Here is a 72,089-nt window from a genome sequence, read left to right as displayed (position 1 = left end):
TTCCAACAGTACAATCCTATTTTTATATCTGCAACAATCATCTCCATTCATTCCTACCTTTCACTACAAATCATCACTCACACACACACACTCCCACTAAAATTCACTTACGCACATCAGATGTTTTTGTGAAAACGAAATGCTTGTACCTAAAGAAATACAAAAACGCACATTACCCCAATAGAAGAATTTTCTGATTACAACTTGGTTGCGTCCTCACTGCCTCTAATTTTCCAAAAGGCACACAACGGTATTGGGTTACAGGGTGTTTCAATTTTCTTCTGCTCACCCTGCTGGCCTTCTTTTCAATGGCAGGATCTGAAAAGAGAAGGGGAAAAAAAAAAACAATCCAGACCCCCCACCCCTAACACATGCAAAACATATTGCAAAAAGGGTGTGTGCATCAAACACCAAGTGAGCCCATATATACCTGGCTTTGCAGATAAGGCCTAATTAGCTTATTCATGAGACACTGCTCAAGCAAATCTGCATTCGCTTTCGCATGCCAGGATATGCAGGGTTTTGCCAACTAACTCATCGCAAACTTTTTGCCCTGCGGGGGATTAGTTTGCGCAGCATTTAGCACTTATCCAGGATTGCCACGTGGAGCCCCCCCCCCCCCAGGATCCCAGGAAAAGGGGGGCCACAGGGCACTCCAAGCACTTCACTGCTCAGACACTCTGTAGCGCCCCCTGGGGGGAAGTTGAGAAGTGCGGGTAGGCCCGCCCAAGCGTTGCCACCACCAGGGAGGGCCGCCCGCACCCACCTCCTAAAGGATAGGACCTACCTTATTTCGTATTGCGTCCAAGTGCATTATTATGCCAGGCCAAATGTGCACAACTTGGGAGCACGACAGGGGGGGAGTGAAGCATAGGTCACCCCAAGCCTGGTAAAGCTCAAGGGTGACTCTACAGCTCAACACCCCAATGTGGAAACAGGCTGCAGACAGCCCATGTAAAGAGGGTCATCCACCACCTGCTTCCGGAAGAAAGGAACTGAAAACGTATTGCAAAAAAGGGTGCACATGCAAAACATAACATAACCACTAACAAATATGCAATCATATGAACAAAGATCTAGCTATAAACACGACAGACATCCATGTATTGACATAAACACAGTACTTTACCCCAATAGAAGATTTTTCAAGAAGAAAAAAAATCCAACAATACAATCCTATTTTCAAATCTCCTACAATCATCTCCATTCATCCCTACCTTTCACTACAAATCATCACTCACACACACACACTCACACTAAAATTCACATACGCACATCAAATATTTTTGTGAAATCTAAATGCTTGTACCTAGAGAAATACAAAAATGTACATTACCCCAATGGAAGAATTTTCTGATTACAACTTGATTGCTTCCACTCTGCCACTAATTTTCCAAAAGGCGCACAACGGTATTGGGTCACAGACCGTTTTCAAGTGTCTTCTGTTCAATGTGCAGGCCTTCTCTTCAATAGCAGGATCTGAAAAGAGAAGAAAAAAGAAACAATCCAGACCCCCCACCCCAACACATGCAAAACATAAGCACTAACAAATTTGCAATCATACGAACAAAGATCTAGATATGAACACAACAGGCATCTATGTGTTGACATAAACACAGTACCTTACCCCCATAGAAGAATATTCAAGAAGAAAAAATCCAACAGTACAATCCTATTTTGAAATCTCCTACAACCATCTTCATTCATTCCTACCTTTCACTACAAATCCTCACTCACACACACACTCACACTAAAATTCCCTTACGCACATCAGATATTTTTATGAAAACTAAACGCTTGTACATAGAGAAATACAAAAACACACATTACCCCAATAGAAGAATTTTCTGATTACAACTTGGTGGCTTCCACTCTGCCACTAATTTTCCAAAAGGTGCAGAACAGTATTGGTTCACAGGGCGTTTTCAACTCTCTTCAGCTCAATATCCTGGCCTTCTTTTCAATGGCAGGATCTGAAAAGATAAGAAAAAAGAAACAATCCAGACCCCCCCCCACCCCAACACATGCAAAACATAACCACTAACAAGACACAGGCAGCTATGTATTGACATATGCACAGTATTTTACCCCAATAGAAGAATTTTCAAGAAGAAAAAAAATCCAACAATACATTTCTATTTTTATTTTTACTACAATTATCTCCATTCATTCCTACCTTTCACTACAAGTTATACTCACACATACACACTCCTACTAAAATTCCCTTACGCACATCAGATTATTTTTGTAAACAGTAAACGCTTGTACATAGAGACATACAAACACGTACATTACCCCAGTAGAAGAATTTTCTGATTACAACTTGGTTGCGTCCACACTGCCTCTAATTTTCCAAAAGGTGCACAACAGTATTGGGTCACAGGACATTTTCAATTGTCTTCTGCTCAATGTGCTGGCCTTCTCTTCAATAGCAGGATCTGAAAAGAGAAGAAAAAAGAAACAATCCAGACCCCCCCACCCCAACACATGCAAAACATAACCACTAACAAATATGCAATCATACGAACAAAGATCTAGATATGAACTCGACAGGGATCTATGTGTTGACATAAACACAGTACTTTACCCTAATAGAAGAATATTCAAGAAGAAAAAATTCCAACAGTACAATCCTATTTTTATATCTGCAACAATCATCTCCATTCATTCCTACCTGTCACTACAAATCATCACTCACACACACACACTCCCACTAAAATTCACTTACGCACATCAGATGTTTTTCTGAAAAAGAAATGCTTGTACCTAGAGAAATACAAAAACGCACATTACCCCAATAGAAGAATTTTCTGATTACAACTTGGTTGCGTCCTCACTGCCTCTAATTTTCCAAAAGGCACACAACTGTATTGGGTTACTAGGTGTTTAAAATTTCTTCTGCTCAACCTGCTGGCCTTCTTTTCAATGGCAGGATCTGAAAAGAGAAGGGAAAAAACAACAACAATCCAGACCCCCCACCCCTAACACATGCAAAACATATTGCAAAAAGGGTGTGTGCATCAAACACCAAGTGAACCCATATATACCTGGCTTTGCAGATAAGGCCTAATTCGCTTATTCATGAGACACTGCTCAAGCAAATCTGCATTCGCTTTCACATGCCAGGATATGCAGGGTTTTGCCAAGTAACTCATCGCAAAATTTTTGCCCTGCGGGGGATTCGTTTGCGCAGCATTTAGCACTTATCCAGGATCGCCACGTGGAGGCCCCCCAGGATCCCAGGAAAAGGGGGGGGCCAACAGGGCACTCCAAGCACTTCACTGCTCAGACACTCTGTAGCGCCCCCTGGGGGGGAGGTTGAGAAGTGCGGGTCGGCCCGCCCAAGCGTTGCCATCGCCAGAGAGGGCCGCCCGCACCCACCACCCAAAGGATAGGACCTACCTTATTTCGTATTGCGTCCAAGTGCATTATTATGCCAGGCCAAATGTGCACAACTTGGGAGCACGACAGGGGGGGAGTGAAGCATAGGTCACCCCAAGCCTGGTAAAGCTCAAGGGTGACTCTACAGCTCAACACCCCAATTTGGAAACAGGCTGCAGACAGCCCATGTAAAGAGGGTCATCCACCACCTGCTTCCGGAAGAAAGGAACTGAAAACGTATTGCAAAAAGGGGTGCACATGCAAAACATAACATAACCACTAACAAATATGCAATCATATGAACAAAGATCTAGCTATAAACACGACAGACATCTATGTGTTGACATAAACACAGTACTTTACCCCCATAGAAGAATATTCAAGAAGAAAAAATCCAACAGTACAATCCTATTTTGAAATCTCCTACAACCATCTTCATTCATTCCTACCTTTCACTACAAATCCTCACTCACACACACACTCCCACTAAAATTCCCTTACGCACATCAGATATTTTTATGAAAACTAAACGCTTGTACATAGAGAAATACAAAAACACACATTACCCCAATAGAAGAATTTTCTGATTACAACTTGGTGGCTTCCACTCTGCCACTAATTTTCCAAAAGGTGCAGAACAGTATTGGTTCACAGGGCATTTTCAACTCTCTTCAGCTCAATGTCCTGGCCTTCTTTTCAATGGCAGGATCTGAAAAGATAAGAAAAAATAAACAATCCAGACCCCCCCCCCCACCCCAACACATGCAAAACATAACCACTAACAAGACACAGGCAACTATGTATTGACATAAGCACAGTATTTTACCCCAATAGAAGAACTTTCAAGAAGAAAAAAAATCCAACAATACATTTCTATTTTTATTTTTACTACAATTATCTCCATTCATTCCTACCTTTCACTACAAATCATCACTCACACATACACACTCCTACTAAAATTCCCTTACGCACATCAGATTATTTTTGTAAACAGTAAACGCTTGTACATAGAGACATACAAACACGTACATTACCCCAGTAGAAGAATTTTCTGATTACAACTTGGTTGCGTCTACATTGCCTCTAATTTTCCAAAAGGCGCACAACAGTATTGGGTCACAGGACATTTTCAATTGTCTTCTGCTCAATGTGCTGGCCTTCTCTTCAATAGCAGGATCTGAAAAGAGAAGAAAAAAGAAACAATCCAGACCCCCCCCCACATGCAAAACATAACCACTAACAAATATGCAATCATACGAACAAAGATCTAGTTATGAACTCGACAGGGATCTATGTGTTGACATAAACACAGTACTTTACCCTAATAGAAGAATATTCAAGAAGAAAAAATTCCAACAGTACAATCCTATTTTTAAATCTGCAACAATCATCTCCATTCATTCCTACCTTTCACTACAAATCATCACTCACACACACACACACTCCCACTAAAATTCACTTACGCACATCAGATGTTTTTCTGAAAAAGAAATGCTTGTACCTAGAGAAATACAAAAACGCACATTACCCCAATAGAAGAATTTTCTGATTACAACTTGGTTGCGTCCTCACTGCCTCTAATTTTCCAAAAGGCACACAACGGTATTGGGTTACAGGGTGTTTCAATTTTGTTCTGCTCAACCTGCTGGCCTTCTTTTTAATGGCAGGATCTGAAAAGAGAAGGGAAAAAACAACAACAATCCAGACCCCCCACCCCTAACACATGCAAAACATATTGCAAAAAGGGTGTGTGCATCAAACACCAAGTGAACCCATATATACCTGGCTTTGCAGATAAGGCCTAATTCGCTTATTCATGAGACACTGCTCAAGCAAATCTGCATTCGCTTTTACATGCCAGGATATGCAGGGTTTTGCCAAGTAACTCATCGCAAAATTTTTGCCCTGCGGGGGATTCGTTTGCGCAGCATTTAGCACTTATCCAGGATCGCCACGTGGAGGCCCCCCCAGGATCCCAGGAAAAGGGGGGGCCAACAGGGCACTCCAAGCACTTCACTGCTCAGACACTCTGTAGCGCCCCCTGGGGGGGAGGTTGAGAAGTGCGGGTCGGCCCGCCCAAGCGTTGCCATCGCCAGGGAGGGCCGCCCGCACCCACCACCCAAAGGATAGGACCTACCTTATTTCGTATTGCGTCCAAGTGCATTATTATGCCAGGCCAAATGTGCACAACTTGGGAGCACGACAGGGGGGGAGTGAAGCATAGGTCACCCCAAGCCTGGTAAAGCTCAAGGGTGACTCTACAGCTCAACACCCCAATTTGGAAACAGGCTGCAGACAGCCCATGTAAAGAGGGTCATCCACCACCTGCTTCCGGAAGAAAGGAACTGAAAACGTATTGCAAAAAGGGGTGCACATGCAAAACATAACATAACCACTAACAAATATGCAATCATATGAACAAAGATCTAGCTATAAACATGACAGACATCCATGTATTGACATAAACACAGTACTTTACCCCAATAGAAGATTTTTCAAGAAGAAAAAAAATCCAACAATACAATCCTATTTTCAAATCTCCTACAATCATCTCCATTCATCCCTACCTTTCACTACAAATCATCACTCAAACACACACACACACTCACACTAAAATTCACATACGCACATCAAATATTTTTGTGAAATCTAAACGCTTGTACCTAGAGAAATACAAAAATGTACATTACCCCAATAGAAGAATTTTCTGATTACAACTTGATTGCTTCCACTCTGCCACTAATTTTCCAAAAGGCGCACAACAGTATTGGGTCACAGGCCGTTTTCAAGTGTCTTCTGCTCAATGTGCTGGCCTTCTCTTCAATAGCAGGATCTGAAAAGAGAAGAAAAAAGAAACAATCCAGATCTCCCACCCCAACACATGCAAAACATAACCACTAACAAATTTGCAATAATACGAACAAAGATCTAGATATGAACACAACAGGCATCTATGTGTTGACATAAACACAGTACTTTACCCCCATAGAAGAATATTCAAGAAGAAAAAAAATCCTACAATCACACTATGATCCTATTTTTATTTCTATTACAATCATCTCCATTCATTTCTACCTTTCACTTTAAACCATTACTCACACACACACACTTCAGGCCCAGTTGTATTCCAAACTCAGGCAGATCTGCCTTCACAGCTATCCACCAAATCCCCAAATTACATTGGATGAAAAAGAGCAATTGGGGCGGGACTTCAGGTCAGCTTTCAAGACGACAAAAACACTGAGAATCAGTAACAGGACATAACAGGCCTTCATCTCACCCGAGCAGAATACGATCCATTACAAGGAGAAGTATGGATCAAGTACAGCGAGGAGAGAGAGCTAACATCTTCCAACATGGCCGACTTCCTGGCTGTGACATCATGTTTTTGCCCGGCCCGACCTGTGTGAAGCCTCGCCCCCAACTGCGTGAAGCCCCACCCCCAAATCACCATGAAGCCCCACCCCCAAATCACACGCGAAGCCCCGCCCCCACGGACATATAAACAAATAGAGCACATGTCTACAAATATGGCTGGCAGGCTGACTGCCTGGCTCGGGTGCAGCAGTGATGAAAGATACGATCCATTACAAGGAGAGGCATGGATCAAACAAAGTGAGCTGCTGAGGGGCTAGAGCTGACATCTTGCAAGATGGGCGACTTACTCACTGCGGTGCAGCTGTGACATCATGAGTTGGCCACGCCCCCAAGGCCTGCATGAAGCCTGCCCTCAAACTGTCACTCAAAGCCCCACCCCCAAACAACCACAAAGCTCCGCCCCACGGGCATATAAAGCAAAATCGTGAAAATCTGCCAAAATGGATGACTGCCTGGCTGGGGTTCAGCTGTGACATCATGCTTTGGCTCCGCCACCATACTGTCACTCAAAGCTGTGCCCCCTAACCACCATTAGGCTCCGCCCCCACGGGCATATGACGCAAACTTGAGAACATCTGCCAATATGGCTGACTGCCTGCCTGGGGTGCAGCTGTGACATCAGATACCAATGGAGACAAGTCAGGGCTGGTTCACACTTGGCGCTTTTTCAGCGCTTTTGTGGTCGCCGACAATCACCTAAGTGCTGCTACTAATGTGTCTTGCCTGTGAATCGAGATCGGAGGGCAAGCGGCGGTGAATTCGCCGAATGTGAACCGGCCTTAACAACATTTCAGTTATGCTCAAGCCTACATCTATGCTGAGGGTTTTGTTTTCCCCTTTACTTTTAACCAGGATAGGATCGCAATACACCTGCGTGTGCCACAGGGAAGGGGGAGGAGACACACAACACGTACATGTGACCACACATGCGCAATTACGCGGCCACTTTCAACCTCCTATGGACAGTCAAGAAGGGGTTAATTTCGTTGTAAAATATTTGTTTTTCTTTTATTCACTTATACTCTATTTTACATGCATTGATGAGTATAAAGGGGCCTGTTAACGGTACAAATTTTTCATCAGACGCAATCTTTTGATGTATTTTGTAGTAATTGAAAGTAATAGGAAGGTAATCATCTATTGTTCCCATAAACAGGTTAATTAGGGCATTTTCTCTCTCTCTGAACCATTACATTTTCTGATCCAATCGACCATAGAATCGATTTTCACCACATACTTTTTTTATATATACAATTCAATTGTAATAATTGCATTGAAAGATTGCATCTGTTGAAAAAATTGTACTGTTAATGGGCACCTTTAAGCATGGGATGGTCTCAAAGCAAATGGGGAAAGCAGACAAAGGGCCTTTTACCACTACGTAACACAATCACAAGCGTAATCATGCTGCGTAATGATCGCGGTACCTTGCCGTGATTTCCTTGCGATCCGTCGGATATTTGAGCACAATAACAGTGAAAATCACGCAGGCTGGTGATTGTTATTTGGGAGAAAGAGAATAGCGCTAGTGGAAGACCAGCACTGCCATTTACATGTTACTTGCAGTGCTGCTACGATCATCAAAAGGGCAATTGGGGGCGGGGCTTCAGGTCAGTTTTCAAAACAACAAAAACACAGCAAATCAGTAACAGGACATAACAGGCCTTCATCTCACCCAAGCAGAATAAGATCTATTACAAGAAGAGAGGCATGGATCAAGCACAGCGTGCTGGAGAGGAGAGAGAGCTAACATCAGCTAACATCTTCCAAAATGGCTGACTGCCTGGCTGGGGTGCAACTGTGACATCTTGCTTTGGCCCCGCTTCCAAACACGTGAAGCTCCGCCCCCAAATCGCGCGCCAAGCCCCGCCCCCACGGGCATATAAACAAAGAGAGCATGTCTGCCAATATGGCTGGAAGGCTGACTGCCTGGCTGGGGTGCAGCAGTGATGAAAAATAAGATCCATTACAAGGAGAGGCATGGATCAAACACAGTGAGCTGCAGAGGGGCTAGAGCTGACATCTTGCAAGATGGGCGACTTCCTGACTGGGGTGCAGCTGTGACATCATGAGATGGCCACGCCCCCAAGGCCTGCATGAAGCCTGCCCTCAAACTGTCACTCAAAGCCCCACCACCAAACAACCACAAAGCTCCGCCCCCACGGGCACATAAAAAAAAATGGTGAACATCTGCCAAAATGAATGACTGCCTGGCTGGGGTTCAGCTGTGACATCATGCTTTGGCTCCGCCATCATACTGTCACTCAAAGCTGTGCCCCCTAACCACCATTAAGCTCCGCCCCCACGGGCATATGACGCAAACTTGAGAACATCTGCCAATATGGCTGACTGCCTGTCTGGGGTGCAGCTGTGACATCAGATACCAATGGAGACAAGTCAGGGCTGGTTCACACTTGGCGCTTTTTCAGCGCTTTCCTGATCGCCGGCGATCAGCTAAGTGCTTCTGCTAATGTGTCCCTATGTAAACATTCACACTGAAGCGTTTGCGATTTCGATCAATCGCAAATGGAGTGATTGCGCTGTGATTCTCGTTCTATTGATCGGAAATCACAAGCGCAAATCACAGTGAATCGCTAGGTTTTGCCCGTGAATCGAGATCGCGGGACAAGCGGAGGTGAATCGACGAATGTGAACCGGCCTTAACAACATATGCTCAAGCCTACATCTATGCTGAGGGGGGTTTTTTTACCCTTTACTTTTAACCACTTTCTGCCAAACTGACATTTTAAAACACTTTCTTTTTTTTTACTTTTTTTTTGCACTTTTCAGAGCAAAACTGTCATTTTAAAATGATCTGTTTTGCAGGAGATAGGATCGCAATACACCCGTGGGTGCCACAGGGAAGGGGGAGGGGACACACAACACGTATACGTGAACACTAGAGATGGCCCGAACCATTCACCGGGCGAATCTCTCTGGGCCCTGTACTACTTCCGGGTCGCTATGACCCGGAAAAGTACGCCTGCGCTGGCCCGACAGTGCGCGTCCTAGATCACGCTCCTGTTGCCGGGCACTTTCTGCGCATGAGCGTGACGTCGCGCACATGCGCAGAAAGTGCCCGGCAACAGGAGCGAGATCTAGGACGCGCACTGCCGGGCCAGTGCAGGCGTACTACTCCGGGTCATAGCGACCCGGAAGTAGTACAGGGCCCAGAGATGGTGAGATGTTCGCCGGCGAACGGTTCGTTAACCGTTTGGGCCATCTTTAGTGAACACGCATGCGCAATAATGCGGCCACTTTCCACCTCCTATGGACAGTCAAGAAGGGGTTAACTTAGTTGTAAAATATTTGTTTTTCAACTTATACTTTAATATTTTACATGCATTGATGAGTTTAAAGGGGCCTGTTAACGGTACATTTTTTTCATCAGATGCAATCTTTTGATGCATTTTGTTGCAATCGAAAGTACTAGGAAAGTAATCATTTATTGTTCCTATAAACAGGTTAATTAGGGCATTTTCTCTCTCGCTGAACCATTACATTTTCTGATCCAATCGACCATAGAATCCATTCTCACCACATACTTTTTTTTAATATACAATTCAATTGTAAAAATTGCATGAAAAGATTGCATCTGTTGAAAAAATTGTACTGTTAGTGGGCACCTTTAAGCATGGGATGGTCTCATAGCAAATGGGGAAAGCAGACAAAGGGCCCTTTACCACTACGTAACACAATCACAAGCGCAATCATGCTGTGCAAGGATCGCGGTACATTGCGGTCACTTCCTTGGGATCCCTTGAATATTCGAGCACAATAACAGTGAAAATCACGCAGGCTGGTGATTGTTATTTGGGAGAAAGAGAATAGCGCTAGTGGAAAACCAGCACTGCCATTTACATGTTACTTGCGGTGCTGCTACAATCAGCTAAAGAGCAATTGGGGGCGGGGCTTCAGGTCAGTTTTCAAAACAACAAAAACACAGCAAATCAGTAACAGGACATAACAGGCCTTCATCTCACCTGAGCAGAATAAGATCTATTACAAGAAGAGAGGCATGGATCAAGCACAGCGCTGCAGAGGAGAGAGAGATAACATCAGCTAACATCTTCCAAGACAGCCGACATCCTGGCTGGGGTGCAACTGTGACGTCATGCTTTGGCCCCGCTTCCAACCACGTGAAGCCCCGCCCCCAAATCGCGCGCCAAGCCCCGCCCCCACGGGCATATAAACAAAGAGAGCACATGTCTGCCAATATGGCTGGAAGGCTGACTGCCTGGCTGGGGTGCAGCAGTGATGAAAGATAAGATCCATTACAAGGAGAGGCATGGATCAAACACAGTGAGCTGCAGAGAGGCTAGAGCTGACATCTTGCAAGATGGGCGACTTCCTGACTGGGGTGCAGCTGTGACATCATGAGTTGGCCACGCCCCCAAGGCCTGCATGAAGCCTGTCCTCAAACTGTCACTCAAAGCCCCACCACCAAACAACCACAAAGCTCCGCCCCACGAGCATATAAAGCAAAATCGTGAACATCTGCCAAAATGAATGACTGCCTGGCTGGGGTTCAGCTGTGACATCATGCTTTGGCTTCGCCACCATACTGTCACTCAAAGCTGTGCCCCCTAACCACCATTAAGCTCCGCCCCCACGGGCATATGACGCAAACTTGAGAACATCTGCCAATATGGCTGACTGCCTGCCTGGGGTGCAGCTGTGACATCAGATACCAATGGAGACAAGTCAGGGCTGGTTCACACTTGGCGCTTTTTCAGCGCTTTTCTGATCGCCGGCGATCAGTTAAGTGCTGCTACTAATGTTTCCCTATGTAAACATTCACACTGAAGCGTTTGCGATATCGATCAATCGCAAATGGAGTGATTGCGCTGTGATTCTCGTTCTATTGTTCGGAAATCACAAACGCAAATTGCGCAGAATCACTATATTTTGCCCGTGAATCGAGATCGCCGGACAAGCGGAGGTGAATTGCCAAATGTGAACCGGCCTTAAAGAGAGTCTGAAGCGAGAATAGATCTCGCTTCAGACCTCATACATAGCAGGGGCACTTGTGCCCCTGCTAAAACGCCGCTATCCCGCGGCTTAACGAGGGTCCCTGTCCCTCCAAATCCCCTCCGTGCGGCAGGGTAGCGCTTCCGCATTGGGGCAGGGCTAACCGCCGCAGCCGTGCCTCATGCGCGTCTATCAGACGCGTATCTCCGCCTCTCCCCCGCCCCTCTCAGTCTTCCTTCACTGAGAGGGGCGGGGGAGAGGCGGCGATGCGCGTCTGATAGACGCGCTGTGAGGCAGGGCTGCGGCCGTTAGCCCTGCCTCCAGCAGCAGCAAAATCTACGACCAAGTTGGTCGTAGATTTTGCAGGGGGTGGGTTGGGGGGGTCAGGGACCCTCGTTTAGCCGCGGAATAACAGCGTTTTAGCGGGGGCACACATGCGCCTGCTATATATGAGACAAGAAGCGAGATTTAGTCTCGCTTCAGTGTCTCTTTAAGAACATTTCAGTTATGCTCAAGCCTACATCTATGCTGAGGTTTTTTTTTCCCCTTTACTTAACCACTTTCTGCAAAACTGACATTTTAAAACCTTTTTTTTTTCTTTTTTTGCACTTTTCAGAGCAAAACTGTCATTTTAAAATGATCTGTTTTTCAGGATATAGGATCACAATACACCTGCAGGTGCCACAGGGAAGGGGAGGGGACACACAACACGTATATGTGAACACTAGAGATGGCACGAACCGTTCACTGGGCGAATCTCTCTGGGCCCTGTACTACTTCCGGGTCGCTATGACCCGGAGTAGTACGCCTGCGCTTGCCCGGAGGTGCGCATCCTAGATCGCGCTCCTGTTGCCAGGCACTCTCTGCGCATGAGCGTGACCTCACTCATGACGTCACGCACATACGCAGAAAGTCCCCGGCAACAGGAGCGAGATCTAGGACGCGCACTGCAGGGCCAGCGCAGGCGTACTACTCCGGGTCATAGCGACCCGGAAGTAGTACAGGGCCCAGAGATGGTGAGATGTTCGCCGGCGAACGGTTCGGGAACGGTTCGGGCCATCTTTTGTGAACACGCATGCGCAATTATGCGGCCATTTTCCACCTCCTATGGACAGTCAAGAAGGGGTTAACTTAGTTGTAAAATATTTGTTTTTCAACTTATACTTGAATATTTTACATGCATTGATGAGTTTAAAGGGGCCTGTTAACGGTACATTTTTTTCATCTGACGCAATCTTTTGATGCATTTTGTTGCAATCGAAAGTAATAGGAAGGTAATCATTTATTGTTCCTATAAACAGGTTAATTAGGGCATTTTCTCTCTCTGAACCATTACATTTTCTGATCCAATCGACCATAGAATCGATTTTCACCACATACTTTTTTTTAATATACAATTCAATTGTAAAAATTGCATGAAAAGATCGCATCTGTTGAAAAAATTGTACTGTTAATGGGCACCCCAGAAGCCCTCCCATAGAACTGGCTCCTAACCGCATCTATTTACATCAAGACATTCTATAGCGGCCACACGGGGGAGCTCCACACACAAGTGCAATGGACATTTTACAGTACCGGCCACAAGAGGGAGCTCCGCACTCAATGTTGCCGGCTTACATACGGGCTCCTGGATCCTGGCTGCTCAGTGTGATGCCTCCAGAGAGCGGACTCTCTTCCTCCTCAGCTGTGCAGAGCGGAGACTCCTCTACCTCCTCCGGCTGGCAATCGCTCGAGCGTGCTGTGCACGCGGAGGTCTTTGTTCGGTCCCGCTGCTGCTGTAGATGCCTCGCGCTGGTGACGTAGAGTTGTGCATCGCGCTCTCCTGGCTATATGTAATGTATACAATAACATTGCGTACTACAGTATACTGTAATCGATGCTATATACTAGGCATAGCGCCATACAGTATATTGCCTGTCTGTGTAAATGGGAAGCAAAGCTTTTTATTTGTTTCTGCAATTAGGTGTACAATACTTTTATGCTGTTACTGGGGACTTCTTATTCTGCTGGTCTATCCTTACACTGATAACACAGTCCACTTCAGCTTATAGGAGGGCTATCTAACTCTGAGCTCACCTCCATCTCTACTGGGCTTTTATTTACCCTGTTCCTCAGTTATCAATGCTGGTTCAGCTGTACCACAAAGCAGCCCTCCGATCCCATTTGTATAGCTGCTGAGCCATAAGATATCAGCAATTCTTCTTAGCAAGGAGTGATATGCTGGGGACAGGGGCGTCTTTAGCCATTCTTGTCTCTCCAGGCGAGAAAACCTGTGGCGCCCCTCCCCCCCAAATCTTTCACCATAAAATAATCATAACGCAGCAATGATTCACCATAAAATAATTGTAACGGCACAATGATTCACCATAAAAAAAATCGTAATGTGGGCAGCCTTCACCATAAAATAATCGTAATGTGGCCAGCGTTCACCAGAAAATAATCGTCCGTGGCCAGCGTTCACCATAAAATAATCGTCCGTGGCCAGCGTTCACCAGAAAATAATTGTCCGTGGCCAGCGTTCACCAGAAAATATTCGTCCGTGGCCAGCGTTCACCAGAAAATAATCGTCTGTGCCCAGCGTTCACCAGAAAATAATCGTAATGAGGTCAGCGTTCACCAGAAAATTATCGTAATGCGGCCAGCGTTCATCAGAAAATAATGTTCTGCGGCCAGCGTTCACCAGAAAATAATCGTCCGTGGCCAGCGTTCACCAGAAAATAATCGTCCGTGGTCAGCGTTCACCAGAAAATAATCGTAATGTGGTCAGCGTTCACCAGAAAATATTCGTAATGTGGTCAGCGTTCACCAGAAAATAATCGTAATGTGGTCAGCGTTCACCAGAAAATAATCGTAATGTGGTCAGCGTTCACCAGAAAATAATCGTAATGTGGCCAGCGTTCACCAGAAAATAATCGTAATGTGGCCAGCGTTCACCAGAAAATAATCGTCCGTGGTCAGCGTTCACCAGAAAATAATCGTCTGTGGCCAGCGTTCACCAGAAAATAATCGTCCGTGGCCAGCGTTCACCATAAAATAATCGTCCGTGGCCAGCGTTCACCAGAAAATAATTGTCCGTGGCCAGCGTTCACCAGAAAATATTCGTCCGTGGCCAGCGTTCACCAGAAAATAATCGTCTGTGCCCAGCGTTCACCAGAAAATAATCGTAATGAGGTCAGCGTTCACCAGAAAATTATCGTAATGCGGCCAGCGTTCATCAGAAAATAATGTTCTGCGGCCAGCGTTCACCATAAAATAATCGTCCGTGGCCAGCGTTCACCATAAAATAATCGTCCGTGGCCAGCGTTCACCAGAAAATAATTGTCCGTGGCCAGCGTTCACCAGAAAATATTCGTCCGTGGCCAGCGTTCACCAGAAAATAATCGTCTGTGCCCAGCGTTCACCAGAAAATAATCGTAATGAGGTCAGCGTTCACCAGAAAATTATCGTAATGCGGCCAGCGTTCATCAGAAAATAATGTTCTGCGGCCAGCGTTCACCAGAAAATAATCGTCCGTGGCCAGCGTTCACCAGAAAATAATCGTCCGTGGTCAGCGTTCACCAGAAAATAATCGTAATGTGGTCAGCGTTCACCAGAAAATATTCGTCCGTGGCCAGCGTTCACCAGAAAATAATCGTCTGTGCCCAGCGTTCACCAGAAAATAATCGTAATGAGGTCAGCGTTCACCAGAAAATTATCGTAATGCGGCCAGCGTTCATCAGAAAATAATGTTCTGCGGCCAGCGTTCACCATAAAATAATCGTCCGTGGCCAGCGTTCACCATAAAATAATCGTCCGTGGCCAGCGTTCACCAGAAAATAATTGTCCGTGGCCAGCGTTCACCAGAAAATATTCGTCCGTGGCCAGCGTTCACCATAAAATAATCGTCCGTGGCCAGCGTTCACCAGAAAATAATTGTCCGTGGCCAGCGTTCACCAGAAAATATTCGCCAGTGGCCAGCGTTCACCAGAAAATAATCGTCTGTGCCCAGCGTTCACCAGAAAATAATCGTAATGAGGTCAGCGTTCACCAGAAAATTATCGTAATGCGGCCAGCGTTCATCAGAAAATAATGTTCTGCGGCCAGCGTTCACCATAAAATAATCGTTCGTGGCCAGCGTTCACCATAAAATAATCGTCCGTGGCCAGCGTTCACCAGAAAATAATTGTCCGTGGCCAGCGTTCACCAGAAAATAATTGTCCGTGGCCAGCGTTCACCAGAAAATATTCATCCGTGGCCAGCGTTCACCAGAAAATAATCGTCTGTGCCCAGCGTTCACCAGAAAATAATCGTAATGAGGTCAGCGTTCACCAGAAAATTATCGTAATGCGGCCAGCGTTCATCAGAAAATAATGTTCTGCGGCCAGCGTTCACCAGAAAATAATCGTCCGTGGCCAGCGTTCACCAGAAAATAATCGTCCGTGGTCAGCGTTCACCAGAAAATAATCGTAATGTGGTCAGCGTTCACCAGAAAATAATCGTAATGTGGTCAGCGTTCACCAGAAAATAATCGTAATGTGGTCAGCGTTCACCAGAAAATAATGGTAATGTGGTCAGCATTCACCAGAAAATAATCGTAATGTGGCCAGCGTTCACCAGAAAATAATCGTAATGTGGCCAGCGTTTACCAGAAAATAATCGTAATGTGGCCAGGGTTCACCATAAAATATTCGTAATGTGGCCAGGGTTCACCAGAAAATAATGTTCTGTGGCCAGCGTTCACCAGAAATTATTCGTATGTGGCCATGGTTCACCAGAAAATTATCCTAATGCGGGCAGCGTTTCACTAAAAAATGTATAATTGCCTGTAAAAAGAAAAGCATTTACTCACCTGTAGAAGACTCCTCTCCCTGGGCGAAGCACCCCCGACAATCTTCCTGCTGCAGCGCAGCCAGCCTCCGAAAGTTCCGCGCTGATGGGCAGAGCAGGGCTACAAGAAGATGGCGTCCGAAGCCCTGTACTGGAGACACAAATAGTCTCCAGTACAGGGCTTCAGACGCCATCTTCCTGTAGCCCTGCTCTGCCTGCTGGAAGACTATGCATGCTGTAACAGTGAGCTGCGGGCTTTGGGGATGAACTGGTGCGGAGTCTAGTAGACGCCGCAGCCAGTTCACCGCAGGGGTCGCACAGTCTGACGGGGGAAGGTGGGCACTTCCCCTCGTCCCCCACCCGCGGCAGTGCCCCTCCCCCACCCGGCGCTCCAGGCCACCGTTTGTCCTTGCCTGGTGGCTGGGACGCCTCTGGCTGGGGATATTCTGTTTAAAGAATACCAGAGCCCAAGAGAAGATGAGAAACAGGGAGGGCATGGGCGTAACAATAGGGGATGCAGCCCCCCCCCGGGGCCCGCTCGTGCCGTTTTGGGGGCTGGAGGGGTCACACCATGAGGGGAAAGCTATGGCCACACTTGGCGGGGAGGGGGGAAGGTCCCCCCCCCCTCCCTCACCTCGGGCTTTCCCCTCTGTACTCCCCTCCAGCTTCTAGCTATACAAGTGCAGCGGCAGGCAAACATACCTTCCGTGCGTTCCAGTGCGGACACTTCTCGCTCTAGTGACTGACGTGACTTCCTGTATAAAACAGGAAGTCGTGTTAGTCACTAGAGTGAGAAGCGTCCGGACGCACGGAAGGTATGTTTGCCTGCCGCTGCCTGCCGCTCTGCTCGCTGCACTTGTATAGCTAGAAGCTGGAGGGGAGCACAGAGGGGAAAGCCCGAGGTGAGGGAGGCGAATGTGGCCATAGCTTTCCCCTCATGGTGCGACCCCTCCAGCCCCCCAAAACAGCCACGAGCGGGCCCTGGGGGGAGGGGGGCCCGCTCACAATTTCTGCAGGGGGGCCCGGGGGCTCTTAGTTACGCCCCTGAGGGAGGGGGATGGAAGCTGGCGAGTTTGGTGAAATTGGATGTGTGTATGCACCCTTATTAGGCCTGTTTTTCACAGGCGGCTGAAGTTCTCATTTGTCGCACAGTTCAGCCTCCTGGCTGCTGGATACAAGTGCCATTTGGTTGCAATTACATGCAGCTGGATGGAAGCGTTTGTGAACGCCACACACGTCACATTTGACATGCGATGGTGTTACCTGTCAGCCAAAATCCATCTCATTTCACCACCACCATGCTTATATGCAACTCCATGTTGTGCACCTCGACATGCAGTAGGTGGCACAGAGGGGGACACTGCGGTTAAAGGGGCTACAGGGGACAGAGGGGGAACAGTGTTTCGACTTAAGTATGGGTTCAGGTTAAAAATTAAGGTGTGGGTCCTAATGAAGCACATAGCTGGAAATAGTCTACAATGGGCTCTATTCATAAAAAAGTTGTGGCGAAAAAACTCCTGGAGGGAAAATACCGCAGCAGTATTTTACACTTCTGGGTGGTCATTCAAAAAAATCTTGCCAGCTGCGATGCAAGAGCGGAGATCTCCCGCTGAAAGCTGGCGGTAAGCTGTCGGAAGGCATGCGGAAACACTTCAGCTGGCAGAGTCCCTCCGTGCACTGCTCTCTCTGGGAGGTCTGTCCCATTCACTTGTATGTAATCCGCAAAATCAGAGGAAGCGGTATTTCCCGTCCACATACCGCTTCCTCTAAACTTTATGAATGGCCATTTTGTTACTTTTTTCTAGATAAATCTAGAAAAACACTGGAGAAGGCGGAAATTTCTCGCTCTGCTGGGGGATTGTAGATTTTCATGCGGGAACAGCTTTTATGAATGCCTACTTTGCTAAATGGACGGGAAAATCCGCTGTTTTGAGCGGTAAACTTGCGGTAAGGTTTTATGAATAGAGCCCAATGTAGACTAGGGATGGTCAATGAGGTGCAATAATTGCTAGTTGATGTAGGCTTATGCAAAGTGTGAATCAATTGTAAATGTATGCAGCTTGAAAATAGGCCAATCCAATCTCATGAAGGTGGAATTTGATTGGTCCACTTTCAAGCACCATGCACCTGCCCTGCCAGCACATTCATCCTTCTCCTGTCCAGTCACTGCACCATGGCAATGCTGCCAGCATGTAACATTGATTTCAACATGCCAATGGGAAATAATTATGTTGTGTCATCTCATTACAGCTGGAAATATTGGGAGGCTCAAACACAGGACTGAACAAGTCCAGCACACTCCGCCTGCTGTTTACTTTGCAATGACTGGAAGAACTTCATTCTCAAGGGGCAAATGACTTCTTACTTCTAAGGCACGTGACTACCGAACTCGGCTACTTAGATGTGGTATCAGGTGGGTATGTGGATACCTAAATACTGCATCTGGGGCACATAGTTCCTTCATTCTGATACCTGGGGGCACATGGCTAGTTAATTTTGGTGTCTGGGGACTGGCAAACAAAGCTGCTCAATTGTAATGAATGGCTGCTGTATTCTGGTATTGTGCGGTGTATAGCTACCTCATTCTAGTATCTGGCAGCACATGGCTGCATATATTGTGAAAAAGGGGAGAACACTGTTTACATTGGGGGCTGCTTTCCCTTTTTCTTTTTTTTTTTCTGCTGCATAGTTAATACTAAACATTTGTTAAACTGTGCATTCAGGAACATCTCCAATATTACTTATATTTTTGGTTTTCAGCACCGGAACAATTAGGTGAAAAAAAAGATATATTTACTAGGAGTACTCCATAATTGTGAAATAATACTTTTCTATCATTCTCCCAGTCTAAGACTGTTTCTGGCATTGCTTGATGATTTTTAATTCACTATTAATACTTGTTCAGATGTAATTGTATATTATTTTTAAGCCTCACAAATTCTTATACTGTACACCCGGGGAGGGTGGGAGGGGGGGGGTACACGTACCACGTGTTCAGAACCTAACAGCTATTGGGTTCTTAAAAGTTCTGCAACATTTATCTGGGTCATATCAGATCAGTTAGTATTGCTAAGGCTGCTTCCACACAGGGACGTTACAGGCGGACGTTAGTGCAGCCTGTAACGCTCCCCCAACGCACAGCAATGTAACACAAGTGGGCTGTTCACACTGCCCACGTTGCGTTACATGTAACGCTGCACGTTATTCAGAAAGTGCAGCATGCTACGGCGTTACAGCGGCTTAAGCCGCGTTAGACTGTCTGCACATGCTCAGTAATGTTGGGGAGGAGCGGAGAGTTGCCAGGCACATGGCTAATTAATATTCACTGCACGTTGTGACGTGCAGTGTTTACTTCCTGGAGCGGCCGCTCTGTGCGGCGATTGGCCGGCGGGACCACGTGATGCCGCATGCGTCCAACAGTACGCATCACGGACGCCAGAGTGAGCTGCACAACGCGGCTCACTCTGACGTCCACATCGAAGAGCACCAGGCGTTGCGTTAGGTGCACGTTATGCGACCTTAACGTGGCACCTAACGCAACGTCTTAGTGTGCAAGTAGCCTAAAGGATGAATGAAATGAAATGGCGTGCGTGCAGTTGCTGCAGCATACCGTACATGTAATGGCATCACTGACACTTTGTAAAAATGTACTGCAGGTACTGTATATGGCTACAGTTACAAGACTGCTATATGACAAAACATCACTGCAACCTCAACCATTATTATAATTTCTGATTATCTTCCACCCTTATTTTTTGCTCAAATTGGAAAAAAAATGCCTAGCACCACTAGAGATGCTAAGTAGGGCCCTGCCCAGCCATGATGGTTAGAGGCCAGCAGGAATAGTGACCTGTGAGGGATGTTGGGGGGGCACGATTGGTGCACGCAGGGGGGCATCCACCTTTATTAGCACTTATTGGTTCAGAGGTTTGTTTTATTTGATAGCACTTTAGCTACCCACCCATTTTGACTTGCTATTTCATTTAATAATTGGGGGGTTACTATGGAAGTGATTATAATGCAACATTCCATTGTGTTTATTGATTGATATATTTTTGGTGTGTATCCTGGAATGCATTTTAATTGTTTTTATTGTGGAATCCAATTTTGACATCATAATAAAGCTTTTTTGATATTTTCCTAATCTGTTGTGGTGCGGTTTTATGGGGAAAGGCCTTGTTGTTGTTCATGTCATATTAATACTATTCCCCTTCTGCACGCTTGGGATTCATATTATCCTTATATAAGAAAAGCTTGTTTACATGATTTGACCGGTGCTTGCCTCGTCTTTGTGTCTTTAACCAGCCCTTAGGTAGCATCTCCTAGGTAGCACCACAAAATATGCTGGTGCTTTTATAAATCAATTACCCTGGACGTGTTTAAATCCAGACTGAAAACCCACCTGTTCAGTTTGGTATTTGCAGAAATATAACTTTTGTTGTGTGAATACTTCATCCTACTACCAACTACTGAATCTGAGAGAGCCTAAGCACTTTGAGTCATATGAGAGAAAAGCGCTATGGAAATGTTATTATATTGTATTATACGTTACCTGTGCTGTAGCAGCCTCTGCGCGGTGTTCATAACCTTCCGTGTGGCCTCTGTCAGACGTTATGCACCAGTTGCGTGTACAGAGAGCCTCCCGGGGGTTACAGACATCGCGCGGAGGCTGCTACAGGACAGGTCACTCATGACGTCACGCACAAGCGCAGAAAGTGCCCGGCAACAGGAGCGACATCTAGGACGCGAACTGCCGGGCCAGCGCAGGCGTACTACTCCGGGTCATAGCGACCCGGAAGTAGTACAGGGCCCAGAGATGGTGAGATGTTCGCCGGCGAACGGTTCGTTAACCGTTCGGGCCATCTTTAGTGAACACGCATGCGCAATTATGCAGCCACTTTCCACCTCCTATGGACAGTCAAGAAGGGGTTAACTTAGTTGTAAAAGATTTGTTTTTCAACTTATACTTTAATATTTTACATGCATTGATGAGTTTAAAGGGGCCTGTTAACGGTACAATTTCTTTCATCAGACGCAATCTTTTGATGCATTTTGTTGCAATCGAAAGTAATAGGAAGGTAATCATTTATTGTTCCTATAAACAGGTTAATTAGGGCATTTTCTCTCTCGGAACCATTACATTTTCTGATCCAATCGACCATAGAATCGATTTTCACCACATACTTTTTTTTTTTTAATATACAATTCAATTGTAAAAATTGCATGAAAAGATTGCATCTGTTGAAAAAATTGTACTGTTAGTGGGCACCTTAAAGCATGGGATGGTCTCATAGCAAATGGGGAAAGCAGACAAAGGGCCCTTTACCACTACGTAACACAATCACAAGCGTAATCATGCTGCGCAAGGATCGCGGTACGTTGCGGTCACTTCCTTGGGACCCGTTCAATATTCGAGCACAATAACAGTGAAAATCACGCAGGCTGGTGATTGTTATTTGGGAGAAAGAGAATAGCGCTAGTGGAAGACCAGCACTGCCATTTACATGTTACTTGCAGTGCTGCTACAATCAGCTAAAGAGCAATTGGGGGCGGGGCTTCAGGTCAGTTTTCAAAACAACAAAAACACAGCAAATCAGTAACAGGACATAACAGGCCTTCATCTCACCCGAGCAGAATACGATCTATTACAAGGAGAGGCATGGAGTGGCATATGCCCCCCACCACACCAATGCCAAGTGTTGGCAGCAGAACCAGGCCTCTAGTGTTTGTCCCCGGACCAGAGATGGATGAAGGTGTAATGGGGCCCTAGGCAACGAAGTAGATTTGGGGCCCCTTTGTGGTCTTCTTGGTAAGCTGAAGTGAAGGTGGCTGATGGGCCCCTTGACATCCACTAGGCCTCTGGCACCTGCCAAGGTTGCCTAGTGGATGATCCTGCTGTGCCCAAGACACAGGCACAGCACAGAAGAGACAGGGAGGAGAGGTCCGGGCGGCAAAGGAGAGAAGACGTCAGCGGTGGACATGTGAGTATAAGCTTTACTGCGAGCACATCGGTCGTCCCAAAACTGAATGCAGCTACCGATGCGGTCTGACCTGCCTCCAAAGTATATCGTCCATCCGGTGTGACCAACCGATGATTTATTACGGCTGATGATTTTACTATCGTATCTGAAGAGAAATAGTGCTCTTCTGAAGCCGTTTATGGGAACAATTGATAATTACCTTCTGATTACTTACAATCCAGTAAATCTGATCGAACATTTGCATTATCGGTAAATCCAGTTTTAAAAGAATTGTGCACGATGCATGCAATGTCCTGTCATATCCACGGGGTGAACTGATCATTTCCGACATGTCTTATCTGCTCCCGATCAATGAAGAGATCGGTTTTCAGATCACTACTGCACAAAATCGATCCCGCAATCGATCAGGAGTAGATTGGACAAGTCGAAAATTATCAGTTCGCCCCGTCGATCTGATGGGACATTGCATGCATCGTGCACAATTTTTTTAAAACTGGATTCAACGATAATGCAAATTAGTGCTTACACCCATCATTCTGATGAGAAATTGCTATGGTGTGTACCTATCATTACACCTGGCTGGGAGTTCCTTGCCACGGGGGCATAAGCGAGGAGGGGCGTGGCCCAGGCCACACATGCGCAGTAGCCGCGACAGGCAATCTTTCCGTGGATCACAGCTGATCACTGGAGCACAGCGGGAGGACAGCGAGGCACCTGTAAGGCTTCCCTGCTTGTCCGTCATTCTGTATTTAGAAACTGCCACAGTGGCGTTTTCTACCCAAAGTTTTTCAGAAGCTGTGGCCACACTTACCTATGTTGCCTCAGCCCACCCACAGCTTGGCAGCTGCGACCTAATAGGTGGCTGCTGTCGGCGGCTGGGCCGTGGCAACACAGGCGGGGGAAGCCACAGCTTTGGAAACATTCAGGGTAGGAACACACTAGGCAACGCGTTCAAGTTAGCGTTTTGCTGCATATGCGTTTGTGCATTTTCAGTGCATTTTGCGTGGGTTTGCATTTTTGTTCCGCACATGCATTTTGTGTGCGTTTTTTAATGCATTTGTGGTTCGCCTATATAAATTGCATATGTGTGTTGTATGCGTTTTTGCGTAAATGCTGCGATTAGCAGTTACAGCAGGAAATAGCAGGCGCCTGCTGCTGTGTATATATAGAGGGCACCTCTGGCGCCCAAATTTCCTGTTGTAGTAGTTAATTGCAGCTTTTACCATTGGCAGATATGACACCATCCAAACTTCCCTGGTTACTAATAGGCTAAATTAGCGGGCGAAGCGAAAATGTGCAAAAATGTGGCTTAGTTGCGCTACTGTGTATTGAATAACCGATATTGATTAAAGATCAGTATTAACTGCGCCGATGTTTACTGCCACTAGTATGCCACTGGTGCATCCTGCCACTGGTACACCACTGGTGCGCACTGCCACCCTACTGGTGCAAAGTGCCTTCTGGGTCCTCAGGTATTCCAGCCCAGTCCAGTATCGATGGGACATCAGTCAGGGCATCCATCAGTATCCTATCATCATCTGTTTAAACAGCTCAAGTTGCCAGCTTTTTCCCATCCCACCTGCACATACTGTGGCCTGCTGATAACCAGCAGGGATGAGCTCACGAGTAATCACGATTCAGTAAGGACTCGAATTCATAATTAACCACTTGAGGACCACAGTGTTAACCCCCCCCCCCCCCCCCCAAAGACCAGGCCTTTTTTTGTAAAATAGGCCACTGCAGCTTTAAGGCCAAGCTGCAGGGCCACAAAACACAGCACACGAGTGATTTCCTCCCCCCCCACCCCCCTTTTCTCCCCACCAACAGAGCTTCCTGTTGGTGGGGTTTGATTGCACCCCAGGTGTTGTTGTTTTTTTTAATACATATTTATTTGTGGGGTTTTTTTTATCAAAATAGTGTATTTTTTTTAAATTTCCCCTGCAGTGGCCACTCCCTCCCTCCCCCCTCCAGCCTATTAGTGTGATCGGCAGTCATAGGCTTCAGCCTATGACAGCCTATCACTTCTGGGCCAATGGAAGGGACAGCTGTGTCACACGGCTGTCCCCAGTACATCTCTGCACCAGATCGCGGCGCTGTATAAGCTTTATAGATGGCGGTTTCGCCATCTAACATTCTCCCGAGACTGAAGGCAGGGTGAAGCTCCTCCCCCAAGCAGGAGATGCGCGCAATCTCCTGCATTAGCTGGCCCCAGGAATTTACGCCGATGGCCGTTAGGCGGTCCTGGGGCTGCCGCCGCGGCCACGCCTGTGAGGATATATGTGGTGATGATATGTACGGTAATATGCAGAACATGGGTACCATTTTTTTTTTATTAGTATCTAAGGTAGCCTCCATCTTGTGTGTCTACTTCACATGTGTGGGGCTATGAAATATTGTAGTGTCTCCTGGAAATAGTACAAATGCATCTGAAGGTGAGCTCATGTGAACAATAGAGCAGGAACTGCTAAAGTGACTTGCTAGCTTAGGGCAAGGAAATGGTTCATTAGGCCACTAGCAGTCATGTCCTCACCTTTGATCTGCTGTGAAATACTGTCTCAGATGTGTACTATTTTCACCTGGCTCAAAGAAGCTGCTAATGTGATTGTCGGTATGTCAATGAAATTACATTTGCATTCAGTTCCTCTGGATACAGGTAATTAGGTAACAACCCTCTATTCTGTCCTGGATCTTGCATTGCTTTGAACTTTGTGTATATGTAAACAAGCCAGTATACAGGATCTTCTCAAAAAATAAGCATATTGTGATAAAGTTCATTATTTTCTGTAATGTACTGATAAACATTAGACTTTCATATATTTTAGATTCAAATACACACAACTGAAGTAGTTCAAGCCTTTTATTGTTTTAATATTGATGATTTTGGCATACAGCTCATGAAAACCCAAATTTCCTATCTCAAAAAATTTGCATATTTCATCCGACCAATAAAAGAAAAGTGTTTTTAAAACAAGTCAACCTTCAAATAATTATGTTCAGTTATGCACTCAATACTTGGTCTGGAATCCTTTTGCAGAAATCACTGCTTCAATGCGGTGTGGCATGGAAGCAATCAGCCTGTGGCACTGCTCAGGTGTTATGGAGGCCCAGGATGATTCGATAGCGGCCTTAAAGTGATCCTTAAGTCAACTGAAAAAAATGAGATTTACTCACCTGGGGCTTCCTTCAGCCCCCAGCAGCCGATCGGTGCCTCCGCTCTGATGTCCCAGGACCCGCCGGCGAGCACTTCCGGTTTGGCCGTCACCGGCCGACAGGCATGGGAACGCGAGTGATTGTTCGCGTTCCCAGCCTGTATATCGCCCCCTATGCTGCTATTGCAGCCTCCTGGCTGCTGTACTAAGCCAACGCTCATAGCCTAGAAGAGACTGCAGTGTAATTTACGTTACAAGTTCAGTGCCTGATTGTGCCTTGCTACTGTACGATTGTAGTGTGTGTGTGTGCGTGGCGTTCCCGTATTCGGACTAAAGCGCAAAGCTGACCAGAATATGAAAACACGGACTGCGTGCAGATCACTCAACAGCAGAGTGGGAATCGTGGAAGTGTCTAGCAGCAGCTAGTGGTGGCAGCGAGAAGTGCTTTGAGGGGTGACAGCCTTGTTGTAGCTGCCTTGAATAAGGCTGCTTCCCTCTCGATCTGGTCAAACCCGCAGTCGGGAACGGTATCTGCACGCTTGCCACGGGGCCGGTTCCTGACAACGCCCATCGGCGTGACGCGGTCGGCAGGAGGTTAAAATGAGCCTTAATTGCCGCAGCTGTGCGGCTGGATGATAAGGGGTTATTTACCCATAATTCCGCCGTCCTGCCTGCACTCCAAACAGCTTGCACGCGTCCTATTGGACCCATTGCAAGCCTCACTACGCGCACTTCCTCCTTTAAGCCGGAAGGAGGAAGTGCGCGTAGTGAGGCTTGCAATGCGTCCAATAGGATGCGTGCAAGCGGTTTGGAGCGCAGGCAGGACACCAGAATTATGGGTAAATAACCCCTTATCATCCAGCCGCACAGCTGCGGCAATTAAGGCTCATTTTAATTACGAAATCTTAAAGAGAACCCGAGGTGGGGTTCTGACAATGCAATCCACATACAGAGGCTGGGTCTGCCTATACAGCCCAGCCTCTGTTGCTATCCCAATCCTCCCTAAGTTCCCCCTGCACTCTGCAATCCCCCATAAATCACAGCCACGCTGTACTGTCACTATGCGTGCTCCCCCCGCCTCCTGCATAGCTCTGGTCCTGCCCGCGTCCCTTCCCTCCAATCAGCGGGGAGGGAAGGGACGCGGGTGGGGACCGGAGCTCTGCAGGAGGCGGGGGGAGCAGCAGACTGACAGTACAGAGATAAACACAGCCCGCTGCAACACGCTGTGTGTCGACAGCGAGGCTGTGATTTATGGGGGATAGCAGAGCGCAGGGGGGCTTAGGGGGATTGAAATCGCAACAGAGGCTGGGCAGTATAGGCAGACCCAGCCTCTGTATGTGGATTGCATTGTCAGAACCCACCTCGGGTTCTCTTTAAGCCTGGTACACACTTGCAATTATGATTGGCCAATGACTGACTAATTTTACCACCTCCATATAGTATGAGGGTCAACAGATACTGAATACTATGAGCAGATTTTGTAGGTAAACCCTCATACTACATGGAGGTGGTAAAATTGGCAGTGATTGGCCAATCATAATTAAAGTGTGTACCAGGCTTTACTCGTGAGCTCATCCCTGATAACCGGCATGGTCAGTGAGATGCTAATCATTCTGAGTTGATGCAGATTATATGCAAATTAAAGAAAATTGTATGCAGCTTTGAAATCATCCAATCAAACGCAACAGCTATTTCGTTTAAATGGTCCATTTCCATGCAGCATGTATTTGCATAAAAATACCACAAAAACACTTGGAATCATTGGCATGTAATTTTATAATTAATCTGTTAATCTTTATGTATATCCTCATGTGACTATAAGGACCACATGCACAAGATTAGATTATTGTGTTAGAGTGACACTTTAAGTAAAAGGAATATTGTTAACCAAGGAGTTATCACGATATCACTGAATATGTTTTGAACTATTTACTGTGCACAGTCTTCTATGTCCTTCACAGTGAAATTCCAGAACGACCTCCCTCCCCCCTCCCGTCTGTTGTACCAGGCACAGAGAAGGAATTCTTTGGGAAGGGCAGTTTGAACCAGATTTCCATGGGCAGATTTGTCTTTGCTGAACACTGGCTAGAGGTCATAACGAAACTCCACCACTGTTTCATTTCCAGTGAAACGGAAGTCAGCCTGAAAGTGAAAGCTGAAATACAGGAAGTTTCTTGAAAGACACAGGGAAAACCCGCCCAAAGAAGAAGTCTAGTCCCCTTTGGACATTGTTCATTGGACTCATGGGATGACAGACTGTTTGGAGGGAGCAATATATTAGCATGTTAACTGGGGTATAAAGATCAACAGAGGAAGGAAGTCTGCCCCCTTTTGTGACTGGCCAGGCTGCAGCTAGCCTGTTTCTCCTTTAATAAATGCTGGTATATAAAAGGGTCCTCAGCTGAGTGAATAAAGATTTCATTTTCATTGGCACGAATTGGAGAAGTCTCATTGAGTAAGTTATTTTCCTTTAACACATGTCACTGACCATCCCCAGTGCTAAAGCTCGCCATATACATGTAGATTTTCACCTGATGATCCAAAACAATTGATTCCTCTCTCATTGAAATCGATTAAAGCCTGCCAATACAGATCCAACTGATTGCCCAATTTCATCACTTCCATGTAGTGTAGGAGCTTACTTACACAATCTATCCGTAGTTTTCAAAGTCTGTTGGCCTTCATACTTACATGAAGGTGGTAAAATTTGTTCAGTGATTGGCCAATCAAAATTGGATGTGTGTATGCACCTTTAGAAGGGAATAGATTCTTATCCAACAACAAATTTAATTTTCAGTAGATTCCAGCAGGGAATCTATGGAGTATCTCGTCTTTGGAGCATTCCGAAGACTTCCCGAAGTCACCTTCACCAGGGGAGCAAGCAGTGTTTGACCAAATTAGTAAAATACTGCTCCTGGGGACAGCGCTGCACCGAGGGCACTGGGAGAGGTAAGTATTACGGGAGAGGTAAGTATTACCTTAGGTAAGTATCTGGCTTTTTTTTTTAAGTAACAGTTCCCATTTACTTTAAACCAAAATACCACTATGGGATTCCAGGAAAGTCCTATTTAGGGTTAGGACTATAGATACCGTTGTTTATCTCATCAGTTAATTTACAGGTTTGCTTAATAGCTTGGAAGGTATTACATCATATCCGGTTTCACCAACAAAATCAGTACTATAGTGTATTTATGTTACTAGGGAGGACCGGATTCAGAAACAATGCCAAAAGGTACGTTAATTGGACTCGTAGGCCCAGTGCACACCAAAAACCTCTAGCAGATCCGCAAAACGTTAGAGGTTTTTGAAGCAGATTTCAGAACGATTCTAGGCATGTTTTCTAAAGCGTTTTTGTGTAGCAGATTTCATATATTGATACAGTAAAGCTGTTACTGAACAGCTACTGTAACAAAAACGCCTGGAAAACCGCTCTGATCTAGCGTTTTTCAGAGCGGTTTTCCACTTTCCTATACTTTAACATTGAGGCAGTAATGCCTCAGAAATCTAAAAAATGCTGCAGCCCCCGTGTTTGCGTTTGTGGAAAAAACGTACCGCTCTGGCGTGCACCAGCCCTTAGACAAGAACATGACAGACACATACACCAGTCTTATAGCTCCAATACAATAAACTTTATTGCCAAAATACAAAGTACACAATATAAAAATCAATGTAGTACAATGATAAACAAAAGCTTCATGATTAAAGTGCTGGAGACACAGAATGAGCCTTACAAAGTATTTTCCCTTTTTTGTACCAGATGAGCACCTTGTGACAATGCAGACATTTATTTAATAAGGACCATATCTCAGAGACTCCAATTTCCTGGTCCTGCTGACCCCACCTCTGACTCCTGATCCTAAATTCCCCATTGTCAGACCAGAAACATCACAAGAAGTGGGTAGAGCTGAGAACTCCACTGAGATTATGCTCAGATCAGGATGATTAGGGCCCGGTCTAGACTTTTTGCTGTCTGAGGCAAACTTGTGAAGATGCCAAAGCCCCTCCCCCCCCCCCCCCCCCCCTACCGATTTGGAATGATCGCACAGCACCCTACTTCAATGTTCTCACGTGACGTGCTGCAGCTCAACACAATAGCAAACTGTCTGGCTGTGAGTCTGTGACAAACTGCTCTCCCTCAGCCACTCCATTCCTCCTAAGTCAGGACAGCAGTGCCACCTCCTCCCTTCTGCTGTTCAGGTCAAATTACACACTGCTGCTCTCTGGCCTCTCCCCTCCTCACTCACTGTCACACCTCACATCTGCTTTTCCCCAATGATGACCTCTTCACCTCGCTCTCCTCCCGCTTCTCCTCCTACTCTGACTATATGCTGTAAGGGCCTCTTGTCCACTAGAGTGTTTGCGATTGCTGAATCACAAAATCGCAAATCGCTACGGTTTGCTAAATAACATAGGAATCGCGGTAGGTCATTTTCACTACCGCGATACGTATTTTACTAAATCGCGGGGTGGAACGATTTTTGCCGTGATTTTGCTATGCAGTGCATAGCATAGCAAAATCGTGATCGCAAACATCGGGAAATCGCCAGGAAATTTTTATTTTTTGCTGAATCGCAATCGCTAGCGTTTAGCGCGAACGCTAGCGATTGCTAGTGGAAAAGGGCCCTTAGTGTAGTACAAACATGCTACCCCTGTAATCTCTGCGCCTGATGCAAATGTTTCGCCTTGCTTCATGAGAGAACCGGCCATGAGCATGATGATTTAGCACATACTGATGTTTCCCCCACATATGTGACTAATCACAACTATAATTTGATCTCGCAGCTGTGTCAGCTGGTAGCCAATTGTAGACGCAGGATGTTAACCCCATGTCTGCTTCCATGAAAGCAGTAAGTAGCCAGACTGCCGATGTATTGCAGGATTTGTAACAGCTGACACTAAGAAATGTTTTTCTTTAAAGCTTATTATGCTGTTGCTTATCTTTTAGAGCAGAGAGGAAGTTCTAGGTTCAGGTCCGCTTTAAGCAACTGTTCAAGCATTGCAAACTGAAATCTTATTATCCTGATTTTTATACAGAACAGATAACCCAACATTTACAAGTGTGTTAATGACTGATAAGCATTAGCTTTTTACAAAAATAACTTGATATTTAAATGGACAGATCCACATACGGAATTACATTCTCCAGAATACAGAGGACAGCATGATCCTAGTAATAAGGCAGGATATTTATATTTCATACTAATGACATAAACATGGCAATTTCCCTGAATAAGGCCTCTTTCACCTGGGAGGCTAAAGATTGTGAATTCCCCGCCTGTCAGCAGCTCCCGGGCATCAGCTGGGCACTTAGTATGGGTGGTGAAGGGGTTACACCCCCTATGGAGTCGCATCTAAGCGCGGCCGTGCTCTCTCCTGACATGCCGCAGGTTTCTGCCTCTGGGTAAAGTCACTGCAAGTCAAGTGATGACAAATGTGTGGCTACAAACACTGCCATTCAGCTGCATATCAATGGCACCCGAATGGTGCTTGTGACCAGCAGCCAGGAGACTGACCTGCCCGACAAGTGCACAGTTCAGCCTCCCATATGATAGAGGCCTAAAGGCAGCAGGAAGGAGTATGTAGTTAGCCTAATATGGTGTAGTCTGTACACAGCGCTCTACAAGCAGCACACAGCACTGTACAGAGGCAGAGGCCAGGTGCTGCAACCTATGTGGCAGCAATAAGGACAGTAGACTGAGTGCAGCAGTGCTTAGTAATGTCACCTGAATCACTTTTATATAAGGCACAAATTTCAGCACCAAACCGTACCTAAAACAACAGCAGCAGCTCTGTCCCCACCCCGAGCCCCGCCCTACATGCAGCATCACAGCACATCCAAGCAGCCTTCACTACAAGTGAGGTCAGCGCAGAATGACCATGCATTGAGGCATTGCAGCTAGCTTTCTTTGTATATAGCAGTTTTGTTTTTGATTTTTTTTTTTGGGGGGGGGGGGGGTTGCGGGGCACAATGGCTGGTTGGTGGAGCACATTTGGTTGATCAAAATCAATGTCCGTATGGCAAGCTTTAGATATTTTCGGTCTAACTCAGATAATAAGATTAAGGTTAACTGGTTCAGCAATGATAGGAACCAAATGTAAACATCACAAAAAGAATTTAAAGGCTTTTAAGTAGAGCAGATTGTCCAAATGATGGTGCTTTTATTGAAGAAAAGTTACCTACAGATGTACTTGGCTAGTTTGCTTGCATGCTCCTTACTTGCTAGTAAGCTGCTCCTGTGGGACAGATCACAGACAAAGCATTCCAGCCCCCAGCCTGTGTCTCACGAATCTACAAGCAAGGGGATGGGGAAGAGGCAGGAGGGAGAGAAACACTGTGTGTAGTTCCTTATTAGTAGTCCTTAGTAGTTAAGCATTTAGTTTAAAAGAAAGCCTTCTTCAGACTCTATTCCTATTGATTGTTAATGTTAGTACATACTGTATAATCAGAAGGAATTAGAGACATTTCTTTGCAAATATAAGTGTCATCCAGATACATAAATTAGAAAGGGATCTTGCAAAGATTGTGGGGTTTTTATGGCAAATAGACAAGACTCTTGGTTTACATAACACCTACACAGACTCAAGCTGACATGGGAGAGTTTTTTTTACAGATCCTAGCCTGTTCACTGTATGCTGCTGGGGCCTGGAAACAGTTAACTGTACATTACTGAGCAGGGAAGGGGGCACTCGGGGGGGGGGGGGGGGGGGGGGAGTCACTTGTTGCAGCTAACAAGTGATTCCTCCTTTCATGCCGCCCATGAAAGGAGGAGTCACTTGTTAGCTGCAAAGCTGCTGATCAGAGTCTCAGGCTGAGTGTCTCCCAGCATCTGAATGAGCCAGGAATAAGCAGAAGTAAAAAGTTCTGGGGTAGTGAGCCCCTCAAGGTGCGATCTGGCCACCCGACAATCACTCGGCTGCTCCCATGTTAATCACTAGAGGAATATGTAAAAAAGAGAGGAGCGCTCTGAGATTTCCAGCAATGATAGATCAATTAACACTAGGAAAGGTCTCACCTAGTATTAGTGTGGCCGGTACAGCGTACTCAGCCGCGATTCGCATGCGTCCCTCTTAGGCAGCCGGGGACCGGGCTCTCCGTGGCAGCAAGGCAGAGACAGGGCGGAGGCGACGTCACCAACTCCAGACCTCCTTGCGATGGTAGCGAGGACGTCTGTTCAAACACACGCTGAAAGGCGTGGTGAGCAGCGTCCAATTGTCCGTGAATGGTAAAAATAGAGGCAGGGGAATAGACTGGCCACAGTGTTACAATATGGCACAAAATACATATGGGACTATAAAATAAAGGTTTATTAAAATGACAACGCGTTTCCCGGAGGAACATCCTCCGCTTTCTCAAGTCTTACATTTACAATTGACAAGCACAATCCTTTATACAGCATACATCCTACATGATAGCCAATCAGCTTAGCCTGGGAAATGACCTCAAGGGATCCTAATAGATCCGAAACTACCTTAGTACCCTTAGTAGAAAGGAAAGTCTATTAGTTACTATGCATGCACTAACATAGTAAGGCAGGTAATCAGTCACCCAGTGCATAGTGGAGGAAATCTACCTTGATGTGTGTATGTATGTTATAAATTGATAATTGTCCCTTTGGGTCCTAGTTCGAACCCATGAGTCCTTATTAGGGGTTTTTGATGGCTCTGTATTGTCACGTTATACTTTGGAGAATGTGGGAGTTCAAACTGCAGTGGGAACTTTTATGTTTTACTTCTGGTCTTTGCTAGATTTCCTCCACTATGCACTGGGTGACTGATTACCTGCCTTACTATGTTAGTGCATGCATAGTAACTAATAGACTTTCCTTTCTACTAAGGGTACTAAGGTAGTTTCGGATCTATTAGGATCATTAGGATCCCTTGAGGTCATTTCCCAGGCTAAGCTGATTGGCTATCATGTAGGATGTATGCTGTATAAAGGATTGTGCTTGTCAATTGTAAATGTAAGACTTGAGAAAGCGGAGGATGTTCCTCCGGGAAACGCGTTGTCATTTTAATAAACCTTTATTTTATAGTCCCATATGTATTTTGTGCCATATTGTAACACTGTGGCCAGTCTATTCCCCTGCCTCTATTTTTACCATTCACGGACAATTGGACGCTGCTCACCACGCCTTTCAGCGTGTGTTTGAACAGACGTCCTCGCTACCATCGCAAGGAGGTCTGGAGTTGGTGACGTCGCCTCCGCCCTGTCTCTGCCTTGCTGCCACGGAGAGCCCGGTCCCCGGCTGCCTAAGAGGGACGCATGCGAATCGCGGCTGAGTACGCTGTACCGGCCACAGGAATAAGCAGAGAGACAGGTGATCTGCATTATATTTACACTTGTCATCTGTAACGCACAGCAGAAGCTGCTTGTCATTTTATGTGTGTGAAAAAAGGTAGTGCCAGGAAAATTGAAGCAAAACAGGTTTCTACGTGGAGCAGTTGCTCAGAACAACCAATCAGAGTGATCGATCTGGGTACTTGCTCCACCTCTGCTCAAACTTCCCTGTCATTGGTTTTGAGAAATCGGCCCCAGTGTGTTTTCAGTGGCAAAAATGCTGTTTTCTACTTTCGATAAAGATGTTTGATAGCGATAAAAATGCTTTTTTTTGCAATATTTTAAAGCTGATAATAAGCAAAAGAGAATACAAAGATCACTAAGAACTGGTATAACGAAGGATATGTTTATTTAGCAGAGCCTGGAGCTCCCCTCCAACACTGAGGGCCCGTTTCCACTACAGGTAGTCCCCGACTTACGAACGGCATGGATTCTGTGTTTCCATGAGAACAAGTGAAAAACATTTTTTTTTTAATTGGACTTGTAGTTTTTGAAAAAATAGATAAAAAAAAAATTCAAAGTAAAAATGGCTTTTAAAGGGACTCCGAGGAGTGCCCGAATTCAAAAGAATACACTTACCTGGGGCTTCTTACAGTTCATCATACGCGGTGAGGTCCCGCGGCGTCCTCCTGGCTCCTCTCCTTCAGGCTCCGCCGGCCCCCGTTACCGGCGTCACCCGGCGTGTCGGGCCGGCTCCTCCTGGTTAATGTCGGAAAACCGGCGCATGAACAGACGTGTCACGCCGGCCGCCGTGATGACGCGAAGCTGATGATGCATTGTGTCATTAACCAGGAAGAGTAATGGGGGCCAGCGGAGCCTGAAGGAGAGGAGCCAGGAGGACGCCGCGGACCTCACCGCCTATGGTGAGCTAGAAGAAGCCCCAGGTAAGTGTATTCTTTTAAATTTGGGCACTCCTCGGAGCCCCTTTAAACTTGTATAAGCAGGTACAGAGGGCACAGAGGGGGACACTGGAGGCACAGGGGACAGAGATGGCACAATGTTTCGACTTAAGAACAGATTCAGGTTAAGAACAAACCTATAGTCCCTATCTCGTTTGTTAACCGGGGACTACCTGTACATGCAAATTCACATGCATTTTCTGCACACAGATTGGCATAGCAATGTGTTTCAATGGACCTGTTTCCACTGTATCCAAAATTCGCAAGCAGAAAAAAATCTGGACAGCAGTGCTACAAAATTACAGATGCCGTATGGTAAGCGTCTTCGCGTTCTCGTGTGCCTTTTTGTTTATGTCAATAGAGGCAAAACACGAAAAGAAAAAGGGAAAAAAGTAGCGATTCCACATGCGAATTTGCATGCAAAAAATGGATGCAAGTGCATCCAAATTTCCACATGCATGCAGTTGCAGGTCTGGAAAATAGCATGTGAGTTTGCATGCTTGTAGTGGAAATGTACCCTTAGCCTGGAGGCACTGTCTCATTCACTGTGTCTTAAAATGAAGAAGAAGCTCTGGGTGTCATTTATTAAGGCTGTCCCTAGCTGGAGATCATTGGAGGGCATACGTGATTCAGCCAACTTAGCGTAGATTTAATAGAAACTGTCTGCTACAACGTAACAAACACTTGCAGCCCTCACCTGGGTTATATTGGACTATAACAAGGAATTGTGTGACTGCAGTTCTATGCACAGCCCCATAAGCATGTGGCAAGACGTTCAGCTGTAGGGAGACAATCACATACTGACTGCTCCTCTTTCTAAGATGGCCACCATGTCCTGCCCTATGTGAGCATAACAGCAAGCTTTTATTATATGTGTTCCCACTTATTTGAAAGTCATTGGGTATAGCTAAAAAAAATGAAGCAGATACTTACCTAAGGAAAGGGAAGGCTCTGGGTCCTATAGAGTTACCGCTCCTCTCCCGATCCCCTCTGATAAGCACTTACTCCCCCTGCTTGAACTCCCCGCCTCGGGGAACTTTGGGAGCTGAATCCTCCGGAAGACAGGCGGCTTCATACTGTGCATGCGCGAGTGCACAAGAGAGGGCGCTCACTCGTGCGCAGTATAGAGCAGCCCATTGTTTGGAGCACTCTGGCTCCTAAAGACTTCCGAAGCCTCCTTCTGCAGCAGAGAGATAGAGAGCAGTATTTGGCCAAATTGGTGGAATACTGCTTCCTGGGAGTCAGCGCTGAAGAGGGGACCGGGAGAGGAGAGGGAAGGCTCTATAGGACCCAGAGCCTTCCCTCTCCTTAGGTAAGTATCTGCTTCACTATTATTTTTAGCAGTTCCCATTGACTTTAAAGGCTGGCCATACACAACACAATGTAACTGTACAATCTTTCTTGAATCCTAAACTAGCTATAAAGCCATCGCAAGTGGTCGTACTGTGCGTCCGCACTGAATGCAATTGGAATATATAGTTCAGTTGGGTCAACAGGATTGTGTGGTGGGTGGTCAGCCTTAACACTGGGAAATTATCATGCATATACAAGAAAAGTGCTCCGCTATACCTTCACAATTCATTAACTATGCAATTTATATATACACTCTGCACCTAAACTAACACTAAAAGGAAAACTGATAAAATGCATTACCAGAGAACTGTCCAGAGAGCACAATCCAAATCAGAATGACTGCAAAACTGAAATTATAATTTTAACATTAAAAAAATGACCTTTTCATTACAGCTTGAAGCCAGCCAAGATTAGGGTTATTTTATAAAACTGCTAAAAAAAAAGCCTATAATTCCTCTATCATGCAACCATGGCAACACGACTGCTCAACCAGGGGAACTGGAAACTGGTTGAGCGGAAGCTCCTGCTGCCATGAATGTGCGCAATCATAGTGGTCATTAGCTAGCTCACAGCCATGCTTGCCCAGTTCAAACTTGCTCATTTGCAGCAGAGGGCGCTTCTGCTGGACTGGTTCTCAGTCAGCTGCCACACCACTTCTAAATCTACCTGCTTAACTATGGGGATCGGGGGCTCCCGGGGCTGCCATGTTTCTTTCCACACACGAGGCAGTGAGCACCAGCAGATCACAGTATGGATAGCTACTGAGAGGTATACCTTTGGTTACAAGATCCATATAACTGTAGTGCAGCATTGGGGAAATCCATTTATTGTATATTCTGGCGTATAAGACTTTTTAACCCCTGAAAATCTTCTGAAAAGTCAGCGGTCGTCTTATACGCCGGGTATCATTGATACCGGGTGATACGCCCAGGGCCAGTTCAAGTAACAATTGGGCCCTAGGGCAAGATTAGCCTGGGGGCCCTCCAACAGACACCCCCCGACCAAAAAGCATCATTAGAGTCCCTTTGTCGCAGCCAAACTTCCCTCCTGGGCCCCTGAGCTGGCTGCTGACCCTCCCCCAATCACCTCCCAACTTAACAGACCCTGCATAGTCCCTGGGGAGCAACAGTTAAGATGGGGGAGGGACAACCTGGGGGCCCCTACAGGCTCTGGGGCCCTGGGGCAATTGCCCATTTTTTCCTATGGTAACTCCGGCCCTGGATATGCCCTATCCTGTTACCGACTCTCATGTCTGACTGCTGAGGACTGTGGTGAAGGAGCGCAGGCACATGTGTGAGATCTGAGAGGCAGAGAAGGAGGTAAATAGGATAGAAGGGCGGGCCAGACGGGTGAAAGAGGCGTGTTTTGTGGGCACAGCGCAATCTATTCTTCCATACAGCTCTGATAAACAGGTAGACAAGGAGAGCTTACCAATCCATTTAGGGAGAGCCGACCAATCCAACCAATCAATCGCCTGTATACTGTTCTATATAGGGCTGATCAAATCCGGATCCGGGAGATACCCGGATAGTTGCTATCCGGATATCTCCCAGTAAACCTGGGCGGGGGAGTCAAGCTTACCTGTCTGGACGTCTTCTTCGTCCGTCCCTGGCGCCTCCCACGATGCAGTCCACGAGGCGGTCACGTGACTACAAACACTTCCTCCTTCCGGGTTGAAGAAGGAAGTGTTTGTAGTCACGTGATGCGTGTGGACCGCATCGTGGGAGGCGTCAGGGATGGACGAAGAAGACGTCAGACAGGTAAGCTTGACTCCCCCACCCAGGTTTACTGGGAGATATCCGGATAGCAACTATCCGAGTATCTCCCGGATCCGGATTTGAGCAGCCCTACTGTTATATACTGGGTATCACATACAGTACAGCACTTGTATCTGTTCATACATAGCACTAGTATATGTTATTTGGTGTGTGTTGGAAGAGGGGTAGTCTTATACACCCAGTCGTCTTAGATGCCGGAATATACAGTATATATGTTTTGTAAGTGGCCTTATCCTTTCGTTTTTGCGTTTCTACGTACTGTGAATATCGCACTCTGCTCACACAATAGCCCCATATAGTCAATGGCGTACCGATGCCCAACAATCTACCCGGGTGATTAGCTGGTTTGGATTATTTTGACTGATTTCTTTGTTTCTGTCCGTACTTGGAAGCCCCCTGTATCTGATCCCCTTTCCCTCTCTATAGGAGAGTACATGAACCTGCAAGGCCTAATCCACATTCCAAATCTTTTTTCGATCAGAAGATGGTTTGTCAATGAACAGTCAATCAGTTGTCCATACACTGTACATGATATCTGATTTTGTTAGACTTGTGCTGTCGATCAAACTGTTCAGGAAGTGAGTCATAATACCATCTCCCCCCCTTTCTTCCACCAAGCTGATGATGCGCATGTTCAGATACACTAAATACATTATTTTCTTTCCATACACTTAGCAACGTAAGTTGCTGTTGTATGATGTAAGGATAACGCATAATGATGCGATGAGAAGCACATACAGGTTATTTTGTGTTTGCTACTATGAAATATAGGGAAAGAAACAAAATTAAAGTGGGTGCTTATGGTATTGCTTTTTATCTAAATTCCTTCATGTATGACCACCTTAAAGGATACCTGAACTGAGAGTGCCATATTTATTTCGTTTTAAAAAATGGCAGTTGCCTGAGGTCCTGATGATCTCTTTGGCTGCAGTAGTGTCTGGATTACACCCCTGAAACAAGCATTCAGCTAATCTTGTCAGAAACGCCTGATCTGCATGCTTGTTTGGGGGCTATGGCTAAAAGTATTAGAGGCAGATGATCAGCATGGCAGCCAGGCAACTGGTATAGTTTACAAGGAAATTAATATGACAGCCTCCATATCATTCTCAGTTTACGTGTCCTTTAAAGGACAACTGAAGTGAGAAGGATATGGAGACTGCCATATTTATTTCCTTTTAAACAATACCAGTTGCCTGGCAGCCCTGATTATCTATTTGTCTGCAATTGTGTCTGAATAACACCAGAAACCAGCATGCAGCTAATAATGTCAGATACACCTGATCTGCATATGCTTGTTCAGGGCCTATATTTAAAAGTATTAGAGGCAGAGAATCAGTGGGGCTGCCAGGTAACTGGTATTGCTTAAAAGGAAATAAATATGGCAGCCTTCATATCCCTCTCACTTCATTTGTCCTTTAAGTACAGCTACCAAACGGTGTCACAAGTACCTCGGCTATCCTCCAGATACCTTACTGTGATCCAGCTGTCTCTGGCCCACACAGGATAGAGGCCTGACTTGAAGCTCCGCCCATCCCTTCCTGTCACATCCAACCCCATGACAGGCTTATATTGTAGAATGGCTGAATGTGAAAGGGGGAAAAAGCAGCTTCTATTATTGGATGTGATCCTGACTGATATTAGTTGGACTTTTGTGTACTCAACCTGGTCAGGCCCATTTTTATGTTATTAGCAGAACATGATTTTAACATAAATATGCATAAAACAAGTTTTCATAAAAATAGTTGCTGCACTAATTCTCGTTTCCCCAGCTCCTCAGGAACCACCAGCTGCCAGCTCACTCAGGCCTCTTTCACATGGGCGGCTGAACTGCACATTTGCGTTTGTGGTTCTGCTGCCTATCGGCTGAGATTCGTGCAGCACCCAGATGCCATGCAACCAAATGGCAGCATTAGTAACCACACATCGGTGGCTAGTACAAGGTGCAGTTAGGCCGAGGGACCACTAGAGAGCAGCATTTTGGAATCACCTAGTGCTAAATTAATGAAAGTCAATGGAGGGCATGCCACAGTAGCGACTGCAATTTTCCAAAATCCCAATCGCTGCAGCATTTGCACTTGTATATAGGATCGCTGCAAAGTCGCTTTTCAACCACCATACAGAACAATTTTGTGGTCCTTTACTGCCAAATCTGTGGAAATCCCAAATCACTATGGAAATTGCAATCACTGTACAAATTGTACAGGGCAGTAGGGGAGAGACCAGTACTAGATGTCAGCTGGCAGTGTGGCCCCGAGTCATTGCTACTCATAAAATGTGCACACCAGAAAGGACATCCATATAGGTAAAGACAGATATAGTGGCACTGGATCAGACAGACGGGTACCTATATTGTAGTTCGGGGTACAGACAATATTGTGGTATAAAGTGGGAGGGATAAGAGGACCCTGACAGCTCTTCAGAAGCTGCACTTTAGCCTCTGAAAAAGTGTGTAACCGTAAAACAGCTATCAGGCTCCTCCTACCCCTCACTGCATACCACGTTGTCTGTACCCATGAACCACAATAAAAGTACCGTTTGTCTGATCCAGTGCGGCTATATCTGTCTTCAACTATACAAACTGCTTGCTTTACATTTATAATCGCTTAAGAAACACCAGAAAACACTCTGAAAAATGCAGCAAATCACAAAAAAATCGCTACTAAAAGCGCTCAGCAATTAGTGTTTTCTTGTGGATCCCAGCCCAGAGGCCTGCTGGGACGTACTACAGATAGCTGATCACTGTCGCTCAACGTTTTTGCTAGTGTTTTGTAGAGCGTTTTCAGCAGCAATTCCCTGCCTTTTTTGTAGCAGTTTTATTTTATTGCTGCCAATTGAAAAAGCCATTGCAATTAACAATTTAAAGTTCTGCAAGGGATTTTGTGTAGCAGTTTGGTGGTTTCTGGGTCGTACAAGAACTGTAAAATCGCTATGTATAGAGTTTGAAAAGTGATTTTGCTGCAATCCTATACTTAACATTAAATCATGATCGCTAGCAAAATGGTGGCAAATTAGGCAAAGCCAAATCGCAAATTTAGCCAAATCGCAATTACTTCAGTTGGCTCACCTCCAACCACTTTCATTGGCAGTGATTTTTAGAATTGCCGGCAATTCCTAGAATGACCTAACTGTGTAACAGAAAACCATTACATGTAACATCTAGGAGGTGGCTGCAGCCCACTCAGGTGTGTATGTGGAGGGGACCCCTCACTACCTTTGCCTGACACTTACACTGCAAGTGCCTGCAACCAGATCCATGGGAGCAGCTCACAGGCACTGGATGTATCTCTGTCCACTGCCTGTGTGGAAGAGGCCTAAATCAGTCTCTTCCTTTTAATCCCATAGGCATGCAGGGGGAAGAGTTATTGCTTCATCAGCTGAAGCCACACCTCTCTGCTGACGGCCTATCATGGCTCAGTCCCTAGTAGGAAGGTGTGGCTTCAGACTAAGATGAAATGAACAGGCAGTAGGAGGTTGCTGAGGTGGCCATGATGATTAATGAATTGGTGCAGAAGTTTTTTTTCATTTAGCAAAAGAAAGCAAAAATAGTGTTCTATCAAATGGATATAAACAAACTGTGCCAGGACTGGGGCTTTAAGCGACTGAAAGGTTGTGGATGTTGCATCAGAACCACCATATGGTGCACCCAGGGCTGGTGGACTGCCAGAGACCACAGGAAAAGATGTGCAGTATAAAACACCTTGTGGTAGCTGCACCTCACCAGTAGTCTGTTTATGGACATCACAAACTGCGACTGTTAATCTAGAGAAAGCAGCAGAGAGGTTGTCCCACCTGCCTTGTTGCATATTGGATGTTAAAGACACAATGGCATTTGTGCACTACAGGCGCAGGTCAGTACTTTAGAGGTAAGGACGGACACAAGCATTTCTCCTGAATGAGGCTCCGCCTTGTCCTGAGCGTTGAGCATGAGGATGATATCCAAGAGAAAGGCGCCACCTTCATAAATGTGCGTAGATGAAGGGCGGAGATGCTTCCTGTTCACTCACATGCAAGCTTGCTGTCAAAGCTGGAGAGGGCCACTGCGAAGGCCTGCAGAGCACACATGGGGTAGCTGTAATCCAGGGTGAAGAGGTCCTCTGCCACCCGGCCAAACTGCATGACGATGTACTCGGCTAGAGGGGAACAGATGAGGCCAAGGTCAGACGCAGAGACAAACTTACATAAAGCCAGCAATACACAACCGCAGTCAGGAGTGTGGAAGGTTAGGGCAGTAAACAGTGGAGACAATGATGAAAGCATTACTTAAAACTTTAAAAGAGAAATACAAGACATTTGATAATGGTGACAACAAAAGATTTTCCTTCTTTTTTTCTGGATTTAGAAGAGGAACTTCTCACTTTGCAATGTATTAATTTATTTATTTTTTCTCCCTACTGCTAACTTTCGGTAAAGCTCCTCTTTACGTTTAACAGTCTTCCAGACAGTTCTTCAGGTCAACCTTGTGGAGGAGGATTAGGCCTGGTTCACACTGCAAGAGCTTTTTAAAGCGAGATTGTCACCATAAAAATCCAATTTCAACAGAAACTGGTCTGAGTGTTTTAAGTGACAAAGATGCTAATCCTGCATATAAAACTATTCTGCTGTTAATCACATACCTTAGGAGCACTGGCCCTTTAATTGCCATTGCCAAACAGTTGCATGCTGGGGGTCTTTTTTTTCTATAATATATTCCTCCTCTTCCCTTTATTTCCCCCTCCTTCTAATGACATAAGACAGTGCACTTCCTAGTATAAACCTCAGTGGGAGTATCAGAAGACTCTGGGAGGAGGGCGGGTAACGAATACACAATTATCAAGAGAAAAAAAAAGAGTGAGGGAGGAAATGTCAGGAGGTTAATGGTAACCAAGATGGAAACTGCCTAGAATAGGATTATTTGCTTTCCCTTTATAAGGCTGGTTTCACAGTGGGACGTTACAGGCGCACGTTAGAGCAGCCTGTAACGCACCCCACCGCATAGCAATGAAAAATCAATGGGCTGTTCACACTGCCCACGTTGCCGCGTTGCGTTACACAGTAACGCTGCGCCATTACACAACGTACTGCATGCAGTACTTTGTAAGCGGCAGAGCCGCGTTAGACTGCTTGGACATGCACAGTAATGTTGGGGAGGAGCGGAGAGCGGCCAAGCACATGGCTAATTAATATTCACTGCACTCAGTGACGTGCAGTGTTTACTTCCTGGAGCGGCCGCTCTGTGCGGCGATTGGCCGGGCGGGACCACGTGATGCCACATGCGTCCAAGAGTGCGCATCACGGCATCACGGACGCCAGAGTGAGCTGCACAACGCGGCTCACTCTGACGTCCACCTTAGAGAGCACCAGGCGTTGCGTTAGGGGCACGTTGTGCGACCATAACGTCCCCTAAAACGAAACGTCCTGGTGTGAAACCAGCCTCAAATTCACAGGAATCATAACGCATACAGTGCAATACATCTATTATGTAAGTAGAACTAGTATTTATCTACTTATATACAGTACAGACCAAAAGTTTGGACACACCTTCTCATTCAAAGAGTTTTCTTTATTTTCATGACTATGAACATTGTAGATTCACACTGAAGGCATTCAAACTATGAATTAACACATGTGGAAGTATAGTACATAACAAAAAGTGTAAAACAACTGTCATGTCATATTCTAGGTTCTTCAAAGTAGCCACCTTTTGCTTTGATTACTGCTTTGCACACTGTTGGCATTCTCTTGATGAGCTTCAAGAGGTAGTCACCTGAAATGGTTTTCACTTCACAGGTATGCCCTGTCAGGTTTAATAAGTGGGATTTCTTGCCTTATAAATGGGGTTGGGACCATCAGTTGCGTTGTGGAGAAGTCAGGTGGATACACAGCTGATAGTCCTACTGAATAGACTGTTAGAATTTGTATTATGGCAAGAAAAAAGCAGCTAAATAAAGAAAAACGAGTGGCCATCATTACTTTAAAGAGAACCCGAGGCGGGGTTCTTACAACGCAATCCCCATACAGAGGCTGGGTCTGCCTATAGAGCCCAGCCTCTGTTGCTATTTATCTTCCTCCAACCCCCCCCCCCCCTGCGCGCTGTGAGACCCCATAAATCGTTTACCTCTCTAATGTCAGTCTCCGCTCTCCCCCGCCTCCTGCATCGCTCCGGTCTCTGCCAATCAGCGGCGAGGGAAGGGATGGGGTGGGGACCGGAGCAATTCAGGAGGCGGGGGAGAGCGGAGACTGACAGAGAGAAAAACGCAGCCCGCTGCGACACGCTGCGTGTTGATAGCGCGGCTGTGTTTTATGGGGTCTCACAGCACGCAGGGGGGGCTTTGGAGGAAGCTAAATAGCAACAGAGACTGGGCTCTATAGGCAGACCCAGCCTCTGTATGGGGATTGCGTTGTAAGAACCGCGCCTCGGGTTCTCTTTAAGAAATTAAGGTCAGTCAGTCCGAAAAATTTAGAAAACTTTGAAAGTGTCCCCAAATGCAGTCTCAAAAGCCATCAAACGCTACAAAGAAACTGGCTCACATGCGGACCGCTCCAGGAAAGGAAGACCAAGAGTCACTTCTGCTGCAGAGAATAAGTTCATCCGAGTCACCAGCCTCAGAAATCGCAGGTTAATAGCAGCTCAGATTAGAGACCAGGTCAATGTCACACAGAGTTCTAGCAGCAGACACATCTCTAGAACAACTGTTAAAGAGAGTCTAAAGCGAGAATAGATCTCGCTTCAGACCTCATATGTAGCAGGGGCACACCTGCTAAAACGCCGCTATCCCGCGGCTTAACGGGGGTCCCTGTCCCCCCAAATCCCCTCCGTGATGCGGGGGAGCGCTTCTGCATTGGGGCAGGGCTAACCGCCGCAGCCCTGCCCCATGCGCGTCTGTCAGACGCGTATCTCTGCCTCTCCCCCGCCCCTCTCAGTCTTCCTTCACTGAGAGGGGCGGGGGAGAGGTGGCGATGCGCGTCTGATAGACGCGCTGGGAGGCAGGGCTGCAGCCGTTAGCCCTGCCTCCAGGAAGAAAAAAACCTACGACCAACTTGCGACCAAGGTTTGCGGGGGGTGGGTTGGGGGGACAGGGACCCTCGTGCAGCCGCGGGATAGCGGCGTTTTAGCAGGGGCACATGTGCCCCTGCTATATATGAGAGCTGAAGCGAGATTTAGTCTCGCTTCAGTGTCTCTTTAAGAGGAGACTGTGTGAATCAAGCCTTCATGGTAGAATATCTGCTAGGAAACCACTGCTAAGGACAGGCAACAAGCTGAAGAGACTTGTTTGGGCTAAAGGACACAAGGAATGGACATTAGACCAGTGGAAATCTGTGCTTTGGTCTGATGACTCCACATTTGAGATTTTTGGTTCCAACCACCGTGTCTTTGTGCGACGCAGAAAAGGTGAACGGATGGTCTCTACATGCCTGGTTCCCACCGTGAAGCATGGAGGAGGAGGTGTGATGGTGTGGGGGTGCTTTGCTGGTGACACTGTTGGGGATTTATTCAAAACTGAAGGCATACTGAACCAGCATGGCTACCACAGCATCTTGCAGCGGCATGCTATTCCATCCGGTTTGCGTTTAGTTGGACCATCATTTATTTTTCAACAGGACAATGACCCAAACACACATCCAGGCTGTGTAAGGGCTATTTAAACAGGAAGAAGAGTGATGGGGTGGATGGTTTAGGGTGAGCTGGACCGCAGAGTGAAGGCAAAAGGGCCAACAAGTGCTAAGCATCTCTGGGAACTCCTTGAAGACTGTTGGAAGACCATTTCAGGTGACTACCTCTTGAAGCTCATCCAGAGAATGCCAGTAATCAGAGAAAGCAGTAATCAAAGCAAAAGGTGGCTATTTGAAGAACCTAGAATATGACACATTTTCAGTTGTTACACACTTTTTGGTTATGTACTATACTTTCACATGTGTTAATTGCTAGTTTGGATGCCTTCAGTGTGAATCTACAATGTTCATAGTCATGAAAATAAAGAAAACTCTTTGAATGAGAAGGTGTGTCCAAACTTTTGGTCTGTACTTTATGTGTTTTAAATTTCTAGGTTAGCATGGGTGTCACTGGTTCTTTAAATCGCTAGTGCTGTGATGCTATGGGTGATGTTTATAAAGTCACTTTGCTCAAGTGAGAACACAGCCACAGCATTTACATTCGCAAGAACTTTTAAAATCACAAGCGCTTAGAAAAAGCTCTTGTAGTGTGAACCAGGCCTGAGACTGTAGAGGGGGGAAGGAAAAACCAGAGATAAAGGAGGAAGACACATACGGCAACTGGTGTACAAAGGACTTACGGTCATTGTCATGTACAATCTGGAAGTTCTTGACGGAGGCGTGAGTGACGCGGCCGTGGAAGTTCAGCACATAGGACTGAGTGTCATCATTCCACACCGGAGCCTTGTTGTGCAGCTCGATTATGTTTTCATTGCGTTTGCTCTGCCACCGGGACAGAAGACTCTCCGATTCCTAAGAAGGACAACAAACATCACTGTGACATCACTGTGGACTCTGGAGGACCCCCCCCCCCCATGTGCTTCAGAATGGGGCACTAGAGATGTGCAAATCTAGCTGTGTGCTCACAATGCCATGTGCCAGTGACCCATTACATGGCAAACAGCTGGAAAATAAAGGGGAGCAGCTGCATCTCTGTGTGCAGCAGAGAAGGAATTAGTATATGTCTATCTGTGCTATGCTGCTCCTGTCGGTATAAACCAGGAAACCCCTGATTCTTGAAAGAATCATAAAGTTCCAATGCCCCCCCCCCCCTTCCCAGAGCATCCATCCTCCGATGCGTGAATCCCAGATGCCCCCCTCCCTGTGCGATGCACCCATTCCCATCCCCCATTGTACATCTAACCTATGATGCCTTTCCGATGCGCCTGTGCACTTATAGGGCGGTGGCTTCGTTTGGGCGGCAGCTTACTGCGGAGGTTGTAGTGTGCATGCGCAGCTGTGCGTCCGTGCATACTTCCAACCTTAATTTAGTAATAGAGATGAAAAGCTGCTGAGTGCAGATCACAGTATATGGGGTCAGTGCATTGTACGGGGGTCATTGGGGTGTACAGTGCATGGGGGTCAGTGCATTGTATGGTCAGTGGAGTGAACAGTGCATTGGGGTCAGTGGTGTATACAGTGTTTGGTGGTCAGTGCATTGTATGGTCAGTGGGGAGCACAGTGTAGGGGGTCAGTGGGGTGTACAGTGCATGGGGGTCGGTGCATTTACAGGGGTCAGTGGGGTGTACAGTGCACCGGGGTCGGTGCACTGTACAGGGGTCAGTGGGGTGTTCAGTGCACCGGGGTCGGTGCATTGTACAGGGGTCAGTGGGGTGTACAGTGCATGGGGGTCGGTGCATTTACAGGGGTCAGTGGGGTGTACAGTGCACCGGGGTCGGTGCATTGTACAGGGGTCAGTGGGGTGTACAGCTACTGCACAATAAAAGGACCATAAAAAAAATGGGAAACTTACATTTACTGGCTGGAAAGGAACCCGTTCATGATTAATATTCATTCCAGGGATTAACACAGACATCTTCCGGGGTCCTTTAAAGCCCAAAACATTGGTCTCCTAAGGGATGAAATGATAAGAATAAGCAATAAAGAGAGGAGAGGGAGAGGCAGGTAGGAAGGGACAGAAAAAAAAAAAGAGGAGGAAAAAAACATAAGAAAAAGAACAAGGGAGAGTTCACATGCAATTTTTCAAAAAAAGCGATTGCTGCATAGGTCATGTATTTCAATGGCACAACGTTTTATTAGCATTTGTGCATGCTTACATAATTTCTCTGCGGTTTATATTTGGATCATAAGTCTGCTTAACCACTTGCCGCCCGCACACTCCTACCGTGTGGCGGCAAAGTGGTAGCTGGAGGACCAGCGAAGCACATCTACGTAGCCAGGTGCCTCCCTAATTAATCAGGAAAGGACACTCGCGCGAGCGGCCGTTTCCTGTTAGATCACGGAACGGGTCTCCGTGAATAGTCTGCGAGCCGCGATCAGCAGGAGACGTTTGTCTCCTTTGTTTACATTGAACGCCAATCAGCGGCCGGGGATCGCCGCCATGTGACAGAGGACAGCCTGTCACAGGCTGCACAGGACAGATAGCGTCCTGTGCAGCCCCGATCACCAGGGGTGAGAGGGAAGAGAGGGGGGGGGGGATTTTGCAGCGGAGGGGGGCTTTGAGGTGCCCCCCCCCCCCCGCAACACCCATCAGGCAGGAGCGATCAGACCCCCCCCAGCACATCATCCCCATAGGGGGGAAAAAAGGTTGGTGATCTGATCGCTCTGCCTGCAACCTGATCTGTGCTGGGGGCTGCAGAGCCCACCCAGCACAGATCATAAAAAACAGCGCTGGTCCTTAAGGGGGGGGGGGGGGGAGGGGAGGGGTAAAGGCTGAGTCCTCAAGTGGTTAATTTTGTGTGCAATGTGCGAGTCAAGCTTCAATGCAAGTCAATGGAAACACAGAAAATTTCTGTTAACATTTGCATGTGATTTTGAAGTTAATTAGATGGAAAAAAAAATCAAAATGCAAAATCTTGCACACAAAAACATATATATATATAAAAGGGTCAGGGAGCACTGATTATAGGACAACTATTGCACAAAAAATGTAAATACATACATATAAACATACATCTCTCCCTGAGTAAAATGCACTAGTTTATTACTTTTTTCCAACTTCCTGTCACTTACGGAAGGCAGGAGACTAGTCCATCTCACAAGTAGGAAAGCTGGCTTTGCAGGGGGTGGTTTTGTAAAAATAAAAGGAGGTACAGAGAATCCCCCATGAGGAGATGGGCTAGTCCAATATATGACAGATTTGTCAGGGACAGCATTATAGGAAACAAATAATGTACTGTGCATTTAACTCTAGGAGAAATGTACATTTTATATGTATGTATTTTAAATGTTACAATTTTTGGTGATAGCGGTCCTTTGACTATGAATAAGAGTATGGGGGTTCAGGAGAGTAGAGTAGGAGGAGCCTCTTACATAACAAACAGCCGCCAGCTCCTGCCTCATTTTGTTAGTGTCCATCGCTCCAGCAGCCTTGCCCTTACCGGGGCTCTCACCATCGTCATATATAGTAAACTTAGTCCCCATCAGGTTGGATCTAACAAGAAAGTAAATAGATCATTACAACAACAACCCAGAATATAGACCTCAGGCAGCCATTCGCTGATGAGGACAAATCTAGACCAGAGATGTACAGGTGCAGAGGATACTGCAGCAGGACGCAGCTGATGGAAGAAGACTGGAGTAAGGAAAGGATCACCCTGGCATGCTCCATAGGCACACTCAGCATGTGGAGGCGGGGCTGAGGGCAGCCCAGTAACCTGAATATATTTATAAATTAATAGATTTGCTTTTCACATGTCTATCTCCTACTCCTAATTATGACTTTTTTTTTATAATCCTGCAATGTTAAAGGTGTGTCTCATCTAAAATTAAAGTATGTTTACACATTAGGTGTGTCTGTTGAGAATGTGCTCAACAGAACGTATTATGTTACTGCTGCGCCGGGGTAGTCATCATATGACTGATACAGTCTTGGACCTGAACTCTTGCACAGGACAGAAGGAAAACATAGAGAAATGCACCCTGTATGTATTTAGAGAGTTTAGCCTGTTAATTCCCCTCATCTGTGACTAAAGCACAAGTTGTAATTTGATCCCTTAGCTGTATCAGCTGACTGTCACGGCAGAGCAGCTAAATTGGTAAAGACAGGATGTTAACAATATGTCTGCTTCCACGAAAGCAGAAAGTGACACACTGCAGATTTATTGCAGGATTTCTATCAGTTGTAACAAGGAAACGCTTTTCTTTAAAGGTTATTCTACTGTTGCGTAGAGCAGAGAGGAAGTTCTGAGTTCAGGTCCGCTCTCAGTGTCCCAGAAGCTAAAATATATGAACTACTGACCTCTCATCTATCCCCTCACTCAGAAGCTGTTCTCTACCAGGAAAGAGTTTTACGGCTGTAGTTCCTCATCAGTGAGGGTTATGCTATAGTCTGACAGTCGCAACAGGAGACAAACTGTCACTTGCATACCTGATGTTTAATTTTCTGTTTAATTACATTTTTTATGCATGTATTTTAAATTTTACAACCTTCTACGATAGTGGTTCTTTATGAAAAGGTATGCTAATGCCTTAAATATACATTTTGGCAAATTCAATAGCCTATTTATTGACCATTGAGAGATAAAAGAGAACAGTGCAATGTGAAATATGTCTGCATACCGGAGTTTGCCAATGAAACATTCCCCTTCCCGGGACAGGTCTGTGGGGTCGATGGAAATCAGATAATTGGATGTTTTGCTTTTTTTCCGCTTTCTTCCAGCCAGAAGGAAAATCTGAAAGAGAAGTCCGAGTAAGCAGGATGCAGGGATTGTGCCCCGCCCACCCGGAAGCACAGGCCTCAGCAGCCTCACCTTGCGGTTGTCGTCTTTCTCCAGGTGCATATAGTAGGTAGGGAACAGTCCGCGGTCCATCCCCTTCTTGTCACGGCTAATGCGGCACCGTACAGTGACACCTCGGGGGGCCGGCTGCAAGGCAAATTCTTTCAAGTCACCCACTTCTCCTACGTCACTTTGAGCAGCAATAGGTATGGTCTCTGCAGACGCAGATTCCTGCAAAGAACAGAGCAGTGGTTACTCAGTTATGCCATGAGGACTATTTTCAACAAACTTTAATATAGAATAACTGAATGGCTCTCAAAATAAACTTACTAAAAGATAAGTCAATGTATGACATACGGTATGTAAGCTGAGTCCAAAACCGCTTCCTGTTCAATAATGTATTTATAAACCAACTACTGATTTTGGCCCCCTGAAGTGATCTGAGGACCCCTGGCTAACTTTTATTTCCCTACGCGCAATCTGTGCACTGAATACAGCAGGGCTGTGGCTACTGCCAGCATTCCCCACTCGCTCTCTGACCTCCTCATCACTCCAGTTCCCACTAGATTGAAGAACAGACTTTTTTAGTCCGTTCTCAATTCATTGCTAATTGGAGAGTGAATGGCTCTCCTATGTTATCAATAGGAGCCGTTCACACTTGCCACGCTGCAACAGATTCGTGGGATCCATTGCAGTAAGGGGACTGCACTCCTGTGCAGTCAGGGATAATCCGGGCCAGTTGGATGCATTACACCACATAGCCTATAGGGGTGCGCACCTGCCCCAGCTGCATCACTTCCGGACCATCAGTGTGGACATTATACTCTCGCTCCCGCTGGCCGCACGTGATGCCACAGTTAAGTGGGAACACAGCCTGAGTGCCTCACATATTTATGTCCGTTATCATCATATCAGCCTAACTGCTCTAATCCATTCTTTGTGTGACTGTCTGTGTCTGACGTGCAGATAATAGATCACAGACATGTAAAGCTCCGTACATGTGGGGGAATTCTGTCGCCCATCAGAGACCGGTACGCGATCTATAGTGCAGCAGAGCAGAGCCAACACTGTATAGATGTGTCCCTAGCCTCCAGGCTAGTGATGCGTGCAGGGGGGCAGAGGGGTCAAGTGACGGCACACGACAGAGCAGTTTAGTGCGGGCGGGGGAAGTGGTAAAAACAATGCAATAATTGAGCGCTCTGTGTCAGGAACGCTAATGATCCGGTACACCAGATCTTGGGAGGCAGCTGTACACCCTTCGGACCCTCAGGATTCTTAATTTTCCAACTTGCATGCATGCATCAGCTCAAAACCATTAGTATCTTATTAACCATATTTAATTATGGTACTACATAATAATGTAAAATTAGGGAAATATGTGTTTATGATTAACTTTTTTACTTCCCTGAATGGTTTAATTAGTTTTCACCTTTTCTTTGCTCTGTTTCTTTTCTATAAACTTCCGAATGGCTGTTAGTTAGCTACCCCAACTCAAAGCTAGAGATGAGGTAACATCTCACTTTGTTTTCCCGCATAATTTTTACATCTGAGCAACAATTCACAAAGCATTACAGCAAATGTCAATTCACTAATGCTGTTACCGCATAGCAAGCTGAAATTTAACAACCAGTGAGGTAAATTGCCGACTTGCACAGTAAGTACCTCAACCCATGTCAGCATAATGTCAATTCACAAAAGCCAGGAGAGATGTTCGGGATTTACCTCCAACTCTGATCTGTCATATGCTAGCAAATGGCATGCGATAGCACTGAAAGACAGCAGAGAGCCAATAGCAAGAGCCTCCCCCCTCCTTCTTTTCACCCTATTTGATCCGATACACTTGTAGGTCGGACTTCAGAACGACCGAGCTGGAGAAAGAGACACTCCAAAGAGGCTTTTCTGCATCACTATAAATGAGCAGATCTATATAGGGATACAGAGAAGAGTGGCACCTAGTGGCATGTAAGCACATTTAACTACTTAAGGCCCGCGGTGATTGAAATCTATGCCCTCTTTTGGTAGGCTCCTGGCTGGCAGGGCGTAGATTTCAATCACCGCCCGCAGCGCGCATCCGCCGTTTCCGTCACTCCCTGCCGATCACGCCGCTCAAACACGACGCCTCTTACCGCAGCTCACTGGCTCTGCTTGTCTCTATGACGGCAGAGCCATGTGAGCTGGTCAGGAGCCGATTTCATTGGCTCCAGGGCGTGTCTATCAAAGTAAGCCGCTCCCATTGGCTTACATTTATAGACACGGTCAGGAGCCAATCAAAGTGGCTCCTGATAGGCTCACGTGACTCTGCCATCATAGGGACGGCAGAGTCTATGTCAGGAGGATCCCGGCGTGCGTCGGTTGTGGTGGGTATGCGTCGGTATTGTACCAGCGGTCTCTGGTCCTGAAGGGGGCAGAGACCGCTGGTACTTAAGTGGTTACAGTGATGCAGAAAGCCTTTTCCTCTCTGTCACAGGAGCGTCGGCACAGCTTGCTGCAGAGACCTTAGCTGACTTAATACTCAACAGGGCTTGGTGTATTGAAGCAACATTTTTCAGTAATTTACTGAAATTATACCGCATCTGTGAAAATCTTTGTGAATTTGGGGGAAAAAAAGTCTAAAATAATGAATGCGGTATTTTACTTTTTGTCGAACAGCCCATTGTTAATTATAGCCATTGCCATGCTCCCAAGTCAGCAATTTATCTCACGAGTCAGTAATTTCAGCTTTCCATGCGGTAACGAACGTCCTTAGTGAACTGACATTTCACAAAATGTTCAGTAAAATCAGCTGTGTTCTGCCTTACTGTAAGGCTTATGTAGTAATTGATTAAATGTATTACTAAGCTTAAAGCAAAGTAAAGCCTATGTAGTAATAAATTACGTTTCCTTGGATTGGCAGAGCTCTGGTTTTGTGTTTCTGTTCACATTACTCTGATTTTCACTTCTGAATCTGTACTCTGCCATTTCTGGAGCTACTCGACATTTAGATATGTGGTTTTCACTGTAGGTATTCCCCTGTAGACAGCTTTTCAGCATGCTCTATGGAAGTCTAAAGCAGCTTGTCCTTCCCAGAACTTACGGTCAGAGACTTTTTGCTGGCTGAAGAACCGGGCCGAGTACTTCCAGAGTCTCCCTCCTCCTCATCGGTTGTGTCTTCATCAAAAGGTAGACTGTCTGAGATGCCTGTTCATAATACCAATTCAATTATGTTAGAGAATGAAACAAAACATGACCCCTGATGTATGACAGTCAGGAGTCCACTAGATGGCAGCATTATAGCCATCTAATGATGGGAACCTGTGACAGGGACACAATTACTTTAGCTTTCAGCAGTATACCATCTCTACAGGTTTGTCATTCTCCATATCTATGCTTTAAATGTTTTATGATGCCTCATAAATGTTTTATAGCAAAAAGATTGTGATATTAAGAAACTAGGAAATGTCAAAGGGCCTGTTTACATAAAGGCAGTATGAGAATGTAGCACTGTGAAGTATTTTGTCCACAGAGATAATGGTAACCATTCTCCAGAGGCTTTCCCCATCCTTCTAGAGACCACTGCTGCTGCCCAGGACCGGCTGTATGATCATGTCTTTAAGTTTGTCTTGAATACACTTTAAAATTGGCGCTATTATCATGCACACAGTCTAGAGAAAATAGTAGAGTGAATTTTGGAAACAGTTTATACAGAGGGGCAGCAGGGTGGTGTAGGGATTAGCACTCTCGCCTTGCAATGCTGGTTTCCGGTTCGAATCCCAGTCAGGGCACTATCTACACAGAGTTTGTATGTTCTCCCTGTGTCTGCGTGGGTTTCCACAGGCTCTACAGTACCTTTCACATCATAAAAACATACAGTTAAAGTGAACCTGAGATAGTTCACCAGCCCCTATTTATACATACCTGGGGCTTTCTCAAGCACTGTGGCCTCCCTCGCCATTCGCTTCGGCCCCTCCGTTCTGCCGCTATGTCCCTCCGTTCTGCTGAGCAGTCGTGGGCCTCTGCGCATGCATGGCTCAGCCCAGAGCCGGGACAAGGTCCTCCAGCACCCAAGGCTGAGACACCAAAGTGCGCCCCTCCATCCCTGCCCCCCCAGCCGTCACACACTGCTTGCTATTAGACTAAGAGGCGCCACAGGTCCCACAACCTCCCCAACACCTTAATATCTAGTTATCTGGCTTGCAGTCACTGCCATGTATCCCCTTTTATTATTTCTTTCTGCTTCAAACACAATTAGGAATGACAGCTGAATGAATTCTGCGCCCCCTCCTACACTGCACCCTGAGGCTGGAGCCTCTCCAGCCTATGCCTCGGCCCGGCCCTGGCTCAGCCTCAGGTACACTTTAAGTTAACTGGCTTCCCCCTATAAACTGGCCCTAGACTTTAATACATAGACTACACAATACATACATAGACATATGACTATGGTAGAGATTAGATTGTAAGCCCCTCTGAGGGACAGTCAAGTGACAAGACAATATACCCTGTAGAGCTCTGTGGAAGACGTTATCGCTCTATAAATACTAAATAATAATAATACACTTTAGACATTCGAAGACATTATTTGTCACCGCTGACCTCTCTCCTGCAGCAATTCCTGCAGGTCTCGTCTAGATTCCTCATGGTTTTCCTGGGCCCCCTCCTCCTCCTCATGAACAGGCCTGGCTGTGGTCTTGCTGGCAGCAGGACGGGATTTGACCTCTTTCTTCAGGGGTTTCACCTCACTGACTCTTGGCTGGAGTCTGCTAGTGTCAGTGGTGACCTCTGAGCTACCTCTATTCTCCACTGACACCTTGCCTTCACCAAGCCTCGGCCTACTGCTCACATCACTCGACTCAGGTCTGGAGGATTCCAATTCCTCCTCATCGGGACAAGTCTCGCCCACTGATAAAATGTGGATTTTGTATTCTACATCCTGAGTATCGGAATGCAGGAAGGCAGCTGGACCATCAATTCCTGTAGTGATGAAGAAAGAGAAGAGGTACAGGGACTTTGAGAACAATTCTGGAGGTATTTAGAAGGTGAGAAATATAATAACTAAACATGGCAGTCTCTATTTTATCCTCATTGTAGGTTCTCTTTAAAGTGAACCTGGAGTGAGAGTAATATGGAGGCTGCCATATTTATTTCCTTTTAAACAATGCCAGTTGCCTGGCAGCGTTGTTGATTTTCTGGCATCAGTAGTGTCTGAGCCACAACTCTGAAACAAGCATGTGGCTAATCCAGTCAGACTTCAGTCAGAGCACCAGGTCTATGGCAGTCTCCATATTTAGCTGATGCTGCTTGCCACTGAATAGTTATCATATTATCAACTGGTATTTCTAAGCCCCCTCCGGGTGTGATGTTCCCAGGTGTATACAGCACATTATCAGGCTTTCTGTGTGATCTCAATCACAAGCCCTTACCATCCAGGATGACATCTGAGCTGGCAGATTGAGGCGTGTGACATGGCATGAGAAGAGCCTGCTCCTCGCTCTTTCTCGATTTCGGTCTTCGCTGTCTGGGCTCATGGTTGGGCTGCACCATTAGGATCTCCTGCCTCTTCTTCCTCTGCTTCTGCTCCAACAGTGCCCTCTAGTGATTGGAAGGAGACAGAAGAAGCTCAGAAATAACACACATTAAAGCGGACCCAAACCGAATTTTTTTTACTTGCACAACTCTGACACATACAAAGATAAACAAGCCTATGAGCATTTCAGTGCATGCTTCTCACCCTTCTCTTTTATTACTAGGGTTATACAGGTGGCAGCCATTAGCAATTCCTCCTTTGCCGGACACCACCTACTTCACCAGTCTGCCGGATTCTGTCCCGGCAATATGAAAGGAAGGGAGGGGTTCCTCTAATAAATGTAAAATATTTTATATTTGTCATCATGCAGCTGAAAAAAGGCTGCTATTTATTAATATAATTTAGAAAATAGATTTTATTTCTGAAATCTTGCATTTTTAATTTGGGTCCACTTTAAAGAAAAATCCCACAAGGTGTCACTGGCTTAACTCGTGCTTAGGACAGAAAGAGAACATAGAAAAATCCACCCTGTACGTATTTAGAGAGTTTAGCCTGTCTATTTCCCCATTATCTGTGACTAATCACAAGTGTAATTTGATAGTTCAGCTGTTTTAGCTCAAGAATCTCGCCCGCCTGGGCAGAACAGCTAATTTGTAAACACAGGATGTTAACCCTATGTCTGATTCCATGACAGCAGGAAGCAGACACACTGCAGATTTATTGCAGGATTTCTATCAGCTGTAACAAATAAATGTTTTTCTTTAAAGGCTATTGTGCTGTTGTGTATCTTTTAAAGCAGAAAGGAAGTTCTGAGTTCAGGTCCGGTTTAAGAATAACATCTGTAAGTTGTATCTATTAAAAATGTTTAAATATAATAGAAGTATTGAAAACAGAACAACAAATGAATAATCTTTACTCCGCTTCGTACTTATATCAATAGGTTTTCTGTATCTCCTTTTACAGTAGGACTTGAAAATCAGATGCTGTTTAGGCCACATTTATATAAAACCAGGGCTGTGGAGTCGGTCCAAAAATCCACCGACTCCGACTCCTCAGTTTAGGATTCCTCCGACTCCTCGACTCCGACTCCTCTAATTTGCATATTACAATTTTGTTGATTAAAAGTATGCAACATGAAATTCGTCTCTTAACTGCCAACGCTTAGGAATTTTACAAGACAACTGAAGTGAGAAGGATATGTAGACTTTTATATTTATTCCTTTTAGACTAAAACTAGTCCTTGGTAAGAGTACTTGTAAAAGGTACAAACCGGAACAAAGAACATCTATCAGGCCCTAGGCAATGTAAGTGTGGGTACATGTAAGAATGATGTGCAGGTACTCTGCAGGGGAATGAGGAGATTGTAAACAGACAACACCTCTGTATTCAATGTGCACAGCATTCTCAGTGGATTCCCTGCAGCTCTGTGGGGAGTGCATATGTAGAGTATAGTACTACTGTGTAACAAAGTAAACCTGAGACAGATGAAATTAAAGTTTTATACATACCTGGGGCTTCCTCCAGCCGCCTTCAGGATAATCAGTCCCTCGTTGTCCTCCTCCACCACCTGGATCTTCTGCTATTAGTCCAGGTACTTGAGCCAGTCGGGCGTAGTGCGCATGCACACACTCCGCCGCCAGGAGCATACTACACCTGTGCAGCACTATTGCGCAGGCGCATAATGTTCCTGGCTGTGGGAGCGGCATGCGGCCAGACAGCGCTGACTGGCTGAATTACCAGGACTCATAGCAGAAGATCCGGGTGGTGGAGGACAGCGAGGGACTGATTAGCCTGAAGGGGGCTGGAGGAAGCCCCAGGTATGTATAAAACTTTACTTTTCATCCATCTCAGTTACCCTTTAATTTGTAGTCACCAAACCAAATTTTAACAACATATCAAATTATTTGATTTCATCAGCAAAGGGAGTGCATACATTTGCATAAATCAGCATCAATGCAGAATTATTTCCATCTCGTTGACCATCTCTATTAGTGACACAGCTACACATCAGGCTTTATTCTTACAGCATAGATGTTATTTAGTATATATAAGAGATTCCTGTGTACACATCATATATACAGTCACAATCAGATATGTATATCTGACCTTAAAAATACGGGGACTGCTTTATTGAAGCAGCACAAGTAACTAATTTTGATTGGTTTATTTCATTTTTGTGGACTAAGCACAGCTATTACTGTATATATACATTATTTTTAATGACTATTATCTGAGAAATAGAAAATGTTTTCATATTTTCTATTTTAATTACAGTTACAAATTCATTAGGAGTCGGAGTCGGTGCATTTTTTCCCGACTCCAGGCACCCAAAATTGCCCGACTCCACGACTCCGACTCCACAGCCCTGTATAAAACGCACACAATAACAAGGGTTTACAAATGTTCAAGCATCGCTGTACCCCTGTTGGGAGGATGATACGGCAGACGTCTATAAGTGTTCTATGTTATCGTACCCATGTGCCACGGACATTTAAAAGCTTTTCAATACAAAACTTCTTCCACCTGCAGCGGATGTCTATAGGCATTTCTGTGTCCCCATATTCCTTCACCATGGATGTCTAAAAGACATTTAGCACGTCTATTATCAGCGATGAATTTACCTGGTTGTGGAGTTTAACCTGCCGCAGTCTGGAATTATCATCATCCAGGATACTATAATAACAGTGAAAATAAAAAGATAAGCAATACACATAGCACAAGAACTGCTTTAATAAATAATAACTGTGCAATTACAGCAGCATGCAGGTGGTAGGAGGTGGATTCTCTTTGTTTGCCAGAAACCTGAGCCCTCCAGCTATCGGCTCTCTGGATCTGGGTCAGTGATGCGGCAACACCTAATGACTGACTAGAGTGCTGAACCGGGAAATCCTGGAGGATTCCATATTGTAAAGCCTAGGGGAGGCACTCTGCATGGCTGAAGAAACCCCAGCTTGGCAGGCAGGCAGAACATAAGGGGGTGTCTGAGGCCCGGAGGGTGGCCAGAGAATGTGAAAAAGAAGGCAGCCACAACCACAAATATGGAAATAAAATGACAATAGAGAAATCTGCTGCTATCTTTGAATGTAGACTTGGAGGTCCTGTGAGTCATTAATAAGCCCTTCTCCTTTAGGCACCGTACCAGTACCACTGTGCCAAGCCCCTGTCTCTTGTACAGTATGTATTGCTCTTGCAACCCTTGCAAACAGTGTGTATTGCTTTTGCACCCCTTGCAAACAATGCTTCCATACCCCCTCCACAGCATCCCCCATACTGATCATGTATTCCTGTGCTTCTATGTCCCCAATACTGTGTACTCCTAAACCCTCAGTGCCAACTGCTCGTGTACCCCCTATACCAGCCTTTCTCAACCTTTCTACCCTGGAGGAACCCTGCAAATAGCTTTTGGAGCTCAAGGAACCCCTGCAAACTATTTTTTGATCTCGAGGAACCCCTGCATTTATTTTGCAGGAAGCATGGTCTTTAAAAGTATGTGTGGCTGTTTATTTTACTACCCCCAGTACACTGCCACTCATTATACTGCCCCCTAAGCCCCTAATTTAGTGCTTCTTGTTACAGTACCACCTATTATAGTGAGCTCCATTATACATCCCCACGATGGGGGGAAATGCCAAGGAACCCCTGCAGAGTACTCAAGGAACCCTGGTTGAGAAAGCCTGCCCTATACTGTGTACTCCAAGACCCTTAGTGCCTACTGACTCTGTACCCCATATACGGTGTACTCCTAAACCCTCAGTGCCTACTGATCCAGTACCCCCTATAGAGTGTACTCCAGACCCCCCAGTGCCCACTGCTCGTATACCCTCTATACTGTGTATGCCTAAACCTTCAGTGCCCACTGCATGTGTACCCTCTATACTATGTACTCCAGGCCCCCCAGTCGGTAGAGCTTAGTACTCGCTTACCCACTGTATATAGTAAGCTTGTACGTAGTACTCCTACACCACCCATGTCCCCCTGTATGAAGCACTCCCATACCTTCCCTACCACCAGTACTGTATAATACCCTACCCTGATAACCTGCTAATCTTGTATGTAGCAATCCCATACCACCAGAACTGTATGCTCCTCTACCTTGTTTACCTGGGACTCTTGTATGCACATACACTTCATATCCCTCTACGTGTTGCTCTCCTACACTGTATATTATATTGTGTGCAGGTTTTTCATAAGCTCCATAACCCCAGCCCTTGGTACTCCCTTACCATGCATAGTTGGTACTCATGACCTCAAATCTTCCAGATCATCTCTCATTACTAAATCACAACACACCATCTGCCCCTTGACTCATTCTCCTCTCCCTTATCATTCACCTTCCTTTTCCTGCATATCTGCCATGACCTCTCTCTTTATCATTTCCCTCTCCACTGGTACTTTCTCATCCAGTTTCAAGCAAGCCCTTGTAACACATATATCCAAGAAACCCTTTTCGGACAGCACAGTGCCCTCTCCCAACTACTGTCCACTCCAAATTCGCATGTCACTTCACCTCCAACTCACTGAGCACCTCCGATCAAGCGTCTTCCCTAGTCACTCAACAGAAACAGCCCTAGTCAAAGTAATAATCTGAATAATAATAATCTGAACATTTGTATAGCGCTTTTCTCCTGTCGGACTCAAGGCGCTCAAGAGCTGCAGCCACCGGGACGCGCTCAAGAGGCCACCCTGCAGTGTTAGGGAGTCTTGCCTTGAACTCCTTACTGAATAGGTACTTGACCTAGCCAGGATCCGAACCCTGGTCTCCCATATCAAAGGCAGTGCCCTTAACCAGTACACTATTCAGCCACCAACAACTTATCCATGACCAAATCTTATAAGCTTCTACTCTATCCTCTAGAGATGGGAAGTTCGGATCTTTTCAATGATCCGGATGATTCGAATCGGATCATTGAAGAGATCCGGATCTTTGATCCGAATCTCGGATCATTTTACTACCGGAAGCATTCGGGGTGAAATGAACAGCAGGACAGGTCTGTGGACAGGAGAAGGGGAGGGAGTGGACACACAGAGAAGGGGAGAAGATGGACAGAGGGCAGGGAGTTGACAGAGAAGGGAGGAGGGACGAGCAGAAATGTTTGCACGTAATACCCACATGCTGCAAATCACATGCTTTACATATATTTCACCTATATGTTCATCTGTACACTTTGAAAGAAAAGGTCGCACAGTGAAAGAAAACATTCCCAGAAGATAAGTGCAGCTGTTTAGTGCTGAGTGCAGGAGGATTATATTGCCTTTCAATCACACTGTCTGCAAAGTTACTGAGCTGTGCTGAGCCAAAAGCTTCCCATGTGTTCACTGTGCAGCACTACGGAACAGACAGCCTATAATGAGCAGCACATTGCAGCCAGTATGTGTGCTCTACACATATCTGGCAGTGGCACCGATGTCCCCTCTCTCTCATCTACCTGTCTCCCTGCAAGGCTGCCTCCCATCCAACAGAGCGATCCATCTCGGCTCTGCTTCCAGGACCCCGCTGCCCGCTGAGAGGGGGCGTGTCGCTCCTGGCCCCGCCCCTTTTGCGATCCGAATCACTCATTTTGATGATTCGGATTATCGACTCATAAAATAGATTCGGATCAAAGATCCGAATCGTTCATGATCCGGACAACACTACTATCCTCATTCTTCTTGATCCCTCCTCTGCTTTGGGGACAGTTAACCCTCTTCTGCTCCTCCAAATCCTCCTCTATCTGGGCATTCACAGTCTTGCTCTCTGCTGGAAATTCTTTATCTCTCAAATAGGATCTTCAGAGTTGTGAAGTCCGGTGTAGTGAAAAATTTTGCTACCCATCATATTTTGCAACTTGCCATAGAGGACAGTGTATGACTGTGTAGGCGTGGCTCCTCTCTGTTAACACGCCTGTAATTTTTTGCAACCACAGATCCCATTGAGCTAGAAGGGGGATTGTTCCCTCCAGGGGGGGTTATTAGTTGAGCAAGAGGGGGACTGTTCCCTCGAGGGGGGGGGGGGGTTTATTAGTTGAGCAAGAGGGGGGATTGTTTCCTCCAGGGGGGGTTATTAGTTGAGCAAGAGGGGGGGTTCTGTGTGAGAATAGGGTTTGGTTGGGTTGCATTTTCTGATACAGATAGGTTAAAGTCAATGGTTAGGTTGCACTTTCTGATAGCTATACCTATAAATAAGTGCAACCGGTTGTAAAATCTGATAAAGTTGAAAAAAAATTTCACCACACCGGTGTAGTGAAAATTTTTGCTACCTATCATATTTTGCAACTTGCCATAGAGGACAGTGTATGACTGTGTAGGCGTGGCTCCTCTCTGTTAACACGCCTGTAATTTTTTGCAACCACAGATCCCATTGAGCTAGAAGGGGGATTGTTCCCTCCAGGGGGGGTTATTAGTTGAGCAAGAGGGGGGATTGTTTCCTCGGGGGGTGGGGGGTTATTAGTTGAGGAAGAGGGGGGATTGTTCCCTCCAGGGGGGGTTATTAGTTGAGCAACAGGGGGGATTGTTCCCTCCAGGGGGGGTTATTAGTTGAGCAAGAGGGGGGATTGATCCCTGGGGGGAAGGTTATTAGTTGAGCAAGAGGGGGGATTGTTCCCTCCAGGGGGGGTTATTAGTTGAGCAAGAGGGGGGATTGTTCCCTCCAGGGGGGGGGGGGGGGGGGGTTATTAGTTGAGCAAGAGGGGAGGGTTCTGTGTGAGAATAGGGTTTGGTTGGGTTGCATTTTCTGATACAGATAGGTTAAAAGTCAATGGCTAGGTTGCACTTTCTGATAGCTATACGTATAAATAAGTGCAACCGGTTGCAAAATCTGATAAAGTTGCAAAAAATTTCACCACACCGGCACCACCTCCTCCCCGCGACCCCTCTCTGTTGGAGTTCACCAAGGCTCAACCCTTCTCTTTCTATACTTATGGTCTTGTGCAACTTATTAGCTTGAGTTTTGATATCACCTATAAGGTAATGACACCTAAATTTGTCTCTCAGATCCTGATTTAACCATGCTAAAAGCTCATGTCCCCAACTGTCTCAACGTTTATTCCTTCTTCAAGTCCTCCTTTTTTCTGAAACTTAAAATGGACAAAAAATGAAACACTTATTTTCCCCGCACGATTTAACTCCCCTGCCTGATATAACAATAAATGTGGACAACTCTCCAATAAGCCCTGTCCAACAAGCCTGCTGCCTAGGTGAAATACTTGACTCTCTTGTTCAAACCACACATCAACTCAAACTCTACCTCCTGCCACCTCCACTTAAAGAACACTTCCTGCATTAGCTAAATCACATATGCAAATTCGGATACAAAATGCACAGTAAATAAGCCCTTACAGTCTAGATTCTCCCAGCCATTCCCACTCTACTAACAATATTTTCCTGTCCTCCCTAGTCACCTCTTCTCAGTCTCGCAGAAAATAATTCTCTCAAATTTCCCCCTTTCTCTCGAACTCTTTCCCACAATCTTTTTGTCAATCACTCACACTAACCAACTTTAGGTGCAACTTCAGAACTCACCATTTCAAGCAGGCATATATATTAACCTAAGACTAGCCTTTTGAACTCCACACTACCTGTGTAACTGATATTCTTGTACACAGCATTCACATAACCTCTATACCATGGATATATTGGTACTCCTTTACTCTGTGTACATGGTACTGCCATCTGCAGAACTCATACTAGTACTTAGTCCACCTCTGTCCTGTGTACCTTGTACTGTTGTAGGCAGGATAATCTCCATACCTCCATCATTTGGTTCTCTCCCACGTAACTGATATTCTTTTTTTCCCAAAACATCCATACCCTCAGTAAATTGTCCTACCTTACCCTATGTGTTTTGTAATCCCTTACCCTATGTACCTGGTATTCTTGTACACAATACTTCCATATCTGCAGGTCTTGGTTATCCCTCAACCCGTGAACCTGGTATTGTTGTATTCAGTGCTTCCATATCCCTAGGATTTAGTATGCTGTGTGACTGTCGGCTAGATAGAATGTGGCCCATTATAATGCAGAGATGTGTGACCATGCCTATCAGAGATGATTAAGATAAAATGGGACCCTAAGCAAATAAATTTGGGCCCACCCTTGACCTAGAAGATGTTTGCTAAGCTTTGGTGGGGACTAGCATCAAACAGGCCCCTAGACTGTATCCAGGTCCTAGGCACTTGCCTAAGTTGTCTTGTGGAAGATCCAGCTCTGATGCCCAGAAATGTGTATGGGCAATGCATTCACATGCAGCCAACATCACAGAGCGACACAATGCACATGATGTGAACTCCCCATGCCCTCCTGTGTCTCTGGTACAGACATCCTGTTGTCCTGTGCAGCCTGGCCCTGTACCCACAATGATCATACCCCTTCTAGCAGTGATCCCCAATGCACATCAGCAGCCAGGCAATGCACATCCACGTTCTGCTCGGGAAGGAAGCACATTCTGGCATGACCATCCCACATCACTCATACAGGTGGCCAGAGAGAGCCCCCCTCACGTAGTGTGCCGCCCCCCTACCTGCTGCTCCCCCCGATATGCGGCTCTCCCGGATCCATCCCGTCCTGCCACCTCCGCTGCACAGTGCACAACACCGACCCGCTCCCCTAGCAACCAGACTGCGCCTGACAACGCCACACGACACTGTTCCGCCCGCCCATTGGCCAAAGCTCCTTCACATTCACAGGTCATTGGCTGCCGAGGTGAGAGAGCGTCCTGGGGGCGTGGCCATCGCAGAGGAATGAGGGGGGAAGGGGAGGGGCTGAGTGCAATGAACCGGCTGTTTTCCAGGGACACCCCCAGCCTCTCTTCCAGAGACTTTCCCAGCTCGCCTTACAGCCTCACTATTAGTCAGGGACACACCGAACTTGCTTCCCACCTTCTCCAATGACTCACATCCCAACCCTGCAGGCTGTTTACAGAGACACTCGCAGGGTCCCTTCTCTGCCAGGGAGACCCCAGCCTGCTTTCCAGAGGGACACCTTCATCCAGTCAAATAAATCAAATGTAGCTTTATTAGCATGACCAAGATTTATACAGGCATTGCCAAAGCAGGAAGGTGGGGGGAGGGGGGGATTTAGGGGTTACAGTGGGTTAGCAGTCTATCTCCTTGCTTCCATGGACATTTTCATGTCCTCACCTCCTGTCTCACTACAATCCCATGTGCTTCCATCTTCTTTTCCTGGGGAAACCCTTATCCTGACAACACATGCATGACAGACAGATATCATCCTATATAATAATAGCTAAGTGTCCCTGCGTCGTCCTGTGTCCGTGTGTTGCGCTACTGCTCATGAGCAGTACAGCCACCTGTTGGGACAGGAGAATGGGGACGGGTGCATGCGCACTGACATGCGGCGGTTTGAAGAGACTTCGGCCTCGATTCATCATTGCCTTTGCAATAACTTTTTCCAGTTCGTTAAATTACAGAATTTGAAGTCTATCGATTTCTAGTTGTATTCATCAAGGTTTTTCCGCATTCTGTAAAATATCGATAATGCGGTAATCATTCGGTAGCGTTACGATATTTCCATTTTACAACGGTAATTTAACACAAGGCCATAAGATTCCCGTGGAATTGTGGGTAAAAAGGCAGTCCTTTGAACACCACATAGCAACATTCCGAAGAGGGCTTAACACCTGGACCAGGATTTTGGAAGTGGTTTGGGACAATCCCACAATTTTGCCAGCTACGACTTGATAGGAGCCTTTTCTGAAAAAATGTAGTGCAGCTAGCAATTTAGTTAACCCTAGCACTGCCTATGTTCTCTTACAAGATGATTCAAGAGAAATGCTGATGTCCTGGTGCAAATAAATCCATTCTCTTGCAAATTGATGTGGTTCTAGACCTTATTCTTCCCCTTCTACGCCTTTGAATCAATCTCAGCTGATACATAACCACTTCAAATGGCTCCATCTTCTCTGTCAGCAATGATCTGACAGGAATAACGACAGAGCAGTGGAGATAACTAATCCTAAATTTAACGCTAAACTTCGCCCACTTTCATTTTCATGAATTGCACTTTCTTCCGTTTTATCGCATCACTAACAAATGATTACCGAATAAGATAACTATGATGAATCCTGAAATCAACTTATCAAGTTCGGTATTTTACCGAGCTGTCGTTAATTGATTTGATAAGTCTTGATGAAGCGAAGCCTTAGAGCCCGTTTTTAAACGGGTTTTGGTCAGCTAGTTCCATATAACATAGAGGTGCCAAACAGTAAGAGTTCCAGGGACTTAGAGAAAGGGCCCTTTTCCACCAGCGCGTTTGCGCTGGCTGAATCGCAAAACCGCAAACCGCTAGCAATTTTACAATCGCTACGGTTTGCTTTTTAACATAGGAATCGCGGTAGGTCATTTCCACTACCGCGATTCGCTTTTGTCGGGAACGCGAACGCGCGGCGGAGCGATAATTGCCGCGATTTTGCTATGCAGTGCATAGCATAGCAAAATCGCGGCCGCAAACGTTGGAGGAATCGCCGGTTTTGCGATTCAGCAATCGCTAGCGTTCAGCATGAACGCTAGCGATTGCAGGTGGAAAAGGGCCCAAAGGGTTTTTATTTGACTACTCATTTCCTAGAGCAGTCTTCCATTTTTTCTTCCGGGGACTCTGCTGGTCTCTTTCATTCTTTCTTACAGGGACTCTACTTGCCACTTCCAACCTGTCGTTCATGGACTCTGCTGGTGTCTTCCAGTCTTTCTTACAGGCTGTCCTCACACACTACACAACGTTTTCTCACACCTGAGGAAGGGCTCCAACCAAAACATGCATTGTCTCCTGCGCACCATTACAAGAGAGCAGCCTCTCTTCCAGAGACTCTCACAGCCTCTGTCCGCCTCCTTTTCAGGTACTGTCCCGTTCTCTCCCAACCTTTTTCAGGGACTCTCTTTGAGCTTCTATTTCAGGGAATTTTCCAGGGACTCTCACATATTTTTGGGAGATGTTCATCAGGTTTCTTCTAGGTTCTTGTAACGATTGTGGAATTATTTCCGTGGTCAGCGCACAGGATGTGCGCTGACACTGCAGAAATCCTCCACAAGTGTATAATCTGAGAGAACCCAGCAATGGTGCTATGCACCTGTAGAGGGGAATTCCTGCTGGCAGATGGAGCTGTGGAGAACAGAGGAACAACCCCTCTGTACTGCCACAGATGCCAGATAGGAATTGTACGAGGGGAAGCAATGCAGGGCAAGATAGCCCTTAAAGAGAGAGAACACAGAGACAGGATGTATGTGTGTCCACCAATCTAGTCGCCACCCAGCGATGATGAACCCACAACAGTGAAGACCAAGTGGGAAAGCAATCGCAAGAGATAGCGATTGCTAACAGCGACACAAGACTGAATAAGCACAGAGAAGGAATGTATGTATGTCCACCAATCTAGTCGCCAACCAGCGACGGTGAACACACAACAGTGGAAACCAAGTGAGAACGCAGAATGAGCACAGGGACAGAATGTATGCGTGTGCACCAATCTAGTCGCCAACCAGCGACGGTGAACACACAACAGCAGAAACGAAGTAGGAACGCAATCGCAAGAGTGGCGATTGCCAATAGTGACACAAGACAGAGTAAAGGTTAAACACAGGAGCAAAGAGAAAGGCACAGCATATAATACAATGAGGATGTCAACGAAAAATAACAAACGCACTACCTAACGCATTAGGCGCAACAGCGACAAGCGCGTTTACGGCGCGGTCTCCGCACGATAAGCGCAACAGAGACAAGCACGCCACCCTGACTAACGAATGAACATAAATGAACAAATAACAGCTCCAGACAGACAGACGAACGGAAAACAGGAATAGGTCAGATAAGATCCACCGCTCTTCCGCCAGAGCGAGTGCGATCCGGGTTCAGGGACAGGACAGAAAGGATCCACTGCTCTTCCGCCAGAGCAAGTGTGAACCAAGTAGAGAAACAGAGCTAGCAGGATTCACTGCTCTTTTCCACCAGAGCAAGTGTGATCCAAGTACTGAAACAGAGCTAGCAGGATCCACTGCTCTTTTCCACCAGAGCTAGTGTGATCCAAGTACAGAAACAGAGCTAGCAGGATCCACTGCTCTTTTCCACCAGAGCAAGTGTGATCCAAGTACAGGAATAGGCCTAGCAGGATCCACTGCTCTTTCCGCCAGAGCGAGTGCGATCCACACGGCAAGACAGACAGAAGGAGTAACCAGTAGCAACCGCCGCTATGGTAAAACTCCAAGACATAGACTAGAGAGATCCACTGCCACTAATGCTAGGGCAAGTGCGATCCAGGTTCTGGACCAAACGATTCACCATCGCCAACCGCTGGCGACAGTGCAATCGCAAAGACAAGACAGAACAGGCAATACACATAATAAAACCTGACTGCACTAATGGGAATGCCTAGTGCAGTCCCAAGGAATTACTCTAAGATAATGTTTAGCAAATGATAGCAAAGGCTGATACTCCAGGTGTTAGCAGGAACTGACCATCATGACCAGCAAAGGATCCTGGGAGAACATGGTATTTATACTGCCAGCCTTCAAAGGAGGTAGCTAGGCGATTTGCATGACAAATGTATGCAAATTCCTCAGTAGCAGAGCAAGTCTGAAGCTTGCAAAGCGAAGACAGGTCTCTTTTCCAGAGACCTGCAGCCTTCAGACTTAAGGAATGGTCAAACAGCTGTCTGCCTGTGCAGACAGCTGAGCGGATCATTACAGTTCTCTGGTAGGGAAACTCCTGGTTTATCCTAGCCTCTCATTATAGTAGATCCGAGATAAACTTTTACTCATTGAATAATTGTGTTCCTTTCATATAGTTTATAGGGCATCATTCTTCAAGCCAAATACTTTTTGTTTTGTTTTGTTTTAATACTCTAATTCCCTATAAACTAAACAAGCCTCACCCACAGCTTCTTCAGAGTGCCTTGGCACTTTGAGCCTTAGTAGCAAGGGCTTATGGGAGCTGTCTGGGCTGGAGGAGGTTACTAGCCAGAGATTTCAGAGGCAGAGAGGAGTGAAGTTTTGACAGGCTGAGGGCTGGAGATACAGATCAGCTTGCCTGTGTGTAATGTGACAAACAGAACATGGCCGCTCTCATTGTATCACAGAAATATATAATCATAAACTGTTGAAGCTGTTTGCAGCTAGATTTACTGTGTAAACTATCTAAACTTTAGTTAAGATATATAGACAAGTAGGGGGCGTGGCCTGCACGAGCATGTGAGAGGACGTGTTTTCTTGAGCTCTCCCTCCGGGCTGCTATAATCCTTCTTAATCCTCCGTACCGAGGGACTTTCTACTGCAATTGCTCCCATCTGCTTTCTCCCCTGCCTCTCCTGCACGGCTCGCCATGAAGATGCCTCCGAAAGCTGCCGGCAAAAGGGAGAAGGATAAGGAGAAGATTGTGAGCCCTCTGGACAAGTTTAGGCGTGCTACCCAAGATGGCGCCCGGCCTGACGAGGAAGACGCCAACCCAGACACGGCGCGTATACTGGAGGCTATTACCGCTATGCACACTTCATTAACGGACACTATCGGCTAAGGTGGACGAGGTGAAGGCGGACCTACAGCTGTTAAGGGCTGATCTTGGCAACCTAAGAGAACGGGTGGGAGATGTTGAGCGCCGGGTCTCACAACTTGAGGACGACTGCCGTCCACTCCCGCAGCAATCCCAAAATATGCAATCACAAATTACAGCAGTGATAGCTCGCCAAGAAGACATGGAGAACCGGCTGCGTCGAAATAATATTCAAATGGTAGGCCTGCTAGAAAAGGCTGAAGGCACTGATCCAGCGCGCTTTCTGTAGAAGTTGCTCCTTTCCCAATATGGCGCTGAGGCCTTCACTTCCACGTTCTCTGTCGAGCGCGCCCATCGCATAACAGCCCGAAAATCAATCCCAGGTGGTCTGCCGCGCACTTTTATTGGATGGTTGCTGCATTTTAAAGATAGAGACATGGTTCTCCGGCTTGCCCGAGAGAAGGGAAATATCAGCCTAGATAACGTGGAAATATCTATCTTCCCTGATTTCAGGGTTGAGACCCAGAAGCAACGGGCTAGCTTCCAAGATGCCAAATGCAAGCTACGCAAGCTCGACCTACAGTACTCCATGCTATTCCCCGCTCGCCTCCGCGTGATAGACAGCGGCAAGACACACTTCTTTGACGCAGCTTCGGATGTCCTAACATGGCTGGACTCCCGCCCTGCAGTAACAGCCTCGCCGGATCAGTAACGTATAAATTGCTCTGTTTTTTCCCCTGTTAACCTTGGAACAAGACAGTGTTACTTACTCGGCTGTCCACCTGCAGTTATTTTATATTTGTTACACCAATACAACCGGATGGCTTCTCCTATGCACTTTATTTTGACTAACTTTACTCCCCGGTTCGCTTTTCCCCACTAAGACATGCTGCAGCGAACTACAGACACGTTGCAATCTTTCCATGTGCCTCCTTTTTTGTGCTATGCTGGGGTTACTAAACTTAACGGTTTTGATTTTTTGATATTTGTCTCCCGCATAGCTTTCACCTTTGATATACCAACAAGCCGAATGTATAGCTCAAGTGTTCACTATCTTTTATATTGTATGAACAGGTTGAATTGCCTTTTTATTTTGTTATGCCCGGATATGTCCTGGAGGGCCTACCCCCCTTTTTCTCTACTTTTCAATTTTTAAGGTGTTACTCCCTAGGGTGGCGTGCCGGGGCCGGGCCAGGGGAGCTTGACCCACCCGCTGCAGTTGTGGCGGGGTGGTCGGCCTCCCCCCTCCCCGCCCCGTCACCGAAGGCCTGGGTGGGGGGGCTCTTTAGATTGTTATTGCGCGTGTTCCCCCCCGCTGGCTGACTGTACACCGCTCAATACACTTTTTGTACGAAGTGTCGTAGGCCCGTTGCCTGCGATATTTTGTCTCAGTGATGCGCAGCCACTCAGTGTGTTACTTGGTTATGCGCTCTGTCTAAGAGAGTTATGTCAAGAGACGGGACCTCAAAGTCCTATGTTATCGTTTAGGTTGTTACAGTGCACTATTGGCTTGGCGGATCTGATATTTTTTTATTTTGAACAGTATGTATGATGGCAATGTCTAAGGTCTCTTTTCTTACATGGAACGTGAGAGGCTTACGTGAAAAGGTTAAACGCGCAGTTGTACTTAATACTCTCAGAAAGCAAGATGTTGATGTTATAGCACTACAGGAAACCCATTTTGATGGAAATATGCCCCATACACTACGCAGGTCATGGATAGGCTGGCATTATAGCTCAGTTCTCACCTCACAGTCTAGAGGAGTCTCTCTTCTGATTACAAAACGAGTGCACTTTCAAATGATTACCATTGATGTGGACAAGGAGGGCAGATATATATTTATGCATTGCTCGTTCTATGGCATGCCCCTGCTTATATAAGCTGTCTATATCCCTCCTCCTTTTTCATATGATGTGATTAAAAGGGCCCTAGCGTTTATAGCTTTACATCCTCATCTTCCATCTATTTGGAGGGGCAACTTCAACTATGTCCTGTATCCACATTTAGATAAAATGCCCCGTATCCTCGACTCCCACTAAACTGCTTAAAATGCTGCAAGTAGTCTTTGTCACAGACACCTGGCATAGTAAATTCCCTAAGGGAGCGTTTCCACTTGAGCGGAAAACGCCGCGAACCCACAGAGTTTCCCCGCAGGCGGATAGTGCGGGGAAACTCTGCCATAGGGTGCAATGGTAACGCCATCCGAATCGGCGCGGGAGGCTGCGGATTCCATAGCCGTGCATGGCACGGCTGATGGGATTCGTGTGCTTTCCCCGCAGACCCGGAAGAGCCGGCTCGCGTCTCGCAGACGCGCGCCGCTCTAGTGGAATCGCGCCCTAATACCTCTGCATATTCCTGCATGCCTGCCACATATCACTCGTGCTCAAGACTAGACTACATACTGGTAAGCAATACCAGGGGCGTCTGTGTCATTAGGCAACTCTAAATTTTTGCCTATGGCGCAGTTGGTGGCAGTGGGTGCTCTGTGCGTGTGTTTATTTTTTTTTCTTTCAGCCAGCCAGGTCGGCGCCGGCTGTGACAGGCAGCTCAGCCTGTGCCCGGCGCCGCCTACTGGTCCGCCCCCTTCCTCTTCTCCGTTCAGAGCCTCCGAGCAGCACGCACGTTAGTTTATATGTGCAGTGCGTGCTGCGCCTACTGGTCCGCCCCCTCTCCTTCTCTGTGCTGACTGGTGCTGAGCGTGCGATCGCCGCACGCTGAT

At 46.3% G+C, this 72,089-nt stretch overlaps 1 protein-coding gene and 1 long non-coding RNA gene across 2 annotated transcripts; one reads left to right on the top strand and one right to left on the bottom strand.

The window, feature by feature from the left end:
- The first annotated feature begins 13,414 nt into the window (after positions 1 to 13,414).
- On the top strand, positions 13,415 to 53,751 carry LOC137564157 (uncharacterized). The gene is made up of 4 exons (XR_011030537.1): positions 13,415 to 13,562; positions 18,787 to 18,949; positions 50,345 to 50,459; positions 53,404 to 53,751. It is a non-coding gene; the product is annotated as an uncharacterized lncRNA (long non-coding RNA).
- LOC137564156 (tubby-related protein 3-like) lies at positions 39,208 to 64,478 on the bottom strand. Its single transcript, XM_068277607.1, has 11 exons — positions 64,397 to 64,478; positions 58,524 to 58,575; positions 55,799 to 55,967; positions 54,972 to 55,349; positions 53,476 to 53,579; positions 50,436 to 50,633; positions 50,245 to 50,357; positions 48,997 to 49,117; positions 47,477 to 47,575; positions 46,305 to 46,476; positions 39,208 to 42,164 (listed from the first exon to the last, which is right to left on the bottom strand). The coding sequence occupies exons 1-11, from the start codon at positions 64,432 to 64,434 to the stop codon at positions 42,031 to 42,033; spliced, it is 1,578 nt and encodes a 525-aa protein (XP_068133708.1). The 5' UTR covers positions 64,435 to 64,478; the 3' UTR covers positions 39,208 to 42,030.
- Positions 64,479 to 72,089: the final 7,611 nt, after the last annotated feature.

The sequence above is a fragment of the Hyperolius riggenbachi genome, chromosome 3 (assembly GCF_040937935.1).
Source record: "Hyperolius riggenbachi isolate aHypRig1 chromosome 3, aHypRig1.pri, whole genome shotgun sequence".
Lineage (NCBI taxonomy): Eukaryota > Metazoa > Chordata > Amphibia > Anura > Hyperoliidae > Hyperolius > Hyperolius riggenbachi.
This window is presented reverse-complemented; position numbering and strand designations above follow the sequence as displayed.

Excerpts from the sequence above, each read along its gene's own strand:
- LOC137564156 (XM_068277607.1), bottom strand. The coding sequence starts at position 64,434 with ATGGATCCGGGAGAGCCGCATATCGGGGGGAGCAGCAG. Across the intron at positions 58,576-64,396 it reads CATATCGGGGGGAGCAGCAG|TATCCTGGATGATGATAATT; the intron begins GTAGGGGGGCGG and ends CTGTTATTATAG. Across the intron at positions 49,118-50,244 it reads TGTTTCATTGGCAAACTCCG|ATCCAACCTGATGGGGACTA; the intron begins GTATGCAGACAT and ends CTTTCTTGTTAG.